The sequence below is a fragment of the Cervus elaphus genome, chromosome 11 (assembly GCF_910594005.1).
Source record: "Cervus elaphus chromosome 11, mCerEla1.1, whole genome shotgun sequence".
Lineage (NCBI taxonomy): Eukaryota > Metazoa > Chordata > Mammalia > Artiodactyla > Cervidae > Cervus > Cervus elaphus.
Window position 1 is genome coordinate 102,760,436 of NC_057825.1, and position 72,089 is coordinate 102,832,524.

At 37.0% G+C, this 72,089-nt stretch overlaps 2 protein-coding genes and 2 pseudogenes across 2 annotated transcripts; all 4 read right to left on the minus strand.

The window, feature by feature from the left end:
- Positions 1-12,112: 12,112 nt before the first annotated feature.
- Positions 12,113-30,804, minus strand: LOC122703160 (annotated as a pseudogene).
- A 388-nt stretch (positions 30,805-31,192) lies between these two features.
- On the minus strand, positions 31,193-31,987 carry LOC122702499 (olfactory receptor 4C46-like). The gene has a single exon (XM_043916112.1). It carries the CDS (start codon positions 31,985-31,987, stop codon positions 31,193-31,195), a length of 795 nt encoding a protein of 264 aa, XP_043772047.1.
- A 20,597-nt stretch (positions 31,988-52,584) lies between these two features.
- LOC122702518 lies at positions 52,585-53,513 on the minus strand (annotated as a pseudogene).
- A 14,084-nt stretch (positions 53,514-67,597) lies between these two features.
- On the minus strand, positions 67,598-68,530 carry LOC122703687 (olfactory receptor 4C11-like). The gene has a single exon (XM_043918111.1). It carries the CDS (start codon positions 68,528-68,530, stop codon positions 67,598-67,600), a length of 933 nt encoding a protein of 310 aa, XP_043774046.1.
- Positions 68,531-72,089: the final 3,559 nt, after the last annotated feature.

Genomic DNA, 72,089 nt, shown 5'->3' on the forward strand with positions numbered 1-72,089 from the left:
ATTCAAATGAATTCTTTTTGACAGCTGAGTAATATTCCATGGTGTATATGTACCACAGCTTCCTTATCCATTCATCTGCTGATGGGCATCTAGGTTGCTTCCATGTCCTGGCTATTATAAACAGTGCTGCAATGAACATTGGGGTGCACGTGTCTCTTTCAGATCTGGTTTCCTCAGTGTGTATGCCCAAAAGTGGGATTGCTGGGTCATATGGCAGTTCTATTTCCAGTTTTTTAAGGAATCTCCACACTGTTTTCCATAGTGGCTGTACTAGTTTGCATTCCCACCAACAGTGTAAGAGGGTTCCCTTTTCTCCACACCCTCTCCAGCATTTATTGCTTGTAGTCTTTTGGATAGCAGCCATCCTGACTGGCGTGTAATGGTACCTCATTGTGGTTTTGATTTGCATTTCTCTAATAATGAGTGATGTTGAGCACCTTTTCATGTGTTTGTTAGCCATCTGTATGTCTTCTTTGGAGAAATGTCTGTTTAGTTCTCTGGCCCATTTTTTGATTGGGTCATTTATTTTTCTGGAATTGAGCTGCAGGAGTTGCTTGTATATTTTTGAGATTAATCCTTTGTCTGTTTCTTCACTTGCTATTATTTTCTCCCAATCTGACGGCTGTCTTTTCACCTTACTTATAGTTTCCTTTGTAGTGCAAAAGCTTTTAAGTTTCATTAGATCCCATTTGTTTAGTTTTGCTTTTATTTCCAATATTCTGGGAGGTGGGTCATAGAGGATCTTGCTGTGATTTATGTCAGAGAGTGTTTTGCCTATGTTCTCCTCTAGGAGTTTTATAGTTTCTGGTCTGACATTTAGATCTTTAATCCATTTTGAGTTTATTTTTGTGTATGGTGTTAGAAAGTGTTCTAGTTTCATTCTTTTGCAAGTGGTTGACCAGTTTTCCCAGCACCACTTGTTAAAGAGGTTGTCTTTTTTCCATTGTATATCCTTGCCTCCTTTGTCAAAGATAAGGTGTCCATAGGTTCGTGGATTTATCTCTGGGCTTTCTATTCTGTTCCATTGATCTATATTTCTGTCTTTGTGCCAGTACCATACTGTCTTGATGACTGTGGCTTTGTAGTAGAGTCTGAAGTCAGGCAGGTTGATTCCTCCAGTTCCATTCTTCTTTCTCAAGATTACTTTGGCTATTCGAGGTTTTTTGTATTTCCATACAAATTGTGAAATTCTTTGGTCTAGTTCTGTGAAAAATACCGTTGGTAGCTTGATAGGGATTGCATTGAATCTATAGATTGCTTTGGGTAGAATAGCCATTTTGACAATATTGATTCTTCCAATCCATGAACACGGTATGTTTCTCCATCTGTTTGTGTCCTCTTTGATTTCTTTCATCAGTGTTTTATAGTTTTCTATGTATAGGTCTTTTGTTTCTTTAGGTAGATATACTCCTAAGTATTTTATTCTTTTTGTTGCAATGGTGAATGGTATTGTTTCCTTAATTTCTCTTTCTGTTTTTTCATTGTTAGTATATAGGAATGCAAGGGATTTCTGTGTGTTAATTTTATATCCTGCAACTTTACTATATTCATTGATTAGCTCTAGTAATTTTCTGGTAGAGTCTTTAGGGTTTTCTATGTAGAGGATCATGTCATCTGCAAACAGTGAGAGTTTCACTTCTTCTTTTCCTATCTGGATTCCTTTTACTTCTTTTTCTGCTCTGATTGCTGTGGCCAAAACTTCCAACACTATGTTGAACAGTAGTGGTGAGAGTGGGCACCCTTGTCTTGTTCCTGATTTCAGGGGGAATGCTTTCAATTTTTCACCATTGAGGGTGATGCTTGCTGTGGGTTTGTCATATATGGCTTTTATAATGTTGAGGTATGTTCCTTCTATTCCTGCTTTTTGGAGAGTTTTAATCATAAATGAGTGTTGAATTTTGTCAAAGGCTTTCTCTGCATCTATTGAGATAATCATATGGTTTTTATCTTTCAATTTGTTAATGTGGTGTATTACGTTGATTGATTTGCGGATATTGAAGAATCCTTGCATTCCTGGGATAAAGCCCACTTGGTCGTGGTGTATGATTTTTTTAATATGTTGTTGGATTCTGTTTGCTAGAATTTTGTTAAGGATTTTTGCATCTATGTTCATCAGTGATATTGGCCTGTAGTTTTCTTTTTTTGTGGCATCTTTGTCTGGTTTTGGAATTAGGGTGATGGTGGCCTCATAGAATGAGTTTGGAAGTTTACCTTCTTCTGCAATTTTCTGGAAGAGTTTGAGTAAGGTAGGTGTTAGCTCTTCTCTAAATTTTTGGTAGAATTCAGCTGTGAAGCCATCTGGTCCTGGGCTTTTGTTTGCTGGAAGATTTTTGATTACACTTTCGATTTCCTTGCCTGTGATGGGTCTGTTAAGATCTTCTATTTCTTCCTGGTTCAGTTTTGGAAAGTTATACTTTTCTAAGAATTTGTCCATTTCATCCAAGTTGTCCATTTTATTGGCATAGAGCTGCTGGTAGTAGTCTCTTATGATCCTTTGTATTTCAGTGTTGTCTGTTGTGATCTCTCCATTTTCATTTCTAATTTTGTTAATTTGGTTCTTCTCTCTTTGCTTCTTAATGAGTCTTGCTAATGGTTTGTCAATTTTGTTTATTTTTTAAAAAAACCAGCTTTTAGCTTTGTTGATTTTTGCTATGGTCTCTTTAGTTTCTTTTGCATTTATTTCTGCCCTGATTTTTAAGATTTCTTTCCTTCTGCTAACCCTGGGGTTCTTCATTTCTTCCTTCTCTAATTGCTTTAGGTGTAGAGTTAGGTTATTTATTTGGCTTTTTTCTTGTTTCTTGATGTAAGCCTGTAATGCTATGAACTTTCCCCTTAGCACTGCTTTTACAGTGTCCCATAGGTTTTGGGTTGTTGTGTTTTCATTTTCATTCATTTCTATACATATTTTGATTTCTTTTTTGATTTCTTCTATGATTTGTTGGTTATTCAGAAGTGTGTTATTTAGCCTCCATGTGTTTGAATTTTTAACAATTTTTTTCCTGTAATTGAGATCTAATCTTACTGCACTGTGGTCAGAAAAGATGACTGGAATGATTTCAATTTTTTTGAATTTTCCAAGACCAGATTTATGGCCCAGGATGTGATCTATTCTGGAGAAGGTTCCGTGTGCACTTGAGAAAAAGGTGAAGTTGATTGTTTTGGGGTGAAATGTCCTATAGATATCAATTAGGTCTAGCTGGTCCATTGTGTCATTTAAAGTTTGTGTTTCCTTGTTAATTTTCTGTTTAGTTGATCTATCCATAGTTGTGAGTGGGGTATTAAAGTCTCCCACTATTATTGTGTTACTATTAATTTCCTCTTTCATACTCGTTAGTGTTTGCCGTACATATTGCGGTGCTCCTATGTTGGGTGCATATATATTTATAATTGTTATATCTTCTTCTTGGATTGATCCTTTGATCATTATGTAGTGTCCTTCTTTGTCTCTTTTCACAGCTTTTATTTGAAAGTCTATTTTATCTGATATGAGTATTGCGACTCCTGCTTTCTTTTGGTCTCCGTTTGCATGAAATATTTTTTTCCAGCCCTTCACTTTCAGTCTGTATGTGTCTCTTGTTTTGAGGTGGGTCTCTTGTAGACAGCATATATAGGGGTCTTGTTTTTGTATCCATTCAGCCAGTCTTTGTCTTTTGGTTGGGGCATTCAACCCATTTACATTTAAGGTAATTATTGATAGGTGTGGTCCCGTTGCCATTTACTTTGTTGTTTTGGGTTCACGTTTATACAACCTTTCTGCATTTCCTGTCTAGAGAAGATCCTTTAGCATTTGTTGAAGAGCTGGTTTGGTAGTGCTGAATTCTCTCAGCTTTTGCTTATCTGTAAAGCTTTTGAGTTCTCCTTCATATCTGAATGAGATCCTTGCTGGATACAGTAATCTAGGTTGTAGGTTATTCTCTTTCATTACTTTCAGGACGTCCTGCCATTCCCTTCTGGCCTGGAGGGTTTCTATTGATAGATCAGCTGTTATCCTTATGGGAATCCCTTTGTGTGTTATTTGTTGTTTTTCCCTTGCTGCTTTTAATATTTGTTCTTTGTGTTTGATCTTTGTTAGTTTGATTAATATGTGTCTTGGGGTGTTTCGCCTTGGGTTTATCCTGTTTGGAACTCTCTGGGTTTCTTGGACTTGGGTGGCTATTTCCTTCCCCATTTTAGGGAAGTTTTCAGCTATTATCTCCTCGAGTATTTTCTCATGGCCTTTCTTTTTGTCTTCTTCTTCTGGGATTCCTATGATTCGAATGTTGGGGCGTTTCACATTGTCCCAGAGGTCCCTGAGGTTTTCCTCATTTCTTTTGATCCTTTTTTCCTCTCTGCTTCATTTATTTCCACCATTTCATCTTCTACCTCACTTATCCTATCTTCTGCCTCCGTTATTCTACTCTTGGTTCCCTCCAAAGTGTTTTTGATCTCATTCATTGCATTATTCATTTTTAATTGACTCTTTTTTATTTCTTCTAGGTCTTTATTAAACAATTCTTGTATCTTTTCAATCTTTGTTTCCAAGCTATTTATCTGTAACTCCATTTTGTTTTCAAGATTTTGGATCATTTTTATTATCATTATTCTAAATTCTTTTTCAGGTAGATTCCCTATCTCCTCCTCTTTTGTTTGACTTGGTGGGCATTTTTCTTGTTCCTTTACCTGTTGGGTATTTCTTTGCCTTTTCATCTTGTTTAGATTGCTGTGTCTGGAGTGGACTTTCTGTATTCTGGAGGTCTGTGGTTCCTTTTTATTGTGGAGGATTTACCCAGTGGGTGGGGTTGGACTTTGGCTTGTCAAGGTTTCCTGGTTAGGGAAGCTTGTGTCAGTGTACTGGTGCGTGGAACTTGATTTCTTCTCTTTGGAGAGCAATGGAGTGCCCAGTAATGAGTTTTGAGTTGGGTCTATGTGTTAGGTGTGACCTTGGGTAGCCTGTATGTTGACATTCAGGGCTATGTTCCTGTGTTGCTGGAGAATTTGCGTGGTATGTCTTGCTCTAAAACTTATTGGCTCTTGGGTGGTGGTTGGTTTCAGTGTAGGTATGGAGGCTTTTGGACGGTCACTTATCACTTAAAGTTCCATGTAGTCAGGAGTTTTCTGGTGTTCTCAGGTTTTGGGCTTAAGTTTCCTGCCTCTGAATTTCAGTTTTATTCTTCCTGTAGTCTCAGGACTTCTCCAACTATACAGCTCTGATAATTAAACTTCTAGGTTAATGGCGAAAAGATTCTCCCCCGTTAGGGACACCCAGAGAGGTTCACAGAGTTACATGAACAGGAGAAAAGGGAGGAGGGAGATAGAGATGAGTAGGAGGAGAAAAAGGGGGACTCAAGAGGAGAGAGACAGATCTACGCAGCTGTCTGTTCCCAGAGTGTTCTCGTATCTCAGACACCTACAAGGATTCACAGAATTGGATGGGGAAGAGAAGGGGAAAAGAGGAAATAGAGGTGTTCTGAGGTAGAAAACAGAGAGTCAAGATTGGGAGGGAATAATCTTCGGTTTTAAGATAGGGCTTCTCTTTTTTTTTTTTTGTAAGGTTATAGTGTAGTGAAGATGAAAATGAAGAGTAGTAGAGGAGTACTAGAGGACTTTAAAAGAAATAAGAGAAAAAGAAAAATAGAAAATAGAAGAGAAAAAGGAAAGAAAAAAAAAAGAAGAAAAAGGAGAAGAAAAAAAAAGAAAAAGAAAAAAAAAAAAAAAAGAAAGAAAAAAGAAAATTTTTTTTCCCCCTAATTAAAAAAATCGTAAAAATCTATGAAAATGAAAGTTAAGGAGTAATGGGGGAGTAATAGGGAATTTTAAAGGAAAATAAAAGAGAAAAAATAAAAAAGAAAAATATAAAAAGAAAAAAAAATTTTTTTTTTTCCTTACTTAGAAAAAACAGAAAAATAAAAAAAAAAGTAAAAATATGTCTAGGAATTTCTCTGGAGCTGTTGCGGTCAGTGTGGGTTCGGCTCAGTTTCAGATAGCTCCTCGTTCCAGCTTGCACTTCTCGATATCTACAGGGCCCTTCCGGTGAAGTCGGTGTTTTCTTCAGGGATTTTAATCTGTTGCACCAGTCCCTTCTGAAGCGGTTCCCTTTGTTTATTTGGCTTCTGTTTGCCGGTCTCTTCAGAGGCTCATTTCCGCCCTGACACAGGCGGCTGGAGGCGGACTCTTATTCAGGTAGCTAGTTCCGTTGCGCTGCTGGGAGGGGCTGACGCTGCGGGGCGGGGCTGGCGCTGCGGGGCGGGGCTGACGCTGCGGGGAGGGGCTGGCCCTGCGGGGGCGGGGCTGACGCTGCGGGGAGGGGCTGGCCCTGCGGGGGCGGGCTGGCGTTGCCGGAAGGGGCTGACGCTGCTTTCTCCGTCTGCGCTGCTCAGGCTCCCGGCTGTTCTATATGGAGCGCGCCCCGCGCTGCGCGAGGTTCCAGCCCTCGGTGTTACACAAAAGCGCGGAAGGAAAAGCTGCGCCTGCTCTCTGTGCCTTCCCCGTCAGAGCGGTCCAGGCAGCCAGGGGCTTGGTGGGCGCGCTATCCCCAGGTGTGGCGCACCCACTCCCTTCCGCGGACCCAGTCTCAGTTTCCGCTGGCGCCAGGCGGGTGCGCGCGCCTTCCGCCCTCCGCGTCCCCAGCCCCAGTCCCCGCCCCGCGCCGGTCGGGTGCCTGCGCCCTGTGTCTCGCCGCGACCTTCCCCTCCCCCCTGCCTCCTGCCTCCGGCGGGGCTGGGCGGGTCCGCAGCCTGCGAACTCTTCTTGGGACTTTCTCCGTCCCTTTGTTCTGCGAACGGCCGGCAGTGTGTTCCGGCCGGTTAATTTTCTCTCTTTTGGTCTCCCACAGTTCAAGTTGGCACCTCACAGAAGCTCCCCCCGATTGTCCTCAGGGCACTCAGGCCCGGACCCTAGCCCAAGCAAGGCCGCCTAAGACTCCCTTCCCGGGACGGGTCTCCGTCCTTAGCTCTTTTGTCTCACTTTTTATCTTTTATGTTTTGTCCTACCTCCTTTCGAAGACAATGGTCTGCTTTTCTGGGCGCCTGATGACCTCAGCTAGCGATCAGAAGTTGTTTTGTGAAGTTTGCTCTGCATTCGGTTATTCTTTTGATGAATTTGTAGGAGAGAAAGTGGTCTCCCGGTCCTACTCCTCCGCCATCTTGGCTCCTCCCCTGATTTTTTTAATATGTTGTTGGATTCTGTTTGCTAGAATTTTGTTAAGGATTTTTGCATCTATGTTCATCAGTGATATTGGCCTGTAGTTTTCTTTTTTTGTGGCATCTTTGTCAGGTTTTGGAATTAGGGTGATGGTGGCCTCATAGAATGAGTTTGGAAGTTTACCTTCGTCTGCAATTTTCTGGAAGAGTTTGAGTAAGATAGGTGTTAGCTCTTCTCTAAATTTTTGGTAGAATTCAGCTGTGAAGCCATCTGGTCCTGGGCTTTTGTTTGCTGGTAGATTTTTGATGACAGTTTTGATTTCCTTGCTTGTGATGGGTCTGTTAAGATCTTCTATTTCTTCCTGGTTCAGTTTTGGAAGGTTATACTTTTCTAAGAATTTGTCCATTTCATCCAAGTTGTCCATTTTATTGGCATAGAGCTGCTGGTAGTAGTCTCTTATGATCCTTTGTATTTCAGTGTTGTCTGTTGTGATCTCTCCATTTTCATTTCTAATTTTGTTAATTTGGTTCTTCTCTCTTTGTTTCTTAATGAGTCTTGCTAATGGTTTGTCAATTTTGTTTATTTTTTCAAAAAACCAGCTTTTAGCTTTGTTGATTTTTGCTATGGTCTCTTTAGTTTCTTTTGCATTTATTTCTGCCCTAATTTTTAGGATTTCTTTCCTTCTGCTAACCCTGGGGTTCTTCATTTCTTCCTTCTCTAATTGCTTTAGGTGTAGAGTTAGGTTATTTATTTGGCTTTTTTCTTGTTTCTTGATGTGAGCCTGTAATGCTATGAACCTTCCCCTTAGCACTGCTTTTACAGTGTCCCGTAGGTTTTGGGTTGTTGTGTTTTCATTTTCATTCATTTCTATGCATATTTTGATTTCTTTTTTGATTTCTTCTATGATTTGTTGGTTATTCAGAAGCGTGTTATTTAGCCTCCATGTGTTTGAATTTTTAACAATTTTTTTCCTGTAATTGAGATCTAATCTTACTGCACTGTGGTCAGAAAAGATGACTGGAATGATTTCAATTTTTTTGAATTTTCCAAGAACAGATTTATGGCCCAGGATATGATCTATTCTGGAGAAGGTTCCGTGTGCACTTGAGAAAAAGGTGAAGTTGATTGTTTTGGGGTGAAATGTCCTATAGATATCAATTAGGTCTAGCTGGTCCATTGTGTCGTTCAAGGTTTGTGTTTCCTTGTTAATTTTCTGTTTAGTTGATCTATCCATAGTTGTGAGTGGGGTATTAAAGTCTCCCACTATTATTGTGTTACTATTAATTTCCTCTTTCATACTCGTTAGTGTTTGCCGCACATATTGCGGTGCTCCTATGTTGGGTGCATATATATTTATAATTGTTATATCTTCTTCTTGGATTGATCCTTTGATCATTATGTAGTGTCCTTCTTTGTCTCTTTTCACATCCTTTATTTGAAAGTCTATTTTATCTGATATGAGTATTGCGACTCCTGCTTTCTTTTGGTCTCCGTTTGCATGAAATATTTTTTTCCAGCCCTTCACTTTTAGTCTGTATGTGTCTCTTGCTTTGAGGTGGGTCTCTTGTAGACAGCATATATAGGGGTCTTGTTTTTGTATCCATTCAGCCAATCTTTGTCTTTTGGTTGGGGCATTCAACCCATTTACATTTAGGGTAATTATTGATAGGTGTGGTCCCGTTGCCATTTACTTTGTTGTTTTGGGTTCACGTTTATACAACCTTTCTGCATTTCCTGTCTAGAGAAGATCCTTTAGCATTTGTTGAAGAGCTGGTTTGGTGGCGCTGAATTCTCTCAGGTTTTGCTTGTCTGTAAAGCTTTTGAATTCTCCTTCATATCTGAATGAGATCCTTGCTGGATACAGTAATCTAGGTTGTAGGTTATTCTCTTTCATTACTTTCAGTACGTCCTGACATTCCCTTCTGGCCTGGAGGGTTTCTATTGATAGATCAGCTGTTATCCTTATGGGAATCCCTTTGTGTGTTATTTGTTGTTTCTCCCTTGCTGCTTTTAATATTTGTTCTTTGTGTTTGATCTTTGTTAATTTGATTAATATGTGTCTTGGGGTGTTTTGCCTTGGGTTTATCCTGTTTGGGACTCTCTGTGTTTCTTGGATCTGTGTAACTATTTCCTTCTCCATTTTAGGGAAGTTTTCAGCTATTATCTCCTCGAGTATTTTCTCATGGCCTTTCTTTTTGTCTTCTTCTTCTGGGACTCCTATGATTCGATGTTGGGGCGTTTCACAGTGTCCCAGAGGTCCCTGAGGTTGTCCTCATTTCTTTTGATCCTTTTTTCTTTTTTCCTCTCTGCTTCATTTATTTCCACCATTTTATCTTCTACCTCACTTATCCTATCTTCTGCCTCCGTTATTCTACTCTTGGTTCCCTCCAAAGTGTTTTTGATCTCATTCATTGCATTATTCATTTTTAATTGACTCTTTTTTATTTCTTCTAGGTCTTTATTAAACAGTTCTTGAATCTTTTCAATCTTTGTTTCCAGGCTATTTATCTGTAACTCCATTTTGTTTTCAAGATTTTGCATCATTTTTATTATCATTATTCTAAATTCTTTTTCAGGTAGATTCCCTATCTCCTCCTCTTTTGTTTGACTTGGTGGGCATTTTTCATGTTCCTTTAACTATTTGGTATTTCTTTGCCTTTTCATCTTGTTTAGATTGCTGTGTCTGGAGTGGGCTTTCTGTATTCTGGAGGTCTGTGGTTCCTTTTTATTGTGGAGGATTTACCCAGTGGGTGGGGTTAGACGATTGGCTTGTCAAGGTTTCCTGGTTAGGGAAGCTTGCGTCAGTGTTCTGGTGCGTGGAACTTGATTTCTTCTCTCTGGAGAGCAGTGGAGTGCCCAGTAATGAGTTTTGAGATGGGTCTATGTGTTAGGTGTGACCTTGGGCAGCCTGTATGTTGACGTTCAGGGCTATGTTCCTGCGTTGCTGGAGAACTTGCATGGTGTGCCTTGCTCTAAAACTTATTGGCTCTTGGGTGGTGGTTGGTTTCAGTGCAGGTATGGAGGCTTTTGGACGGTCACTTATTACTTAAAGTTCCATGTAGTCAGGAGTTTTCTGGTGTTCTCAGGTTTTGGGCGTAAGTCTCCTGCCTCTGGATTTCAGTTTTATTCTTCCTGTAGTCTCAGGACTTCTCCAACTATACAGCACTAATCAGAAAACTTCTAGGTTAATGGCGAAAAGATACTCACCCGTTAGGGACACCCAGAGAGTTTCACAGAGTTACATGAAGAAGAGGAGAGGGAGGAGGGAGATAGAGATGAGCAGGAGGAGAAAAAGGGGGACTCAAGAGGAGAGAGACAGATCTACGCAGTTGTCTGTTCCCAGAATGTTCTCCGTAGCCCAGTCACCTACAAAGATTCACAGACTTGGATTGGGAAGAGAAGGGGAAAGGAGGAAATAGAGGTGTTCTGAGGTAGAAAACAGAGAGTCAAGATTGGGAGATAATAATCTTCGGTTTAAAAATAGGGCTTCTCTTCTTTTTTTTTTTTTGTAACGTTATAGTGTATTGAAAATGAAAATTAAGGAGTAGTAGAGGAGTACTAGAGGACTTTAAAAGAAATAAGGGAAAAAGAAAAATAGAAAATAGAAGAGAAAAAGGAAAGAAAAAAAAAGAAAAAAGAAAAAAAAAGAAAGAAAGAAAAAAAAAATTTTTTTTCTCCTAATTAAAAAAATTGTAAAAATCTATGGAAATGAAAGTTAAGGAGTAATGGGGGAGTAATAGGGAATTTTAAAGGAAAATAAAAGAGAAAGAATAAAAAATAAAAAATAAAAAAAGAAAAAAAAAAGAGAAAAAAGTAAAATTATATCTAGGAGTTTCTCTGGATCTGTTGTGGTCAGTGTGGGTTCGGCTCAGTTTCAGATAGCTCCTCGTGCCAGCTTACACTTCTCGATATCTACAGGCCCCTTCCGGTGTAGTCGGTGTTTTCTACAGGGATTTTAATCTGTTGCACCAGTCTCTTCTGAAGCGGTTCCCTTTGTTTATTTAGCCTCTGTTTGCCGGTCTCTTCAGAGCCTCATTTCCGCCCTGACACAGGCGGGCGGAGGTGGACTCTTATTCAGGTAGCTAGTTCCGTCGCTCTGCGGGGCAGGGAGGGGCTGGTGCTGCAGGGAGGGGCTTGCGCCGCGGGGACGGGCTGGCGCTGCGGGAGGGGCTGACGCTGCTTTCTCCGTCTGCGCTGCTCAGGCTCCCGGCTGTTCTATATGGAGCGCGGCCCGCGCTGCGCAAGGCTCTAGCCCTCGGGTGCTCCACAAAATCGCGGAGAGAAAAGCTGCGCCTGCTCTCTGTGCCTTTCCCGTCAGAGCGGTCCAGGCAGCCAGGGGCTTGGTGGGCGCACTCTCCCCAGGTGTGGCGCGCCCACTCCCTTCCACGGACCCAGTTTCAGTTTCTGCTGGCGCCAGTCGGGCGCGCGCCTTCTGCCCTCAGTGTCCCCAGCCCCAGTCCCCGCCCGCGCCGGTCGGGTGCCTGCGCCCTGTGTCTCGCCGCGACCTTCCCCTCCCCCCTGCCTCCTGCCTCCAGCGGGGCTGGGCCGGCCCGCAGCCTGCGAGCTCTTCTCTGGATTTTCTCGGTCTCTTTGTTCTGCGAACGGCCGGCAGTGTGTTCGGGCCGGTTAATTTACTCTCTCTCTTTTGGTCTCCCACAGTTCAAGTTGGCAGCTCACAGAAGCTCCCTCTGATTGTCCTCGGGGCACTCAGGCCGGGACCCTACCCCAAGCATTGCCGCCTAAGACTCCCTTCCCAGACGGATCTCCGTCCTTAGCTCTTTTGTCTCACTTTTTATCTTTTATATTTTGTCCTACCTCCTTTCGAAGACAATGGGCTTCTTTTCTGGGCGCCTGATGACCTCAGCTAGCGATCAGAAGTTGTTTTGCGAAGTTTGCTCTGCGTTTAGTTATTCTTTTGATGAATTTGTAGGAGAGAAAGTGGTCTCCCCGTCCTACTCCTCCGCCATCTTGGCTCCTCCCCTTCTCACACATCTTATTGATCACCTGAAATCACTTTCCTACTACACAGTTTCCTAATGGCATTTTTCATCTGGTCATTTCTCAAAGTATAGATTAAGGGATTTAAAATGGGCATTAACATAGTGTAGAATACTGCTTTATCAATAGGTAAGCTAGTTTCTGTTCTCAGGTACTCAAATATGCAGGGTAAAAAGAAAAATATGACTGCTGTGATATGGGAGACACAGGTGGAGAGAGCTTTTTGCCAAGTTTCCACACTCTGGGTTTTTGAGGAGTGCAGAATGACTGCATAGGAGCCAGTCAAGAGAAGAAAGTTTAGCAGGCAGATGAAACCACTGTTGGCAGCAACAAAGAGTCCTAGAGTGGCTATCAGTGCAGGCAAGATCAAGCAAAGGGTTCAGATCACACATAAAGTGGTCTATGACATTAGGGCCACAGAAGGGTAATTTGATGATGAGAATCTGTATGGTTGCATGAAGAAAGCCTCCCACCCATGACACTCCTACTAAAAGGCCACAAACCTTCCAGTTCATGATAGTAGTATAATTCAAGGGCTTACAGATGGCCACATAGCGGTCATATGCCATTGCAGTAAGCAGAATGATGTCAGCACCTGCAAATAAATGTTCCCCAAAGATCTGCATCATGCATTCATAGAAAGGACTCATTTTCTTCTCATAGAGTGAATCTATGATCACTTTAGGGGTATTGACACAGGAATAGCAGGCATCGATGAACCAGAGATGAGCCAGGAAACAGTACATGGGGGACTCCAATAATGAACTGGTTTTGTTGGTGACCATAGTGAGCACATTTCCACAATAGAGACAATGTAGACAATAAAAAACACAACAAATAATGATTTTCTGTATCTTTGGATTCTGTGAGAGCCCCAATAGAACAAACTCTGTCACATTGCTTCTATTCTCCATGTATCTCAGATTAAGATTAATTCATGTTACTTGAAAAAGTCACATTTCATTAGCTCAACCTTGAATTCATTGTCTGTCAATGTTATAAATAGTAAATGCCTAAATTCTATGGAGTTCTGAATGCTTATGATTTTCTTTTTTTTTTTAGATAGAAAAACTGGTCTGATCTCTTGAAGATTACTCAAAGTCTCTCCTGGGCAATGGGATTTTTATAGTATAGACATAAAGATCTTGATGCGGGGGCAGGAGTTGATCTGTGGACACTTAATTATGCAAGATGACTCTGAGCATAACGTGAAACAGTAGATCTTATACATAGTGGGAAACTAAAAAGAGAGGTAGAAAATATGTGTAAGGCTATGCATGCAAAGCTAAGGAATTTTCCATTTATTTTTAGGAAAGGGGAAATCAGAAATGGTAATTGATAATATGACTATAAAACCAAAGAGGGACTGAAAAAGTGGAAATCACCAATATAACTAGAGAAGATGTTCATGTGACTGAATGAAGTGGGTTGAGATTCTGTTTGGAGACAGAAACCAGAGAAAGCAATCCCAGTATCATACTCTTTATGTGTTGACATAAAGTGTAATAGGTTATTGCTGTGTGTATGTGTGTGTGCTTAGATGCTTCAGTTGTCCGACTCTTTGTGACCCTATGGACCATAGCCTGCCAGGCTCCTCTGTCCATGGGATTCTCCAGGCAAGAATACTGGAGAGGATTGCCATGTCCTCCTCCAGCGAATTTTCCTGACCCAGGGATTGAACCTATGTTTCCTGCATGGCAGGTGGGTTCTTGACCACTGAACCACTGGGGAAGCCAGGGTATTGCTGATGGGAAAGTAATGAAAGGATACAGGAGCTACTGCAATAGATTTGATGAAGTATTTTGCCTAAACCCAACAAGTTTGTAAGAGCTAATATAATTTTAATGATAGATTGTTATATTCATGGCATGGCAGAAACCCGTATGGGTGATATTGAAAGGGTAACAGGCAGGAAGGCCAGGGGTCTCCAAATGGAGGAAATAGGCTGCAAGTGCCAGACATTTTTATCTCTCTTAAGCGGCAGGAGGAAACAAACCAGCGATATTTTTTTTCTTCTCTATACAAATTTAAAAGGAGGTTTCTCTTAAAATGCTGTGTTGCCATGACACCTGGTTTCACCTGAAGCTAACTATTCTCAAACCTTGAGTTAATCAATACATTTCTTTTTCTTATGGAAATGTTTGTCTTAAACTATGTTAATGTGCTATGCATTTACCCCAGACTCTAAGTTCCTTGCCAAATGGCCTAACCTACTTACTCAGATATTGTTCCCCTAATCTATGTAAATGAAACTATTTGTTGGTAATCTGCCCTTCTACAAGATTCAAGTCAATCATTTTATGGCCAGGGATGAATTATCTGGTGCCATTCTAAATTCTAAGACATTCCTTTCTTTTCATTAACAGACTGTGAGTGACTATATAACATACAGCTAAAGACTAGAAGGGGGGTATTCTTTCTGCCCTCTTCTGATGCCTATATCAGAAACTTTCTCTATCTCCTTTATACTTTAATAAAACTTTATTACACAAAAGCTCTGAATGATCCAGCCTCATCTCTGGCCCCGGATTGAATTTGTCTCCTCCGGAGGCCAAGACTCCTGGCGTCTTATCATTCAGCAACAACCTTTCAATATTATTTCACAGTTTTGCAAATGAGAAGCAATCTGAGACAATCATGATGATAATAATAATAATTGAAACTTACTGAGCAGTTACTGTGCTTTCAGTTTTTGAAGATGTTAAGTGTTTAATTCTTATAACAAACTTCTTAGACAGTTACTACTCTCATTTTATGCTCATTTTACACATTAAGAAATAGAAGCATAGAGAACTTAAGGATCTTGCCCAAGATCAAGCAAATAATAAAAATTTAACCATGATTAGACCTTTTTCCCCCACATTCTTAACCCATGCTCTGTATTATTATGTCATAATAAACAAGATTTAACTAGTGAACTAAATTTTATATGACCATATTGACTAATTGCTTTAATAAAATTTCAGGGGCAAGTATCTAGGAAGCAAATTCATCAACAGATACACAAATACCCATACACATGCACACACACAGCATAATGTTTAACCTCAACTGTTAATAACCATGCGGTGTTGCTTTTGTGGTAGGTCCATTTTATCTCTGTATTCCTTTACCTCATTTCTTCTCTCTCCAGTTCCCCTCCAAAGCATGATCCTACAAACTTTTCTGCAAAATATGAAAAATGACAATCTCAGTGCTGAAGTGTGTTGTTTTGTGAATCAGAAAGGCCAGATAAGAATCTTGCTTTTACCCACTTTCAACTTCTTGTATCTAAGATGTGTTTCTTGGCACTTTACATCCTTGTTTTGTCTAAAATAAAGTGAGCACGGTATCCACCTCACTGGCTATAATGAGAACTGACTGAGGAAACATATCCCCCACACTGGTGAGGGCAGACAAAGGAACTTCACTTATTTTTGTGACTGTTTATTCACTCAGGAATAATTGACATTCTGATAAATAATACAGAGAAACATCTAACTATGCAACAAAGTAAGGAAAAATCATCTTCAATTTTACTTTTCACTCAGCTGTGTCCAACAGTTTGTGACCCTGTGGACAGTAGCCCACAAGGCTCTGTAGGATTCTCCAGGCAGAATACTGGAGTGAGTGGATTGCCATGCCCTCTTCCAGGGGATCTTCCCAACCCAGGGATCGAATCCAGGTCTGCCACATTGCAGGCAGATCCTTTACCTTCTGAGCCACCAGGGAAGCCCCAAAGAAGCCACAGAGATCCATACTATTCATAGTAGTTGATCTCAAGAAAAGTTCTTCATGTTTGGGTTTCGAATAAACAGGTTATGATTTCTATCATTTAATATTCACATTATATATTTTTGTGTGTGAAAATATTTTTTGTATTTACATGCTTTTGATTCTGCTAATTGGTTTCAGTTACTAAAGGAAGTATCTTATGATGAAAGAAAGGTATATGGTGTTAGGGAGCTGGATTTTATAAATTTCTTAATCTCTATGAGCCCCAACATTTTCATTTGTCAAATTAGTTTATGTACATTTACCAACTATTTCTTGAAGGTAAAATGCTCTATTAGTATATTTGAGAAGTGTGGAAACATAATGCTAACTCTGTATGAAAACTGACAATCTTTTATAGTCATCAACACTATTGAAAATCTTACCTTTTAGTGGTAGAACTTACGGATAATTGTGAGTGCTCAAATATAATCCCATCTTCAAGCTGACATCCTCTTGAGATAAGTAACTTGCAGTATTTAGACAGTTCAGTTCAGTTGCTTAGTTGTGTCTGACTCTTTGCAACCCCATGGACTGCAGCACACCAGGCTTCCCAGTCCATCACCAATGCCTGGAGTCATCTAAAGATATTTAGATAATCTCATATCAAATCAACATTTGAAAAATGTCATTTTGTAAGTCTAAATATTTTCTTCTAGCCCAAAGCCTCAAAAAATTTTTACAGAAAACCCTGGACTTGCATTTAGAATGGGCTTATCTGGAACACTGAGGAGAAATGATCTTCCATAGATGACTCTGGACCCATGGGCAGGAGGTAATATGTGTGGTGAAAACACATTCAAATGGATCACTCCATCTGTGATGAATCTCTCTCTATAGATGTAAACAGTCAAAAACAAAACAAAACAAAACAAAACATTTTAACCTGCAATGCATAGATATTTAAAGAAGTTCCATTAAGGTTCAAGAACCTTGTCTTGTAGCTTCTATTTTCCCTCCCAGGAATAAATTATATCCTTTGATGCAATGGCTTTGTCTTAGAAGCTAGTATTCTGGAGAGACATACTTGAAAAACATTCATTCTTGAGTGGGGAATTGTATTCCCTGCACTTGCAACCAAAATGTGTGAGTCCCCTTTCTCTATCTGAACCAGGCTTTCCAAGAAGGCTGAATGTTATGTGAAAAGTAATTATGGCATAATTACAGCATGGGGACCTGTGATATAGTTAAACTGTGCACTCATGTCAGAGAGATAACTTCCGTCTTATCCATATTAGAGACTAGTATCTACTACCTGCGAGCCAAAGCAGTGAGGGCATAAAATTAATGGCATTGGTTTTGTTTCTTTAATTTACTTTTAATTGGAGTAGTTGCTTTACAACATCATGTTGCTTTCTGCTATACAGTAAAGTGAATTGGGTATGCATATACATATATACCCTCTTTATTTATTTATTTGTTTTTAGATTTCCTTTCCACTTAATATAGATATGTCAGTCTGAATTTCCCAATTCATCCCACCATCCCCTCCCCCCTTGGTATCTGTATGTTTGTTTTCCATGTCTGTATGTCAATTTCAGCTTTGCAAATAAGTTCATCTGTATTATTTTCCTAGATTACACTCATAAGCAATATTATATGATATTAGTGTTTCTCTTTCTGACATACTTCATCCTATGTGACAGTTTCTAGTCCTGTCCATGTCTCTGAAAATGGCACAAGTTTGTTCCTTTTTATGGCTGAATAATATTCCATTGTAGATATGTACCACATCTTGTTTTTCATTCTTCTTTTGATGGGCTTCCATGTCCTGAGTATTGTAAATAGTGCTGCAAGAACATTGGAGTGCGTGTCTTTCAGAATTACGGTTTTCTCTGGGTATAGGCCCAAGAGTACGATTACTATGGTAGTTCTATTTTCAGATTTTTATGAAACCAGTACACTATTCTTCATGGTGGCTGCATCAGTTTACATTCCCACCACATCCTCTCCAACACTTATTTTTTGTAGATTTTTAGGTGATGGCCATTCTGACTAGTATGAGGTGAGAACTCATTGTAGTTTTGATTTGCATTTCTCTAATAATTAGTGCCGTTGAGCAACCTCTCACGTGTGTGTTGGCCATTTGTATGTCTTCTTGGGAAAAATATATATTTAATTTTTCTGTCCATTTTTTTTGATAGAGTTGTCTGTTTCTTTGATATTGAGTTGCATGAGATCTTTGTGTATTTTGGAGATTAATCCTTTGACAGGTGCTTCATTTGCAAACATTTTCTCCCATTTTGAGAGATTTTATCCTTTCATCTTATTTATGATTTCCATTGTTGTGCAAAAACTGAAGTTTAATTAGATTGCATTTTTGTTTGTTTGTTTGTTTGCTTTGTTTTCATTTCCATTAATCTTGGCGGGGGGGGGTGTCAAAAAAGATCTTGCTGTGATTTTTGTCAAACAATGTTTTGCCTATATTTTCCTCAAAGAGTTTTATAGTGTTTAGCTTTACATTTAGGTATTTGATCTACTTTGAGTTTATCTTTGTGTATGGTGTTAAGAAGTGTTCCGATTTCATTCTTTTACATGAAGTTCCTCAGTTTTAGCACCACTTAATGAAGAGATTCTCTTTTCTCTGTTCTGCATATTCTTGCCTGCTTTTATCGTAGAGTGACTATGGTTGTGTGGGTTTAACTCTCTATCGATCTATATTTCTTCCTTGTGCCGGTACATGCTGTCTTGATTACTGTAGCTTTGTAGTGTAGTCTGAAGTCAGGCAGCATGATTCTTCTAGCTCCGCTTTTCTTTCTCAGGTTTGCTTTGGTTGCTCAAGGCATTTTGTGTTTCCAGACACATTGAAAATTTATTTTTTTTCTAATTCTGTGAAAAATGACATTGGTAATTTGATAGAGATTGCATTGAATCTGAAAATTCCTTTGGGTGGTATAGCTATTTTCACAATACTAATTCTTCCAATCCAAGAATATGGTGTATCTCCCCATCTGTTTGTGAATCTTGATTGCTTTTATCAATATATTATACTTTACTGAGTATAGTTTTTTGCCTCCTTAGGTATTTTTATTCCTAGCTATTTCATTCATTTTGTTGCAGTAGTAAGTGGGATTATTTCCTTAATTTCCCTTTCTGATCTTTTGTTGTTACTGTATAAGGATGCAAGAGATTTCTGTGAATTAATTTTGTACCCTTCAACTTTACCAAATGTATTGATTAGTTCTAATAGTTTTCTCTTGGCATCTTGTAGATTTTCTATGTACAGTGTCAAATCATCTGCAAACAGTCATGGTTTTTCTTTTTTTTTCCATTTGGATATCTTTTATTTCTTTTCTCTCTGATTGTCATGGCTAGGACTACCAAAACTATGTTGAATAATAGTGGTGAGAGTGGACGTCCTTGTCTTGTTAATGATCTGAGAAGAAATGTTTTCAGTTTTTCATCACTGAGAATGCTGTTTACTGTGTTTTGTTTGTTTGTTTTTTGTATAAGGCCTTCATTATGTTGAGGTATATTCCCTCTATGACCATTTTCAGGAGATTTTTTAAATTGTAAACGATTGTTGAATTTTGTCCAAAGGTTTTTTCCTGCATTTTTGGAGATGACCATATGTTTTTTTATTCTTCAATTACTTTATATGCTATATCACATTGATTGATTTCCATACATTGAAGAATTCTTGCATTCCTCAGATAAATCCCACTTGATCATGATGTATAATCCTTTTAATGTGTTGTTGGATTTAATTAATGAGTATTTTGTTGAGGCTTTATTTAAAATTTAACAACTGGAATATAGAGTACAATGCAAAAGAGAATTTAGAGGGGGAGACTTGTCTTATTTCCAGTCTTAGAATTAACTTTTAACTGTAATGATGGCTTTAGGTTTTAAACAGATGCTCTTTATCAGACTGAGTAATTTTCCCTTTCCCCACTTGGTATGTTTTTTTTTTTATTCATAAATCTAAATAGAACTACAGTAACTAGTAAACATCTATTGAAATTATCTTGCTATTCTTCTTCTTTATTTTACTAGTTTAGTGAATATAAAGTGGTAAAGAATCCACCTACTAATGTGGGAGATACAAGAGAGGTGGGTTCAATCCCTGGGTCAGGAAGATCCCCTGAAGAAGGAGATGGCAACTCACTCCAGTATTCTTGCCTGGAAAGCTCAGTGGACAAAGGAGCCTGGAGGGCTAGAGTCCAAGGGATCTCAAAGAGTTGGACACCACTGAGCACACATGCACACACACACAGAGTGAATATATTTGATTATTTTTTTTCTTTTTATTTTCAGCAATGGTTTATTTTTGGTATAACCCATTTGGCTTCCCTGGTGGTTCATATGGTAAAGAATCTGCCTGCAGTGCAGGACACTCAAGTTTAATCCCTGCGTCAGGAAGATTCCCTGGAGAAAGGCATGGCAATCCACTCCAGTAGTCTTGCCTGGAGAGTTCCATGGACAGAGGAGCCTACAGTTCATGGGGTTGCAAAGATTTGGACATGATTGAGTGACTAACACTTTCAATTACTTTTCACACATGGTCATGGTGAATTATTATTAAATAAATTGACAAATTTCATTTAACATGTTTAATATAGTTGTGCCTATGTTCATAAGAGATAATTGTCATTTTCTTTCTTTTAATGTGATCTGACATTTAGGCAATGTTGCTGCATGAAATGATGTGCTTACTATTTCCTATTTTCAAAACAATTTATGTAGAATTTATATTTTTTATTTAAAAAAATTTTGTGGATGCAGAATTTGTACTTTTGGGCCTAGAATTATTTTTTAGAAGAATTTTAAGTACAAATTTAATTTCTTCAGCTAGTATAAGACTATTTATTTTTATTTTATTATATATAATATATATATTATATATATTTATAAATATATATATATATATTTATTTATGACAGAATGGCACTGATGTATGGCAGAGGCCACCACAACATTGTAAAGCAATTATTCTCCAGTAAAAAAAGAGCTTGCCTTAACAAAACATAATTTGGAGTAATTAAAAAAAAATGGCTATATTCCTCATGTTGTACAATTCTTCATTAAATCTATTTTACACCCAATAGTTTGTACAATCCACACCCTCACTTCTATACCCGCCCCTCCCCCTGATAACCACTAGCTTGTTTCCTGCAAGTCTGCTGCTTTTTTGCTGTTATATTCATTAGTTTGTTTTATTTCTTAGATTCCACATCTGTGTTATCATGCATCATTTATCATTCTCTGTCTGAAATTCACTGAGCGTAGTCTTCCAAATACATCCATTCTCTTACAAATGGCAATTTTTTTCCCTTATTTAGAGCTGACCCATACTCTGTTGTGTGTGTGTATTTATATAAATATAAACATATATTTATGTATGTGTGTATGTATTTGTGTGTGTGTGTGTGTGTGTGTGTGTGTGTATGGACACTTAAGCTGTTTTACATCTTGACAATTATATATAATGCTGTTTTGAACATTTGGATTTGGAGTGCTTGTATCATTTCATTTTAGTGTTTTGTTCTTTTCAAGTTCATGTACCTAGGGACAGAATTGCTAGGCCACGTGGTAGTTCCATTTTGAGTTTTTTGAGAAATCTCTCTAACATTTCTAGGTGGCTGAATGAAATTACATTCTCACCAACAGTGTACAAGTGTTGGGCAATTCAGTTTTTTTTTTTTAATTTCTTTTTAATTGGATTCTGCAGTATTTTTGCAATGAGTTGATTTGTAAATTGTTAAATCTCCTGGCTCAGATATGTTCATGATATTTCTTATTATCTGATTAATGTCTATAGAATCTGAATCTCTACTGCCATATGTGTTTTCTTTCTTGATATGGAAAATGTGTCTCTTCTCTTTTGGTTTCTCTCTTCTTTTATTCCTCCTACTCTCACTTCCCTTTATTTTTCTTGCTAAGGCTGTATCAGATTTATCGATGTTTTGAGACAACTTTTTTTTTTCATTTTCATTTTCTCTTATTATTTTCTCATGGTTTTCTGTCTTTGACTTAATTTCAGTTTAATTTTCCTATTTAATTTTTCTCTATAAGTCGAAACCTTTGATAATTGATTTTGGACTTTATTTTCTACCATACATGTGTACTAGATGAATATATCACATGCAATATGTATTATGTACTGAATATTATATATATCAGATAACATTTTTCATATGTATGAGATATGTGTGTGTATATATCTGTATGTGTGCTCACTCAGTCACTCAGTCATGTTCAATTCTTTGCGACCCCATGGACTGTTTTTTGCCAGGCTCCTCTGCCCGTGGGATGATCCCAGCAGGAAAACCAGAGTGGGTTGCCATGTCCTACTCCAAGGGATCCTCCTGAGCCAGGGATAGAATCTGTGTCTTGAGTCTCCTGTATTGGCAGGAGGATTTTTTACTGCCGAGCCACCTGGGAAGCCCCATATATATATATGTATATATATAATTTTTTCCTGCATGGATTATACTGATTTCCAGAACTTCAGATATGTTATTCATTTATGCTAAAATTTTTATTTGTTATTTTTTTAAATAAGGTATAACTCATATAACATAAAATTCTTCATTGAAATCATTTAAAAATGTACAATGCATTGACTTTTGATACATTAACAATGTTGTGTAAACATTATAACTTTCTAATTGCTGAATATTTTTGTCAACTTGTCAATTAATTGTAGAATATTTTTGTCACCTCTTGTCAATCAATTACTGCATTACCATTTCTTTCTCACCCCAGGAACCAGAAACAACTAATCAGTTTTCCATTTCTTTGAATTTGCTTATTCTGGACATTTCATATACACAAAACCAAACAATGTACATTGTTCTTTCAGTTAGCATGTTGTCAAACTTTATGTTAGAACATGTATTAGTACTTCATTTTTAAAAAATAATTGAATGATAGTCTATTATATTGGTATACAACATTTTCATTATTTATTCATCAATTATTAGAAATGTGGATTGTTATGGCCATTATAAATAGTGCTACTATGAACATTTCCACACATTTATTTGGAATGATCTTTGTAATTCTCTTGAGTATTTATCTAGATGAGGAATTGCTGGATCATGTGGCAATTCTATATTTTACTTTTGAGAAATATCAACTGTGTCCTCGCTACTTATCAGTATTTTATATTCCCACCATCAATATTTTCCACTTTCCTGATTGTGTCCTTTGATGCACAAGAATTTTTAATTTTGATGGGATTTGATTCTTCTATTTAAGTTTTGCTGCTTGTGGTCTTGTTGCCATTTTTAAGAAACCACTGATTAATCCAACACCATGAAGATTTCTCCCTAAGTTTTCCACTAAGAGTTTTTAGTTGTACATTTGGTCCCTGATATATTTTTAGTGAATTAACACATATGGTGTAAGGTACAGTGCTGAATTCTTTTTTTTTTTTTTTTTGTATTTTGATACCAGTTTCTCAGCACTACTTGTTGAAAAGACTGTTCAATTCCCATTGAGTGGTACTGGCAACCTTGTGAAATCAGTTGACAGTCGATGTATGTGTTTACTTCTGGGCCTTGAATTCTTTTTATTTCTGTCTTCTCATTCTAGTACTGTTTTAACTGTAACAGTTAATAATTTCAGATAGAGAAGTCTGAGTCCTCTCATTTTTTTCCTTTATTTTTCAAGACTGCTTAGCTCTATGGGGTTCCTTGGAGTGTCTTACAAATTTTAAGACTGGCTTGTTCTTTCTGCCAAAAAATACTATTAGTGTCTTGATAGGAATTGCACTGAACCTGCAATTAATTTACTGGAGTATTGTCATCTTAGTTATACTAATTGTTTAATCCATGCATCTGAGATATGTTTCTATTTATAGGTCTTTTTTAATTTCCTTAAAATAATCTTTTATAACTCTCAGTATAAAGGGCAAATTTTGAGAGATAAAGGGAGAGGTAGTTGTTGGTGATTTTTCTCTCTGAAAGTATTTATAGCTTTGCCTGGAACTCTTCGCTTGGGAGCAAGCATATTCCCTAACTTCACATTTTTCTTAGAAGGAAGGAAGAAATGTTTTTTGTTTGCCTTGCCTCCTGTGCTGGCTCTTTTTTCACTGAATGTTCTCGAGTTCTGCCTGTTATGCCTTCCTTCATATGACCAAGTTCTTTCTGATTGAATTCCCAAGTAACATTACCATTTTATGCTCCCTAATTTCTTTATTCCTGATTTTTTTTTTAATTCTCAACAATTTTGTGTAGTTCTGAACTTCCCCCTCCAGAAGATAATTTATATGATAAGTTTGTGAGATAGCATGTATAATGGTTCAGCTTTTCCACTGCTGCTGCTGCTAAGTCACTTCAGTCGTGTCCGACTCTGTGCAACCCTATAGACGGCAGTACACCAGGCTCCCCCGTCCCTGGGATTCTCCAGGCAAGAACACTGGAGTGGGTTGCCATTTCCTTCTCCAATGCATGAAAGTGAAAAGTGAGAGTTAAGTTGCTCAGTCGTGTCTGACTCTTAGCGACCCCATGGACTGCAGCCCACCAGGCTCCTCCATCCATGGGATTTTCCAGGCAAGAGCACTGGAGTGGGTTGCCATTGCCTTCTCCGCAGCTTTTCCACAGTCACTCCTAAATCCTAAGTATGGGCAGAACACAATATATTTTACTTAAAGTTGTTTTCTTCCAACTGCAAATAATTTGTTACTGTATTCAGACTTTCCTGAAAGTGCCTTCTTTTTTTACAAGTAGCTCTTTTTAAAGCTACTTCTTATTCCCCATGCATAAATGCTTTCTTCAGGTTCTCCCTCCAATTCTTCCATGTAAACGTATAATTTAATTAAATTTAGAATCCATCTTGAAAGGTTTCACTACAAAATCCTTGGGCCCATTGCAAATAGGCTTCTGGCATATTCTTTGTTTATTTTTTGCTTTGGTTGTTGTTCTGTCACTAAATTGTGTCTGAATCTTTGTGACCCCATGGACTACAACACCCCAGGCTTCCCTGTCCTTCATTACCTCCTGGAGTTTGCTCAATCTCATGTCCAGTATCTAACCATCTCATTCTCTGTCAACCCCTTCTTTTCCTGCTCTCAATCTTTCCCATCATCAGGGTCTTTTCCAATAGGTTAGCTCTTCAGATCAGGTGGCCAAAGTATTGGCCAACTTCAGCATCAGAACTTTCAGTGAGTATTCAGGGTTGATTTCCTTTAGGATTGACTGGTTTGATCACCTTGCAGTCCATAGGACTCTTGAGATTCTTCTCCAGCACCACAGTTTGAAAGCATCAGTACTTTGACACTCAGCCTTCTTTATGGTGCAATTCTCACATTCTTATGTGACTAGTAGAAAAACCATAGCTTTGACTATACAGAACTTTGTTGGCAAAGTATTGTCTCTGGTACATTGTACTCCATTAATTCCTGATCTGTTCATTTTCCTGAGATTATTTCTCATCAAAGTGTTACACATGTCCCATCTAAGGAGTTATAAATGACTGGATTTTGACAAAGAGTTTCTGGGTTTTGACAAAATTTGTTTTCGCTAACCTCTCAACTATGTTCCTTCCAGGTCCCTAAGCATCCAGACAAATATTTGGTCAAAACCCATGATTCAGTATGCATTACACATCTGAATGTATCTACTTTCAAGCAAAGTGAGCAACTAGGTGAACTGCCTGAACTTGTACCCATTGGGAGGATTACCATCCTTCCTGACCTTCAGGGACTTTTCATAATGAGGCTGTAGTCCGACAGCTCCCCGCTTTTAGGTTATGCCTGCTTACCACTGCAGGATTCTCCATATACAAGTCCCGAGGCTTCTTTATCAATTAATCATAGTTAATGAATCCATAAGTCCAGGCAGGGAGAGAGAAGCCAGAGCAATGAGAGTGGGGACTATGAACATTTTGTACTTTTCCATGGAAATTTCCTTCAGGTGCTACTTGGACCAGATCCATGTGTAGAACTCCCATGTGAGGATGGAGTACTGCTGTGTACACCCAGTATCATGGCTTTCATGGGTCAGATACCAGCAGGTTAAAGATGGACAGCTCACCTTGCCTAGTACTTAGTGGGTTTTGGTGAAATGTTCAATTCCTAGTAAGGTCCACTAGCAGGTCAAGAGTTATCTCTCAAAAGGAGAGTAGCTATCTAAAAAGAATGACAACATTTTGCTGCAAAATCCTAAGTGCCTGCACTGCAGTTCACATGTGGAGGCCTGCCAAATCTCCAGAATCCTCGTCTGCCACTGACACATCAAGCACCATGGATCTACTGGATCATTTGTCCAGAATGGCAGAGAAGCTTACAGATGGCATGACCCTGTTGTAAAGCTTTTTCTTTTTCTGGGCCCCACTCAAAGCTGGGAGTTTTGTGAGTCAGCTGATGAATGCACCAAAGAAAATTACTGAAATGAAAAATATACTGTCTCCAAATCCCAATGAGGCCCATTGGACATTGTGTGACTTCTTTGGTTATAATAGGGAACAGACATAAGATGTATTTTTAACCCTAAAAGGGATAGTTTCATCTGCCCTGTACAACTGTGTTGTAATTTTCTACTCTGAGTGTCTCTCAGTTCAGTTCAGTCACTCAGTCACGTCCAACCATTTGCGATCCCATGGACTGTGGCACGCCAGGTCTCCCTGTCCGTCACCAATTTCCAGAGTTTACTCAAACACATGTCCATTGAGTCAGTGATGCCATCCAACCATCTCATCCTCTGTCATCCCCCTCTCCTCCCGCCTTCAACCTTTCCCAGCATAAGGATCTTTTTCAATGAGTCAGTTCTTCAGATCAGGTGGCCAAAGTATTGGAGTTTCAACTTTGGCATCAGTCCTTCCAATGAACACCCAGGACTGATCTCCTTTAGGATGAACTGGGTGGATCTCCTTGCAGTCCAAGGGACACTCAAGAGTTTTCTCCAACACCCAGTTCAAAAGCATTAATTCTTCTGTGCTCAGCTTTCTTTAGAGTTCATCTCTCACATCCATACATGACTACTGGAAAAACCTGACTACACGGAAATTTTTTGGCAAGGTAATGTCTTGTCTTTTTAATACACTGTCTAGTTTGGTCATAACTTTTCTTCCAAAGAAAGTCTTTTAATTTCATGGCTTCTGTCACCATCTGCAGTGATTTTGGAGCCTAAGAAAATAAAGTCTGTTACTGTTTCTCCACGTATTTGCCAGGAAGTGATGGGACCACATGCCATGATCTTAGTTTTCTGAATGTTGAGCTTTAAGCCAACTTTTTCACTCTCCTTTTTCACTTTCATCAAGAGACTCTTTAGTTTTTCTTCTCTTTCTGCCATAAGGGTGGTGTTATCTGCATATCTGAGGTGACTGATATTTCTCCTGGCAATCTTGATTACAGCTTGTGTTTCATCCAGCCCAGCATTTTTCATGATATATCCTGTGTATAAGTTAAACAAGCAGGTTGACAATATATAGCCTTGATGTACTCCTTTTCCTATTTGGAACCAGTCTATTGTTCCACGCCCAGTTCTAACTGTTGTTTCCTGACCTGCATAGAGATTTCTCAAGAGGCAGTTCATGTAGTCACATATCCCCATCTCTTTATGGATTCTCCACATTTTGTGGTGATCCACACAGTCAAAGGCTTTGGCATAGTCAATAAAGGAGAAATAGATATTTTTTCTGCAACTCTTTTGCTTTTTCAATGATCCAGCAGATGTTCCTCTGCCTTTTCCAAATCCAGTTTGAACATCTAGAAGTTTATGGCTCACAGACTATTGAAGCCTGGCTTGGAGAACTTTGAGCATTAGTTTACTAGCGTGTGAGATGAGTGCAATTGCACAGTAGTTTGAGCATTCTGTGGCATTGCCTTTCTTTGGGATTGGAATAAAAACTGACCTTTTCCAGTCCTGTGGCCACTGCTGAGTTTTCCAAATTTACTGGCATATTGAGTGCAACACTTTCATAGCATCAACTTTTAGGATTTGAAATAGCTCAACTGGAATTCCATCACCTCAACTTGCTTTGTTCATAGTGTTCATTCTTAAGGCCCACTTGACTTTGCATTCCAGGAATTTCTGGCTCTAGGTGAGTGATCACATCATTGTGATTATCTGGGTCATGAAGATCTTTTTTGTACAGTTCTTCTGTATATTCTTTCCATATCTTCTGCTTCTGTTAGGTCCATAACATTTCTGCCCTTTATTGAGGTCATGTTTGCATGAAATGTTCCCTTGGTATATCTAATTTTCTGGAAGAGATCTCTAGTCTTTCCCATTCTATTGCTTTCCTCTATTTCTTTGCAGTGGTCACTGAGGAAGGCTTTCTTATCTCTCCTTGCTATTTTTTGTAACTCTGCATTCAAATGGATATATCTTTCTTTTTCTCCTTTGCCTTTCTCTTCTCCTCTTTTCACAGCTATTTGTAAGGCCTCCTCTGACAACCATTTTGCCTTTTTGCATTTCTTTTTCTTGGAGATGGTCTTGATCCTTGCCTCCTGTACAATGTCATGAACCTCTGTCCATAGTTCTTCAAGCACTCTGTCTATCAGATCTCAGTGGATCAGAACACATCTTTCAGATTTCTCTTTATTCATCCCTAAAGCCTCAGCAACTATCAATGTATCTGTTACATTTCTTTGGTTCAGAAATGCTTGTTATTTAATGAATGAAGAACAAACAAGATGAATGGATTATATTTAGAATAAAATCGCCTTTTGTAAGACAAGGCTACATACTTTTCACACTGCTTTTCATAAGAGCTATGTGTTACATGAAAGTGAGAGGGTAACAGGCAGGAAGGCTAGGGGTCTCCAAACTGAGGAAACAAGCTGCAAGTGTCAGACGCTTTTCTCTCTCTCTTAAGTGGCAGGAGGAGACAAACTACAAGTGTCAGATTTTCTTCCCTTCTCTATACAAAATTAAAAGGAGGTTTCTCTTAAAATTCTGTTGCCATAATGACAACTGGCTCCACCTAAACTTAACTTTTCTCAAACCTTGAGCTAATCAATGCCTTTTTCTTATGGAAATGTTTTTCATTAGTTATGTTAATGAACTATGTGTTTACCCTAGACTCTGTCTTTCTTCAAGCTGGTTCAGCTTAAGACTCAGAACAGATAAGGGTTCAACAAACCTGTATGTTTCACTGCTGCATTGTTCTCCTAATCTATGTTAATGAAACTATATATTTACTTGGAAACCTGCCTTTCTTCAAGATTTATGTCCATCATTTTATGGCCTGGGATGACTCACCTGGTGCCAATGTTATCTCAAAATGCGTACTGTGGGTGAGGGGCCTGGTGCCACTCTGAGCTTTGAGACATCTCCTTTCTCTAATTAACAGCTTTCTGATAGGTATATAACATACTGCTAAAGGCTGGCAGGGGGACACTCTTTGCCCCCCTTCTGATGTCTATGTCAGAAGCTTTATCTCTTTTATACTTTAATAAAACTTTATTACACAAAAGCTCTGAGCAACCAAGCCTTGTCACTGGCCCTGGATTGAATTTCTCTCCTCCGGAGGCCAGGAATCCCGGTGTCTTTCATGGCTCAGCAGCAGCCTTTCAAAAGTAAACTTCCTAAAGGAAAAAAAAAATAGTTCATAGGATGATGAAGTCTTCCTAAGAACAGGGAAACTATCAGGGTAAAATATTTGCTCATATGATGACATACTAGGTTTCAATTTTTTTTTTTTCCTAGAATAAGCAGGAGTAAAACAAATTGTGGTTTCCAAAAGAAAAAAACATTTGTCTCTGATTCTTTAAAAGATAAGGTAGAAAAAATTTCCAAGTCTCCACTCATAGTTTTTTCTGTATTTTAGTGAACGTTTTCATTTTCATTTATGCTTATATTTATCATGAACTCGACCTCGTGCTATTTGCAGAATTTATCATGAAGTCAAGTGCTCAATGGAATATGACCATGGAATTAATACAATGAATATCCTACCTGACATTAAAACATTCTTTTATTTGAAACATCACTCTTTCTGTTGTTTATGAGCCTAAGTTGGTGACGTGACCTTTACAGAATGATTTTTAATGCTGAAGGGAGTTTGTAAATGGTGTTACATTTGTTATTTACCCCTTAGTGGTTAAATACTTCATTATTTTTATATTCCTATGGTAATTACATACACAGTATTGCAGTCAACATATTCCCAGTGACTGTGATGCATAAAGGGCTTTCCAGGTGGCACTAGTGTGAAGAACCTGCATGCCAATGCAGGAAACATGAGACTTGGGTTCAGGCCCTGTGTCTGGAAGATCCTCTGGAGGAGGGCACAGCAACCCACTCCAGTATATTCTTGCCTGGAGAATCCCATGGACAGAAGAGGCAAGTAGGCTACAGTCCATAGGGTGCAGAGTCAGACACAACTGAAGTGATTGAGCATGCACGCAAACATGATGTATAAAAATTAGCAGGTTTTTAATTCAAATCACTAAAATTTAGTTATACATAATTAAGCATATATGCATATAAGTAGCATATGTATTAATACTAATTGATTTCATACTGGAGTGGGTAGTGTTTCCCTTCTGCAGGAGATCTTCTCAACCCAGGAATTGAACTGGTGTCTCCTGCATTGCAGGTGGATTCTTTACCAACTGAGCTATCAGGGAAGCCTTAATGAAAATCACTAGAATTTACTTATATATAATAAAACATATATGCACATAAGTAGCATATATATTAATACTAATATATAATTAATTTAGTATATAATATTGATAATATATATTGCATATGTATAAATATATATACATATATGTATGTACATTTGTATGTATATGGACAGAAAGATACACAAATAGTTAAGAACAGTCCCTGTATTAATAAATAGTAACTGGTATAATTTTGCTACACTTCTATCACCATCTCCTAGCTATATATATCACAGCCATTAATAACATGGTTAGAGAGGTCAGATACTTTCTAGTTACTGGTTCTTCAATGTTACTGCTTGGGAACAAACTCTTTACTGCTTGTTTTCCGACATGCAAAATGGGGATGATAGTAGTGCTTACCTTTCCATATTGTTAAAAAGCTTACTGCTAAGTATCACTGTATCTTAACATTTATTTTATTTTGTTTTATTATGATGAAAGCTTATGAATCCTTATACAATAATGGAGACAGTAAAACTAGACTCTAATTTGGCAGAGCTTTTCAAATATGCAAACAGCAGTCCAAGGCTATGTTTTTCCTCTCTTTTGTTGACTCCATTTCTTCTCCTCTTTTTGCAGAATCAATCATTTGCAGTTTTATTCTTCTTTATCTCATAGGTATTCTTGGCTGAGGTCATCAATAATGTCCTTCGGATTTTACATAAGTTGAATGAATGCTGGGTTCCATGCACATTTTATGCATCACCAGAAATCACTTTCCTACTACACAATTTCCTAATGGCATTTTTCATGTGGTCATTTCTCAAAGTATAGATGAAAGGATTTAACATGGGAGTTATCAGTGTAGAATACAGAAACTGCTTTATCAACAGGTAAAGCAACTGTTGGTCTCAGGTACACAAATAAGCAGGGCACAAGAAATAGGATAACTGCTGTGATGTGGGAGACACAGGTGGAGAGGGCCTTACGTCTAGCCTCTAAGCTATGGGCCCTTAGGGAGCACAGAATGATCACATAGGAGCCGATCAAGAGGAGAAAGTTTGAAAGACAGATTAAACCGGTGTTGGCAGGAACAAAGAATCCTAGAATGTGAGTGTCTGTGCAGGCAAGATTGAGCAAAGGGTTGAGATCACACATAAAGTGATCTATGATGTTAGGGCCACAGAAGGGTAAACTGAGGATGAAGAGGATCTGTATGGTTGAATGAATAACGCCCCCCACCCATGCCATTTCCACTAGCACCTGACACAACCACCAATTCATGATGGTCGTATAGTGCCAGGGCTTACAGATGGCCACGTATCGGTCATAGGCCATCACAGTGAGCAGGATGACATCAACACCTGCAAACAGATGTTCCCTGAAGACTTGGGTCATGCATTCATTGAAAGGGCTGGTTTTCTTTTCATAGAAGGAATCTATGATCACTTTAGGGGTACTGACACAGGCATAGCAGGCATCAATGAATGAGAGATGAGCCAGGAAATGATACATGGGGTACCCCCGTAATGGGCTGGTGATGATAGTGACCATTGTGAGCACATTTCCTACCACAGAGACAATGAAGGCAACAGATAGGATTTTCTGCATCTTTGGATTCTGTGAGTCCCAGTAGAATAAACTCCATCACGTTGTTTCCATTATCCATGTATCTTCGGTTATTATTTATTATGTTACCTGAAAAAAGTCACAATTTATTAGCTCAATCTTGAATTAAGAGTGTCAGTGTAAAAAATAATAAATGCCCAGATTCTATTGAGTTCTGATATGGGAAGCCAGCACAAGTAATTGAGAATATGAGTGTAAGAGAGAGAGGGATTCAAAAAGAGGGATTCTTGGGTATAACTCTAGTAAAGGTGTTTGTATGTCTTGAATGAAGGGCCTTGAGGTTCAGTTTGGAGATAGAAGCCAGAGAAAAGAACTCCTGGCAACTGATTAGTTGTAATTGTTGACATAAAGTATAACAGTGTATTGCTAATGGGAAAGTAATGAAAAGATACAAGAGCTACTGAAATACATTTAAGAAAGCATATCGCCCAAATCTGGGCTTCTCCGGTGGTTCAGTGATAAAGATTCTGCCTGCAATGCAGGAGATGCATCTAGATTCGGGTTCGATCCCTGAGTCAGGAAGATCCCCTGGAGCAGGGCATGACAACCCACTCCGGTATTCTTGCCTGGTGAATCCCTTGGACAGAGGAGCTTGGTGGACTACTGTCTGTAGGGTCACAAAGAGTTTGAACTCCTTCACAACTGAGCAAGCATGCATCACTTAAATCCAACAGCTTTTTAAGAGCTAATTACATACTTTTAATGATTGACTTCCATATGCATGGCATGGCAGCAACCTGTGTGGATGTTATTATTTCATTAGTTTTGCAGATGAGAAAAATCTCAGAAAACCATGTTAATAATAATAATAATGACAGTAATAATAAAAATCTTATTACTGTAAACTTCCTGAACACTTACTTTACTCTCAGGTATTTTGTAGGCATTTGTTTTTTTAATTCTTATTAAAAACTTATGAGATGATTGCTACCCTCATTTTATGCTTATTTCACACATTAAGAAATATGAAGCAAAGATAATTTAAGAATCCTAAAATCAACCAGATAATAAATAACAGAAGCATGATTGGATTTTTTCCTCCACATCCTTAACCCATAATAAACAATGCCTACTAAACTCCTTTTGATATGGTCATAATAACTATAATTATTTCAATTCAACATAAGAGACAAGTATATATGAAGGAAATTGATCATCAAACACAGATACACATACACACACAAACACTAGATACACACACAGTATAACTTATTGATGGTAGTGGTTTATTCACTAGGTCATGTCCAACTCTTGCGACCCCATGGACTGTAACCTGCCAGGCTCCTCTGCCCAGGAGATTCTCCAGATAAGCTTACTGGAATGGTTTGCCATTTCCTTCTCCAGGGGATCTTCCAGACCCAGGAATCTAGCCTGGGTCTCTTGCATTGAAGGCAGCTTCTTTACTGACTGAGCTATGAGGTAAGCCTCTACTATTGATAGCCATGTGGCATTTATTTCATTGAAGGTCTACTTTATCCTCTTCTCTTCAATTCCAATTCTCTTCTCTCTCCAATTAAATAAAAAACATAATCCCACAGACTCTCTTGTAATGTATGGACAATGACAATCCCAGTGGTAAAAACAAATTATTTTAATAATCAGAAAGACAAGGTAAGAATCTTGTTTTTCCCCACTTGCAACTTCATGATCTGGGGTATATTTCTTGGCACCTTACAGTTTGTTTCCTCTAAAATCAAGTGAGAACATTAATTACCACCTCACAGGCTGTTATGAGAAGTGATTGAGGAAACATTTATGAACACATCTATCACACAGTTCAAGACACACAAAGGAACTTGACTTTTTTTTTTTTTTTGCCTGTGCACCCAGGAATAGGAAAAAAATCAACATTTTGAGCAATAATACAGAGAAATATTTAACCATGCTTTAAACTTAGGAAGAATCATCTTCAACATTACTTTTAAAGAAGCCATAGAGACCCATATTAGGCACAGTGATTTATCCCAGGAAGAGTTCTTCATGTTTGTGTTTGAAATAAACAGATTATTATTTAATATTCACATTATATCTTTGTGTGTGTAAAGTGTTTTTAAATTTTGTTTGCATTGTCATAATCAGTCTTAGTTATTAAATAAGTATCTCATGGCAAATGAAGAGTATCTGGTATTAGTGAGCTGGATCTTGTAAATTTCTTTATCTCTGTAAGCCTCAAATGTTTTCATCTGCAATTTAGATTAATGATACTTACCAATTAATTACCTTTTGAATAAAGGGGTGAAGATAATATGCTCTATTACTCTATTTAAATAGAGTTGAAATATGATGATTACTGTATATGGTAAGTAACAATCTTTAATAAGCATCAGCTCTATTGAAAAGCTTACCTTCTGGTCTTAAATTATTTAATGATATTTGAGGGTGTTCAGAAATAATTCTGTCTTCAAATTGACCTCCTCTTGGGCTAAGTAACTTTCAACATGAAAAATATGATGCATTCAAAACGGAATATTCAGTCTCACAGTCGATAAGTCTTTTAATGAGTCTAAAACTTTCCTTCTAGCCTACAGCCTCAAAAAAATTTCACAGAAAACCTGGAAGTTGAATTTAGAATGGATTCGCTCAGAACACTATGGAGAATGATCATCTGTAGATGGCTCTGGTCCCATAGGCAGAAGGCAGAATGCGTGGTGGAAACACATTCAAAAGGGTCACTCCAACCTCGATGAATCTTGCTCTGGAGAATGTAAATAACAAAAAAAAAGACATTTTCGCCTGTGATGCAAGGATATTTAAAGCAGTTTCCACAAAAGTCCAAGGACTTTTCTTGTAGATTCTGTCTTCTCTCCCAGGAATTAATTATCTCTTTTGATAGAAAGGCTTTGCCTTGGAAGCAGCTATTCTGGAGAGACAGACCTGAGAAACACTCATTCTTGAGTGGGGAATTGTATTCACCGCAGTTCATTTCAGTTCTGTCACTCAGTCATGTCCGACTCTTTGAGACCCCATGGACTGCAGCACACCAGATCTCCCTGTCCATCACCAACTCCCAGAGTTTACACAAACTCATGTCCATTGAGTCGGTGAAGCCATCCAATCATCTCATCCTCTGTCATCCCTTTCTCCTCCCACCTTCAGTCTTTCCCAGCGTCAGAGTCTTTTCAAATAAGTCAGTTGAAAAGAGTCAGTATTCCCTGCACTTGCAACCAAAATGCGCAGGTCCCCTTTCTCTGTCTGAACCTGGATTTCTAAGAAAACTTAATGACATGTGGCTAGAAAAGATGGCTTACTTCCAGCATGGGGACCTGTGACATAACATATGCCCTCATGTTGGAAAGAGAACTTCTATTTTCTTATAAATATTAAATCTTTTCTGAAAACCTAGTACTGATTTCTCGAGAGTTAGATAAGTGAGGGCATAATATTATTGGAAGCCATTTCAAAGTGCCTGAAATAAAAACCTTTTTAATTTCCCTTACATTCTTCTGAGGGCAATGGAAGTAAACAGAAAGTCTAATAGAATACAGATAATTGATCTCTGGGATCCATATGGTGGTCAGTATTGAACACTAGGCAATACTAAACAAACGTTTGGAGAGATATCCAAAGCATAAGAAGGGAGCCATAAATCAAACTACAAGTAGTTTTCCACATAATGGCCACTTTGTATTACGTTTTTTAGTTATTCTAGGAGGTATGCAATGGTAAATTATTGAAGTTTTACTTTGTATTCCCTGATGGCCAATGATGTTGAGCATTTTTAAAAAGGTTGCCATGAGTGTATCTTCTTTATGGAGGAGGGGTATCTTGTCAAGTTTCTTCATACAATTTAAAAATTGAATTCTGGGTTCTTATTTTTTGCTATAAGTGATTTTTATATAGTCTGGGTATATGTATTTTGTCATTTGTATTATACATATAAGATTTGTATATAAAATGTTATGCAAATATATGTAATTAAATATATATACAAATTTGTTTTTTTTTTATTCTCCTGGTCTTTGGCTTTCCTTTTATTTTTTAAAAGGGGTGACATCTGATGAGCAGGAAAGCAACAGGATTTTTCTTTTAATTTTTTATAGTTCATATTTATTGTATTGTACCTCATAAATACTATTTTACCTCAAGGTCAAAAACATTTCTTCTAGAATTTTTAAGTTTAGATTTCACATCCAGTTCTTGGACTCATTTTATATGAATTTTTATGTATAGTGTGAAGCAGTGATTGAGGTTCTTTATTTTTCTTTGTATATGAATATCCAATTAATCCAATATTGTTTGAAAAATATATATATATATTTTTGCATTGAGTTACTTCAATAGCTTTGTTAGAAAATTTATATATTTAGATATGTTTATGAACATTCTGTTTCAATAGCACACAGCTTGGTTTGTGGGAATTTTATAGTATGTCTTGAATTTAGGTAGAATAATTTCTTTTATGGAGAATTATTTTGTATTTCAGATTTTTAAAAATAATATATTTCTATATAAATTTCAAAATAGAATTGTCAGTTTCTTCAAATAGTCTGTGGACATATATCTCCCTTTACTTATACTTTTATTGAAGTATAGTTGGCTTATAATTTTCTGTTAGGTTTAAGTGTAAAACAAAATGATACAATTATATTGGGTTGGTCAAACTGTTTAGTCAGATTTCTCCAACAACTTTTGGAAAGAGTAGAATCAACTTTTTGGCTACCCTATATATATTTTTAAAATGTATACCTCAACTTTACTGTTTTTACTAGCATTTTACATAGCATTTCGTTTTCAATTTCAGTTTCTAATTGCTATTTTTGCAGAAATAATTTTGATATTTTGTGTTGACATTGTATGTTATGACATTGCTAAATTAACTGAGTAGGCATATTTGATTGTTTTTAGAGTCCTGAATATATATACCTTTATAACAATTCTATCTACCTTGATATATTTTTTAATTGTTGCCTCTTCTCACCTTTATGTCCTCTATTTCATTTTCTTACCTTTGCAATATCTGGAATCTAGGTTACATTGCAGAAGAGAAATTCAGACTGGCCTAACTTGTTCGTTTACAGTCTTAGAGACAATTCACCATTTAGTATGATGGTAGCTGTAGTTTGTATACAGACACTCTTTATCAGGCTGGACAAATTATTTTCTATTCTTCATTTTCTAAAATATTTTTATTTATAAATCTGAACTGAAATCTATTAACTCGCATTAATTCCAAGTAGGGAAAGGAGTGCATCAATGTTGTATATTGTCACACTGCTTATTTAACTTATATACAAAGGATATCATGCGGAATGCCAGGATGGATGAAGCACAAGCTGGAATCAATATTGCCGGGAGAAATATCAATAACTTCAGATATGCAGATGACACCACCCTTATGGCAGAAAGTGAAGAAGAACTAAAGAGCCTCTTGATGAAAGTGAAAGAGGAGAGTGAAAAAGTTGGCTTAAAACTCAACATTCAAAAAATTAAGATCATGGCATCTGGTCCCATCACTTCATGGCAAATAGGTGGGGAATCAATGGAAACAGTGGCAGACTTTATTTTATTTTTTGAGTTTCAAAATCACTGCAGATGATGACTGTAGTCGTGAAATTAAAAGACACTTGCTCCTTGGAAGTAAAGCTATGATCAACCTATAACAGCATATTAAAAAGTAGAGACATTGCTTTGCCAACAAAGTTCTATCTAATCAAAATTGTGGTTTTTCCAGTATCATGTATGGATGTGAGAGTTGGACTATAGCCAGAAAATTGATGCTTTTGAACTGTGGTGTTGGAGAAGACTCTTGAGAGTCCCTTGGACTGCAAGGAGAGTCAACCAGTCAATCCTCAAGGAAATCAGCCCTGAATATTCATTGGAAGGACTGAAGCTGAAGCTTAAATACTTTGGCCACCTGATGTGAAGAACTGACTCATTGGAAAAGATCCTCATGCTGGGAAAGATTGAAGGCAGGAGAAAAAGGGGATGACAGAGGATGAGATGGTTGTGATGGCATCATGGACTCAATGTCCATGAGTTTGAGCAAGCTCCAAGAGTTGGTGATGGACAGGGAAGCCTGGCATCCTGCAGTCCATGGGGCTGCAAAGAGTCGGGCATGACTGAGCGACTGAAATGAGCTGAATGAATTCGTATGTATCTATTGAAGTGGCATTATAAGTCTTCACCTTTAGTCTTTTATTTTAATGAATACTTTTGAATGTTAAAGGCTTTTAATTCTGATAAAAACTAAAATGCATGCATATTTCATATATGGGTATGTTTCTTAATATCTTTTTGCATATTTTGATAGGAGATATTTGTCATTTTCTTTCTTGTAATGCAATTTGTTACTTAAGAAATCCTGCCTGCATGAAATGATATGCTTACTATTCTCTATTTTTTGAAAAACTTTGTGTAGAAATTGCTTTATTTATTTTTAACATATTTTATGGAATTTAGAAATTGAATTTTTTGTACCTGGAGTTATTTTTGACTATGCTCTGAAGTACAAATTCAATCTCTTTCACGAATAAAGGACTGTTCAGGTTTATAATTACACCTTTAATTATATTTTTACAGTAAAGTGGTTTTTAAGTTGTCAAATATTCTGGCTCAAATTTGTTCATGATATTTCTTACCTTTCTACTAATATCTGTAGAATCTGAATCTGTAATTCTGTGTTTTCATTCTTGAAGTGAGAAATATGTCTTTTCTTTCTCTCTTGTTCTCTTTCACCTTTTCTCCTTCTACTCCCACTTCTACTTTTAATAAGGGCTTATCAGTTTTATTGATGTTTTCAAATAATCTGATTTATCTTTTATTGATTTTGGTATTATTCTTCATTTTATATTTCACTGATTTTTTCTTATCCTTATCATTTCCTATAGTCAACCTACTTTCTGCTTAATTTTCTCCAATTCTCTCATTTTTATGACTCTATAAGTAGTAATATTTAGTCATTGATATTGAACATTATTTTCTAACATATTTGCATTAATATCATGGCAATAATACATAATGTATCATCTGCCTATCTATCCACCTCTCTACCTGGTCATCTATATGATATAATATATGCATTTATTGATCTAGGATGGGTATCCTATTTCCCTCATGGTCCACCATGTGGGGAATGACTGCAGCAGCTGATGGCTGACATATCCCCAAGATCCTTTGTCTATCAACATGACAGACAACATTCTTTGTCCACAGTACCTCTTTTTGGTCATAAATTCAAATCAGCATTTGGTTAGCATTTTATAATCAATTTTCTATCTGGTACTAGGAAGCCACATCCTTGTGGCTGAGGATTGTGCTGAGAAGCCACTCAAACTACTAATTTTTGGAGTAGGCAATGTTGATAACTTAAAACTCTCTGAATTGCCTATTTTACTAGTCTATTATTATCTAAGAAGTACTTTCCTTTCTGATTATTCTCATATCTAGAGTTGCACTATTACCATCTTCTATATATATAAGATATATATATATCTTATTATATATCATATATATATATATATATAATGAACCACCTCAAGATATTTAGCCATTATTAATTTTGCCAGAGGCTTGGTTACACACTGAATAATGCAAGAGATAATTATCTTACAAAACAGACAGGATATAAGAAATAAAGCTAGTAACACTAATAAAGAAATAAGTAGAGATTTACACCATGTACTTTCAGAACCAAAACAAGTCTCTAAAAGACCAGCAAGACCAAAAAGTGGGTCACTTGAGCCAGAAATCTGATTTTGTGTGTGGGTCAATAAATGCTTAATATTGTAGGATTCATCTGGCATTAAAAGCAAAAACAGCATTCAATTTGAATTACAGCACAGGTGCCCCCTTGAAATGCTATATGGTTATTGAGGGCCACACGATTTTGTAATATAGTTTTCCTCATAATTTCAACTCCAGAATTTAGTACTTTTGTAGCCTAGTTACTGTCATTTAAGGCCTTCTGGGTGAATTCTGTCAAGATTTCTGTGTGTACAATTGCATTTTCCAATCCCACTGAAGGCACAAAACTAGCTGTTAAGTCATTATACCAGTGAAATACAGGCGTCTTGGTTCATTGGTCTCATACTGATGACAAATTTCCTGAAGTAGTAACTAAATTAGCACACAAGATGCTATGACCACAAGGGAATCACGAAGTATATCTTCCTATCTTTCCTGGCAGAAGCCAGGGGCATAGATCAGTGCATCAAAACCATTGAGTTCCATTAGATGCAACCAAGTATCATATTTCTAGAAGCGTGACTCATGGGTTTCCTTTGTGGCTCAGCTGGTAAAGAATCCCCCTGAAATGGGGAAGACCTGGGTTCGATCCCTGGATTGGGAAGATCCCCTGGAGAAAGGAAAGGCTACCCACTCCAGTATTCTGGCCTGGAGAATTCCATGGACTAGTCCATGGGGTCAAAAAGAGTCAGACACGACTGAGCAACTTTCACTTTCAGTATGACTCAGTCTGTCCCATACCAATCACTGTCTTTCAGAGACATTATATATTAAAATTTTTCACAAGGCATGTAGCCTAATTACCTAGTTCACTAAGTGGTGTCCTACTTTTTGTCATCCACTGTCCTCCACTATCTCCCAGAATTAGCTCAAACTCATGTCTGTTGAATCGGTGATGCCATCCAACCATCTCATCCTCTGTTGTCCCCTTCTCCTCTCACCTTAAATCTTTCCCAGCATCAGGGTCTTTTCAAATGAGTCAGCTCTTCGCATCAGGTGGCCAAAGTGTTGGAGTTTCATCTTCAGCATCAGTCCTTCCAATAAATATTCAGGGTTGATTTCCTTTAGGATTGACTAGTTTAATCTCCTTGTGGTCCAAGTGATGCTCAACAGTCATTGATTATATTTAGTATACTGATTATATTTATTACACTGATTATATATTATATATACATATATATGTATATGCATATATATATATATATATATGTATATATATATATTCCCAGCATGAGTGGAGGGGTTAAATGTAAATGACCATAGCCAGCTCTTAGCTATATATATATTGGATTTATTTAATCCAATAACTGAGAGAGGGACACTTGTAATCATTGAGAAGTTATAATTTTGCCTGAAATTTAGCTTATGAGTCTTATTGAGCTTGAATAACACTAAAGGAAAACTCCTATTTATGGCCAGAGTCAGAATAAGTACCCTGGTTGACTATCTACTAATAGCAGTAGTGGCCTAGACAAAAATATAACTTTTTCCTACAAAATAAATTTTTGAAAGAACCATCTATTCAGAGCCTTGGAAAAACAAACAAACAAACAAAAAACCACCAAAGCAAACCAGAAGTACTGGAAGTAGGCAATTGACCACAAAGCCAACAATTTGGTTTTTAAAATTTACACAGGGTTGTGACTAAGATACAGAAACCTTAGATTCATGAACAAAAGTCCAAGAAGTCAAGAAAACATTTATCATAATCACATAGATCAGATTTAGAATTTTGGGATAGCTATCTACTTCTGATATCCTCTATTTTTAATCCTGATGTGTGTGTTTCTTTTCTGTTAGAGCATTATTGTAAGGTGAGTTTGAGGTCATCAGTTTGCTGTCTAGACTGGTCCGGTACAAGGGAACTTGGTTCAAGAGAACTTGGTTCAAGTGGTTCAAGAAAACCCATTTGATCATGGCATATGTTCCTTTTAATGTATTGTTGGATTCTATTTGCTAGTGATAGTATTTTGTTGAGAATTTTTGCATCTACGTCTATCAGTGATATTGGCCTGTAATCTTTTTCCCTGATATCTTTGTTGGCATAAGGATGATGGTGACCTCATAGAAAGAGTTTGTGAGTGTCCTCCCTAATTGTTTGGATATGCATTAGCTCTTCTCTAAATAATTGATAGAATTTGCCTGTGAAGCCATCTAGCCCTGGGCTTTTTTTGTTGGAAGATTTTTAATCATAGTTTTAATTTCAGTGCTTATAATAGGTCTGTTTGTGTTTTCTATTTCTTCCTTGTTCAGTCTTAAAAGGTTGTACTTTCCTAAGAATGTGTACCTTTCTTCTAGGTTGTCCCCGTTATTGGCATAGAATTATTGGTAGTAGTCTCTTATGATCCTTTGTATCTCTGCAATATCTGTTGTAACTTTTCCATTTTCATTTCTAATTTTATTGTTTTCAGTCTTCTTCCTTTTTTCTTCCCCCCTTGATGAGTCTGGTGATTCTCACCCAACAACAGCAACAAATTATAGTCTAAATAAAAATATCACCAGTAATTATAAGTTAATAATTTTAATGTTTTCTAAGTATGAAAAGGAGCAAGAGTCTGGGTTTATTGAAGTCACACTCTGATATGCATCTTTGTTATCCACAACCAGTATCCTATTTTTCTCTATCCAGAATTCCCTTAGGGCACAACTTTGGGTCACTGCAGTGATGAGTGACTTGGCAACATCCTTTGTTTATTTAAATGGCGTGCGGCATTCTTTGTTCACAAATAATAATTAAGCTATAATTTGTTTGGAGGGTATTTTCTTTTTCTGACTTATGAGACATTATCAGTGTGCTATTTGGTATGAAAGTATTATAACTTCCATAGTGAAACTATATCACATGAAATGTTGAGAAATAATATCTCAGTCTCTGCAAAAATTGCCTTCCCTGAAACAAAATGTCCATTGCAGATGAAATTCTGGCTCTTTAGATTTCCCATTTTGCCTTAAAGTGTTTGGTTGCTCACTCTAAAATGGGTATATAATCTCATTAAGGCCAAATGCAATTCATGTCTCCATAATTGAGCTTAATTTCTTCATCTCTTCTTTGACATTTATTGTAAACAATATCAGGTGCTCTAATTCTGAGAGACATATGCTCATTTTATTATTCTTTCTTCTAAAACTATTTAAATTCTGTATCTACTCCTTTAATTGAAGATATATTGGGGAAAGTCATTCAAATTTATGGTATCATAAATCACTACCTAGAAGTAAATTGTCAGATCATAAGCCATGGCCACTTTAGTGGGTTTTGTCAAAAAAAGTTTCAAAATGTATTTATAAATCTACACTACTTACAGTTATATAAAATATTTTGTTCCTCATATTGGTAGCTTTATTATTTTATCTCTCTTCTCTTGATCGATTTCTTTAAATTAATTAATTTATTTTAAATGAAGTTTAGTTATTTTACAATATTGTAGTGGTTTTTGCCATACATTGACATAAATCAGCCATGGGTGTAAATGGGTTTCTGATTTTTATTAATCCTTTCAACAAAAAGACTTTTGACTTTTGTCTTGTTTTCTACTTAGGGGTTTTTAACTATGTGTTTGATTTCATTCTCTAGATTTATAGTATCATATATCAATATTTTTAGATTTATTTTGTTTTCAAATTTTCAGGTTTTGGTAACTAGGTGACTTAGGTCATTTATTATCAAAATATTTTATTTCTTAATGGTAGAGGTTCACTTGCAATACTTTATATCATTTTATAAGGACAATAAGGGCATGTTATGAACACACTAAGACCAATAAATACAACTTATATAAAATGAGAAGTTCCAAGAATTATATAAAATAATGAAACATATTAAAACAAATAATAGACAAAATCAGTATCTCTATGTGTTTTAAAGAAATTGAATTTCCAATTTCCAGTCTTCATAAACAAATTTACTGTACATATACTTTCATTAAAATTCTAAAAGAAATTTAAAAAGAAATAGCATCTATTCTAAACAAAACTAGACAAAAATGGAACATAAAAGATTACATCTGAATTCACTCTTTGAGTTCAGTATTTCTCTTATACTTATCCACTTTTGTAGTTTTTCTACAAAATCTGCATATTCTTTAAATTTTTCAACAGAGACAGTCATATCATCTGTGAATAAAGATCATTTTGTTTTATTTTCTAGTCTGGGTGATTTTTTTTTTTAAGTCTATTTCTTGTTGCTATTCAGTCACTAAGTTGTGTCTGACTCTTTGTGACTGAAAGACCCCACGGACTGTACAGGGCAGGCTTCCCTGTGTTCACTATATCCCAGAGTTCGCTCAAACTCATGTTCATTGAGTCTAACTATAGAAAGGCAAAAATTGAATTTGGTAAGATTTCAACTTATGAAATCAATATAAAAAATACTTTTATACCAGTAATAAATAATCAACAATACATTATTTTAAATGTCACATGTAGTGGAATCAACTATATGAATTACTTAGGAATAAATTTCCCCCAAAACATGTAGTAAATGTACATTAATTCAGAGAATTTTTTTTTATAAAAAGTATAGAAGATGTAAATACTAGAGAGCTCCATGTTATATATCAAAAGACTAGATCTCACTTAAAAAATCTATCTTCCTTCAATTACTCTGAAAGAAACCCCCTTCAAGAAATCAGAACAGAACCTATATACACGTGTATGAGAGAAATTCAAAAGAATATTCTAATTATTATATTGAAATAGAGGGGATATAGTCTAGCCCACATTACCTTATTAAAAAATATTTGAAGAACTTACACTACCTAATTTAAATGGTTATTATAAATCTACAGTGGTCTAGTTGTGATTTTTTTATAAGTATAGACAAGTAGATCAATGTAAGAGGTTGTCTGAAGTATATCCAGAGGAAACTTTTAGAATATAGACTTGTGTATCATGGAGAGGAACTGGTAAACATTTTCACTGAGCCTATGTAACCTACAAAACTGAAGTGTCATAAAAGAAAAATAAAGGATTTTTATTTTAAAAATGAAAATTAAAACTGAATAAAAGTTCCAGTGTACATTTAGTGCTGATTTCTTCTGAAATTTTCATTAGATTCTTAGCTTATGATATATTGTTTCTGCCTTAAATTGTGTATGGATATCTATTCCTTTATCATTCCTTTCTATACTCTACTTCCCAACAATCAGTTCCATCAATTTTAATCCCTGAAAATGAATAAACTTGTTCTTACCCTGATATTGCAGCTTATTGATCTACTTTCTCTATTTACGACAGTTACTCTCTATATAATCTGTATTTGAATGGTAGCTGTCTTCTGTTTGTTCTCTTTGTCCTCCCTAATCCTAGCTTTTCCAAAAACCAACGTATTTGCTTTCATAAGAATTTAAAAATGCTGTAATACTGCAGTTTGATCATCCATTTTTCATCTCTGGTGATTAATGGATATTTAAGTTTCACACCACTTGTAAAACCTAAGCTTATATAACTATTCTAAGATTTATTGAGATTTTTGCTTTGATTTTCTTTCCTATAGGAGACAGATGAAAAAGAAAAGTTGCTACAATTGATGTCAAAGAACATTCTGCCTATGTTTTCATCTAGAATTTTTATAGTATCTAATCTTACATTTAGGTCTTTAATTCATTTTGGTATTACTTTTGTATATGATGTTAGAGAATGTCCTAATTTTTTTCTTTTCCATGTAGCTATCCAGTTTTCCCTGAACTATTTAATTAAGTGACTGTCCTTAAAAAAAAGTATCTTATATTGGGGCATACTTGATTAGCAATGTTATGTTAGTTTCAGGTATGACGTCTTTTCTCCATTGTGTGTTCTTTCCTCCTTTACCAAAGATTAATTGACCATGTGTGTGTGAGTTTATTTCTGGGTTCTCTGTTGGGTTTGGTTCTGCTTTTTTATGGTTTCTTTTGCTTATGAAAGTTTGTAAGTTTGGTTAGATCCCACTTGCTTATTTTTGCTTTTATTTTATTTATTTATTTATTTTTACACTGGGAGTCTGACCTAAGAAAACATTGGCACACTTTATGTCAGAGAATGTTATGCTTATATTCTCTTCTAGAAGTTTTATGGTGACATGTCTTATATTTCAGTCTTTAGCCATTTTGAGTTTATTTTTGTATATAGTGTGAAGTTATGTTCTAATTTCATTCATTTTTTGGCTGCACTGAGTCTTAGTTGTGTCATCTGAGATCTAGATCCCTGACCAGGGATTGAACCCAGGGCCCCAGCATTTCATTGATTTACACATGGCTTTCCAAATTTCTCAATACTGATTGCTAAAGAGACTGTCTATTCTCTAATGTATATTATTGCCTCTTATGTTAATGTATAATTTAAGATTAATAGACTATAAGTGTGTAGGTTTATTTGTGAGATCTCTCTTCTATTCAGTGTATAAATTTGTGTATATATTATATATATGTAGGTTTCCCTTGTGGCTCAGCTGTAAAGAATCTACCTGCAATGTGGGAGACCTGGGTTAGATCCCTGGGTTGAGAAGATCCCCTGGAGAAGGGAACAGCTACCCACTCCAGTATTATGGCCTGGAGAATTCCATGGACTGTATAGTTCATGGGGTCACAGAGTCGGACACGACTGAGTCACTTTCACTTATGTATATGTATGTGTGCATACATTCTTTTTCTCATAGCCTGTGGATTTCCTTTTCATTTAAAAGGGACAAAATATGACTAGCAGAAGATTTAAGTTATTAACAAATTTTAATTTTTCAGTTTTTCTTATGGCTTGGGCTATGGTGTCATGTCTAAATTTTTGATCTAATTCAAGCTCAAATGTATTTCTTTTAGACTTTTTCCAGCCTTGACTTTAATATCTAGACCTCTGACTCATTTTGTATTGGTTTCAATGTACAGTGTGAGGCAGTGGTTGAGGTTCATTTTTGTTGTTGTTGTTGTTATATATGTATATGAAACAGAACCAGAATTTGTTGAAAAATCTGTTTTTCCTGCATTGAATGGCCTTGATATCTTTTAAAAAGATCTTACATTTACTTTTATTTATGAACATTCTATTATGTTTCAGTACTACACAGCATGGTTTATGGGAGTCTTATAGTAAGTCTTGAGTAAGGGTAGAATCAGTCCTCTGTGTTTTGCTTTGCTTTTTTTCCTCAGAGTGATTTTCTACAGCAGGTTCGTATAAAATTGTACATTTCCATATATTAATACATTGTACATTTCCATATATTAATACATTTTAAAATATGGTTGTCAGTTTCTTAAGTATCCTGTGATATATTTACTGGAATTACATTGAAATAGAAAAATTGATAAGGTGAATATATTCAGTCTCTTAATCTATCAACAGAGTATATTTCTACCTTTACTTATTAGTTTTTCAACATTATTTTCTGTTTTTCATATACAAATATTAAAAATATTTTAAAAATATATCCATCAAATTTTGTGTTTAATAGTGTTTTACATAGTGCATTGTTTCTAATTTCAGTGTTAATTGTTTTTATAGAAACTCATTTGATATTTGTGTTGACATTGTATCCTGTAAACATGTTAATTTAACAGCTTAACTGTATTTCTCTTTTTGTACAGTCCTTAATATTTTATACCTATACATTGATATTATCTGGCATAAATATATGTGTAAAATTTTGCCTGTTTATTTTCTCATCTGTAACTCTTTTATTTTATTTTTGTTGTTGTTGTTGTTGCAATGGCTGGTACAATTGCAACAGTGCAATCCAGAGCAGAATTTGCATGGGAAAGTCTTGTCTTCTTTCCAATCTCAGAGGAAAAGCACCATTAAGTATGGGCTATAGGTTTATGTAGATGCTCTTTTATCAAGTTGAGTATGTTAATTTTCATTCCTTATTTGGTAACATTTTTTATTCATAAATCTAAATAGTAATGCATGCATTTGTATGCATTTATTGAAATGGTAATTTTCACTTTTATTCTGTTTAGTTAGTGAATATAATTGATTGTGTTTCTAATTTTAAACAATATTGTATTCCGGGTGTAACCTACATACATCATCAGTTCAGTTCTGTTCTGTCGCCCAGTTGTATCTGACCCATTGCGACCCCATAGACCACATAGACCCTATGGAACCTGTGCAAGTCAGGCTTCCCAGTCCATTGCCAACCACAGTTTGCTCAAACTCACATCCATCAAGTCGGTGATGCCATGCAAACATCACATCCGCTGTTGTCCCCTTCTCCTACTGCTTTCAATCTTTCCAAGTATCAGGGTCTTTTCAAATGAGTCAGTTCTTGGCATCAGGTGGCCAAAGTATTGGAGTTTCACCTTCAACATCAGTCCTTCCAATGAATATTCAGGACTGATCTCCTTTAGGATGGACTAGTTGGATCTCTTGCAGTCCAAGGGGCTCTCAAGAGTCTTCTCCAACACCACAGTTCAAAGGCATTGATTCTTCAGCACTCAGCATTCTTTATAGTGCAACACTCCCATCCATGCATGGTTACTGGAAAAAGGATAGCTTTGACTAGATGGACTTTTGTTGGGAAATAATGTCTCTGCTTTTTAATATGTTGTCTAGGTTGGTCATAGCTTTTCTTTCAAGGAGCAAGGGTCTTTTAATTTCATGGCTGCAGTCACCATCTGCAGTGATTTTGGAGCCCCCCCAAAATAAAGTCAGCCACTGTTGCCACAGTTTCCCCATCTATTTGCCATGAAGTGATGGGACAAGATACCATGATCTCAGTTTTCTGAAAGTTGAGCTTTAAGCCAACATTTCACTCTCCTCTTTCACTTTCATTAATAGGCTCTTTAGTTCTTCACTTTCTGCCATAAGGGTGGTGTCATCTGCATATCTGAGGTTATTGGTATTTCTCCTGGCAATCTTGATTCCAGTTTGTGCTTCCTCCAGCCCAGCATTTCACATGATGTAATCGGCATATAAGTTAAATAGGCAGGGTGACAATATACAGCCTTGACATACTCCTTTTCCTATTTGGAACCAGTCTGTTGTTCCATGTCCAGTTCTAACTGTTGTTTCCTGACCTGCATACAGGTTTCTCAAGAGGCAGGTCAGGTGGTCTGGTATTCCCATCTCTTTCAGAATTTTCCACCGTTTATTGTGATACACACAGTCAAAGGCTTTGGCATAGTCAATAAAGCAGAAATAGATGTTTTTCTGGAATTCTCTTGCTTTTTTGAAGATCCAGTGGATGTTGGCAATTTGATTTCTGGTTCCTCTGTCTTTTCTGAAACCAGCTTGAACATCTGGTTGTTCATGGTTCATGAATTGCTGAAGCCTAGCTTGGAGAATTTTGAGCATTGCTTTGCTAGCGTGTGAGATGAGTGCAATTGTGCGGTAGTTTGAGCATTCTTTGGCATTGCCTTTTTTTGGCACTGGAATGAAAACTGACCTTTTCCAGTCCTGTGGCCACTGCTGAGTTTTCCAAATTTGCTGGCATATTGAATGCAGCACTTTCACAGCATCATCTTTCAAGATTTGAAATAGCTCAACTGGAATTTCATCACCTGCACTAGCTTTGTTCATAATGATGCTTCCTAAGGCCCACTTGACTTCACATTCCAGGATGTCTGGCTCTAGGTGAGTGATCACACCATCATGATTATCTGGGTCATAATAACTTTGTACAGTTCTTCTGTGTATTCTTGCCACCTCTTCTTAATATATTCTGCTTCTGTTATGCCCATACCATTTCTCTCGTTTATTGAACCCATCTTTGCCTGAAATGTTCCCTTGGTATCTCTAATTTTCCTGAAGAGATCTCTAGTCTTTCCCATTCCATTATTTTCCTCTATTCTTTTGCACTGATCACTGAAGAAGGCTTTCTTTTCTCTCCTTGCTAGTCTTTGGAACTCTGCATTCAAATGGGTATCTTTCCTTTTCTCCTTTGCTTTTTGCTTCTTTCTTTTCACAGCTACTTGTAAGCCCTCCTCAGTCAGCCATTTTGCTTTTTTGCATTTCTTTTTCTTAGGGATCGTCTTGCTCCGTGTCTCCTGTACATTGTCACAAACCTCTGTTCATTGTTCATCACGCATTTTGTCTATCAGATCTAGTCCCTTAAATCTATTTCTCTCTTCCACTGTATGATCATAGGGATTTGCTTTAGGTCATACCTGAGTGGTCTAGTGGTTTTCCCTATTTTCTTCAATTTAAGTCTAAATTTGGCAATAGGGAATTCTTGATCTGAGCCACAGTCAGCTCCTGGTCTTGTTTTTCTGATTGTGTAAGTCTTCTCCATCTTTGGCTGCAAAGAATGCAATCAACCTGATTTTGGTGTTGAACATCTGGTGATGTTCATGTGTAGAGTCTTCTCTTGTGCTGTTGGAAGAGTGTGTTTGCTATGACCAGTGCATACTCTTGGCAAAACTCTATTAGCCTTTGTCCTGCTTCATTCTGTACTCCGAGACCAAATTTGCCTGTTTCTCCAGGTGTTTCTTGACTTCCTACTTTTGCATTCCAGTCCCCTATAATGAAAAGGACATCTTTTTTGGGTGTTAGTTCTAGAAAGTCTTGTAGGTCTTCATAGAACCTTTCAACTTCAGCTTCTTCAGCATTACTGGTCAAGGCATAGACTTGGATTACCATGATATTGAATGGTTTGCCTTGGAAAAGAACAGAGATCATTCTGTCATTTTTGAGATTGCATTCCAAGTACTGCATTTTGGACCCTTTTGTTGACTATGATAGCTACTCCATTTCTTCTAAGGGATTCCTGCCCAGGAGCAGACAAGTGAAGACAATATTTTCAGCTTCAAAGCAGTAGCTTGACATGCCCCATGCATCTGCATTATAATTTTCTTCCCCCTTTTGGGATTTCTCAATGGATTTAAGTACTGTGAAAGCTTCATTTCTCTTTCTCATTATTCACAATTGAATCCCAGCAACTATTAATGTGCTGGATACATTTCCTGAATACAAAAATATTTGCTTTTTAATGAATGAAGAATAAATAAGATGATTTGAATATATTTACACTGAATTTTCCTTCTTTCTTTTTAGACAGAGCTACTTTTAAAAACACTCTTCCTAAGAAAATGTTACCAGAAAGCAAACTTATTAACAGAATAATATAACAAAAACCAACAGTATCTTTATGAAGATGTAATCTTTCCAAGAGCAGATGGAATATCAAGGTAGAGGTTTTGTTCTTATAATGGTACTTTAATTTTCTTTTTTTAAAAAAAATTCCTAGCTTACATGCTACATCACTTCAGTTATGTCCTAGTTTAAGCAGGAATAAAGCAAATTGTCATTTCCAAGAACAGAAACAGAATTCTCTGATTCTGAAAAAGGTTAAGTAGGAAAAATTTCCAAGTCTACATTGCTACTTTTTTTGTGTGTTTTAATGGATTTTTGTTTTCATTTATACATACATTTATGCATTCAGTATTTATCATGAACCATCATTGTGCTACTACAGAATGATTGTTATCAAGTAGGTAATTAGTTTATGGAGTATGACCATTTATTGAGTAAATTGAACTTTCTGACATTATAATATTATTTTATTTGAATCATCACTCTTTCTGATGATTTATGAACCTAAGGTGGTGACATGAACAATACACAATGATTCTGATGCTAAAAGTAAATTTTGAATTGGTGTAATATCCTACGCCTTGTAGGTTAAATAGCATATTGCCTTTATTGCCTAAAAACTAAATATCCCAGGGTTACAGTCAACATATCACAAACACCATCAGCTCTAGTGTATTAAAAAAAGCAGAGTCGTTAATAAAATCATTATAATTATTTGCTTATGATGATATATAACTGATATATGTATATAAAATAGTATATATACTAATACATATAACATTATATAAATAGTATTAATATATATGTGAATGTATATATATATGCGTGTATATATATATGTGTGTGTGTGTGTATCCTGGAGGAGGGCATGGCAACCCACTCCAGTATTCTTGCCTGGAGAACCCATGGACAGAGGAATCTGGTGGGCTATACAGTCCATGGGGCCACAGAGATTTGGACATGACTGAGCACACCACTGCGCACATGTATGTATGTATATATGTATGTATATGAACAGAAAGGTAGATTTTCCAGCAGAGTCTCTGTATCGATAAGTGGTAGCTGACATAATTATGCAATTTTCTGTCATCATTGCCCAGTCATATTATCACAACAGTCAAGAACATGGTCTGAGATTTCAGTTAGATTCTGGTTACTTGTTCTTCAATATTTCTATTTTAAAACATACTTCTGTCTGTTTGTTTCCTCACCTAGAAAATGGGGATAAAAGCAGTGCCTACCTCTTTGTACTGCTATAGGGATTACTGCTGTCACTATTTTTTTTTTTTAGGTTTATTAATTAACTAATTTGGCTGCACTGGGTCTTCATTGCTTCGTGTCAGCTTTCTCTGATTAGAGAGAGTAGGGGCTACTCTCCACTGTGGTGCTCAGGCTTCTCACTGAGGTGGCCTCTCTTGCTTCAGAGCGCGAGCTCCAGGTGTTTGGGCTTCAGTAGTTGCAGCCTGTGGGCTTCAGAGCACAGGCTCAGCAGAGGTGACATATGGACTTATTTGTCCATTGGCCCTGGGGATCTTTCTGAACCCATGTCCCCTGTATTGGCAATTGGATTCTTAGCCACAGGACCACCAGGGATGCTCCTCATTATATTTTTAAATTTCTTTAATTAATTTTATTGGGATTAAAGCTTGTGAATACATATACAATGGATGAAGCCAGTAAAACTCAGCTCCAATTTGGTAGAACTTTTCAAATATTCAAAGAATAGTCCTAGGCTAGGTTTTTGTCTCTTTTGTTGCATCCATCTCTTCTTTTCCCCTTTCAGAATCTATGATCATAAGGGTTATTATTTTTTTTTCTATATCTCATAGGTATTTTTGCTGGAGGTCACCAACAATGATATTTTTGCATCAGTTGACTGAACTTGGGGCTTCACAGACATCTTATTGATCACCTGAAATCACTTTTTGGCTACACAATTTCCTAATGGCATTTTTCATCTGGTCATTTCTCAAGGTAAAGATTAAGGGATTTAACATGGGAGTTATCATACTGTAGAATACAGCAACTGATTTATCAGCAGGCAAAGTAACCGCTGGTCTCAGGTACACAAATAAGCAGGGCCCAAAGAACAGGATGACTGCTGTGATGTGGGAGACACGGGTAGAGAGGGCCTTGCATCTGGCCTCCCAGCTATGGGTCCTCTGGGTACACAGAATGACCACATAGGAGCCAATCAAGAGAAGCAAATTTAACAGACAGAGGAAACCACTGTTGGCAGGAACAGAAAGTCCTAGAAGGTGAGTGTCAGTACAGGCCAGATTGAGCAAAAATATTAAGTCACACGTAAAGTGATCTATGATGCTAGGGCCACAGAAACGTAATCTGATGATGAAAAGGAGCTGTATGGTTGAATGAATAATGCCTCCATCCATGCCACTCCCACTAGCAGCCCACAGAGTCACCAATTCATGATGGTTGCATAGTGCAAGGGTTTGCAGATGGCCACATAGTGGTCATAGGCCATCACAGTGAGCAGGATGACATCAACACCTGCAAACAGATGTTCCCCAAAGATCCGCATCATGCATTTGCTGAAAGGGCTGGTTTTCTCTTCATAGAGGGAATCTATGATCAGTTTAGGGGTAGTGGCACAGGAATAGCAGGCATCAACAAAAGAGAGATGGGCCAGGAAATAGCACATGGGGGACCTTAACAGTGGACTGGCTTTGATGATGACCATAGTGAGCACATTTCCTACCATAGACATGATGTAGATGACCAAAAACACAACAAACATGATTTTCTGCATCTTTGGATTCTGTGATAGTCCCAGTAGAACAAACTCTGTCACATTGTTTCAGTTACCCATGTATCTCAGGTTATGATTAATTATGTTACCTGAAAAAGAGTCACAGTTTATTAGTTCAACCTTGAATTAATTAATCTTGCCAATGTAATAATGAATGCCTAAATTCTGTGGGTTTTGATTCTTATGAATTGTATGAGATAGAAAAAAAGACAGTAATCATTCAAGAAAAGACAGTGATTATTCAAATTCTCTGCTCAGGAAGGTAATTTTTTAAAGTACAGACATGAAAAATATGCAGATAGAAGTGAGAGATGATCTGTGCATGTGAGATGACTCACAGCCTAAGGTGAAGCGGTAAATCTCACACACAGTGGCAGCTAAACCTGAAGAGAGGTAGAAAATGCATGCAGAGGATATGCAATCAAAGCTAGGCAATCTCTCTTTTATTTTTAGGAAATGGCCAACCAGTAAATATAATTTAGAATATGAGTGTAAAGATAAAGAGAGGTTTGAAAAAGTGAGAATATTGGCTTTAACTCTAAACTCTAGTAAAGATCTTTGTGTGATCTTGATGAAGCTGGTTGAGGTTCTGTATGGAGATAGAAGCCAGAGAAAAGAAACCATGATACCAGATTTTTATAATTGTTGACCTAAACTTTAATATATATTGAATAGAAAGTAATGGCAGAATACCAGAGCTACCACAATATATTTGATAACGCATATCACCTAAATGCAATGACTTTAAAATAACTAATGCATATACTTTTAATGATTGATTGTTATATGCATGGTATGGTAGCAACATGTGTGTGTATTATTATTTCATTCCTCTTGCAGATGAAAAACAATCTCAGGAAATTATGTTAGATGTAAATAATAGTAATACTAATATCGGCTAAAACTTCCTGAACACTTCCTCAGTGTTCTCAGTGCTCTAATTTTTCTTTGCAGAAATTGGTTGCCATTCTCATTGCAAATTTGTGATCTGATCACTACTGTCATTTTATACTTACTTTACATATTAAGGAATAGAAACATAGAAAAGTTAAGGATCTCGTGCAAGGTTAGACAGATATTTAATACCTGAATATTATTAGATTTTTTTCTCTGTATTCTTAACCCATTGTCTAGATTGTTATACTACAATAAGCAATGTTTAACTAGTAAACTCCTTTGGATAAGATCATAATTACCATAGTTACTTCAATATAACTTGGAAACATATCTATGAGGCAAATTCATCAACACGCAAATACACATATAATCACACACACCACACTTACACAGGATAATATATTGAACTCTTTAACATCAATAACTATGTGGCACTCCTTCCACTGCTGTTTCATTTCCTCTTATTTTCCTCACCTTAATTTCTCCTTCTTCAATTCCCCTGCAATGAATAGTCCTGCAGACTCTCCTGCACAACAAAAATGTTGGTGCAGCAGTGAAGCATGTTGTTTTGAGAATCAGAAAGGCCATATCATCAGGTGCTTCACCACTTGCAACTTCTTGATCTTGAGTATATTTCTGGCACCTTACATCTTGTTTCCTCTACAATCAAGTGAGAAGATTGATGTCTTTCGTAACTGCTTAGAAGCAGTTATGAAAATTGAAGAAGAAACATATATGAACATATTCACCATACCCTGGAGGACACACAAAGGAACGTCATTTATTTTTGACTGTCTGTGCACCTCGTTGTAGGAATAATAGACATTTTGAGCAACAATACAAAGAGACATTTAGCCATGCAATAAACTGAAGAACAGTCATCTCCAATTTTACTTTTAAAGAAGCCACAGAGACCCATGTTATACACCGTGACTGATCCCAAGAAGAGTTCTTCATATTCCTGTTGGTCTAAACAGATGATGATTTATATCACTTAATATTCATGTTACTTTTTTTCTGTGTAAAGGGTATTCAAATTTTCTTTTTATTCACATGATCAATCTTAAGTATCTCATGGCAAAAGGACTGTATTTTGTATTAGAGAGTTGTATCTTCTAAATTTTTTTATCTCTATGAGCCTCAAAATTTTCCATCTGTCAAGTTAGGTTAATGATATTTACCAACCATGTTGTGAACAAAACCTGAAGATGAGATGCTCTATTACTCTATTTTAAAATGTTGGAACATCAAGTTTGCTTTATATGGAAAGTAACAATTAAGAACAGCTGTATAACCATCTTTAATAAGCATTGGCACTATTGAAAGGCTTACCTTCTGGTCTTAGATCATCTTAGTGATATTTCAGGGTGTTCGGAAATAATCCTGTCTTCCGATTGACCCCTTCTTGGGATAAGTGACTTTTGATATGAAAAATACGGCACACTTAAAAGAGAATGTTCAGATAATTTGTATCAAATCAACAGGAGAGAAGTAAGTCTTTTCATGAGTCTATTTTCTCCTAGCATAAACCTCTAAAACTTTCTACAGAAAACCCTGGACTTGAATTTAGAATCCATTCACTCATAACACGATGTAGAAATGATCTTCTATACATGGTTCTGGTTCCATAGGCAGAAGGCTGAATGCGTGGTGAATACACTTTCAAATGGTTTATCTACCCTTGACGAACTTTGCACTAGAGAGGAAAACAACAACAACAGCAAAAATTCATGAAAATGTCCATAAAATGCATGGATATTAAAAAGGTTTTCCCAAACATTCAAGGACCTTGTATTGCATGTCTTGTAAGGACACTTTCTCTCCCGGGAATTAATTACTTCTTTTGATGGAATGATTTTGTCTTAGAAACAGGCGTTCTGGAGAGACATACTTGAGAAACATCCATTCTAGAGTGGAAAATCATTTTCCCTGCACCTGCAACCAAATCATGTGAGTCCACAATCTGTATATGAATCTGGGTTTCAAAGAAAATTTAATGGCATGTGATAGAAAGGGTGGCATATTTCTAGCATGGGTACCTGTGATGTATAGTTAAACTGTGGGCTCATCTCAAAGAGAAAACTTCTATTTTCTTATCAATATTAAACTTTTATGGAAATCTAGGACTGATTGCTTGTAAGTTAGAGCAGTGAGGGCATAAAATTAGTGGAAACCATTTAAAAGTGCCTGAAATCAAAACCTTTTATTCCCTGTTCATCAGAGAGTAATGGAAGTAAACAGAAACTCTAATAGGATCCAGATGATTAATATCTGGGACATGTATGATGGTCAGCATGAAACACATTAAACATCTGAAGAGATATCTAAAGCACAAGAAGGGATCACTATGTATTATTTTTCTATTTAGTTATGCTAAGAGTTATGAAGCGATAAATTACTAAAATTTTTGTTTGCGTTTCTTGATGACTAACGATTTTGAGCATTTTTAGAAACTATTTTTATGGGTATGTGCTTTCATTGGGAAATTTCTTTTCAGGTTATTTGTATAATTTAAAAATATGAGTTTTGTGTATCTTTTTGTCCAGTCCCCAAATCATGTTTGACTCTTTGCAACTACTGGGCGGTAACACACCAGTTTCCCTGTCCTTCACTGTCTCCCACAGTTCAGATTCATGTCCACTGAGTCAGTATTTTTAACTTAGTTGTTAATGGTTTTTATGTATTCCAGATATATGTGTTTTGTCATACTTATTATACATATACAAAGTATGAGGTATTTGTATACAAATGTTATGCAAGATTGATCTGTTATACACAAACACATTTTTCTCCTAGTCTGTGAATTTTCTTTAATTTTTTAAAGTCTTTCTTTTTTTTTTGGTAGTTTTATGGTTCATGCTTCTCATGTCATATCTAATAAATATTGATCAACCTCTAGATCTCTTTGCCTTTTCCTACTGTTCATGGGGTTCTCACAGCAAAAATACTGGAGTAATTAGACTTTCCCTCCTCCAGACTACCTTATCTGTCTTCTGATAAATCTGTATGCAGGTCAAGGAGCAACAGTTAGAATTGGACATGGAAGAACAGACTGGTTTAAAATTAGCAAAGGAGTATGTCAAGTCTGTATACCAGCCAGCCTGCTGGTATAACTTATATGCAAGCACATCATGAGAAATCTGAGCTGACAAATCGCAGACTGGAATCAAGATTGCTCGGAGAAAAAAAATCAACAAGCTCAGATATGCAGATGATACAACTCTAATGGCAGAAAGTGAAGAGGAGCTACAGTGACTGTTGAAGGTGAAAGAGGAGAGTGAAAAAGCTGGCTTAAAACTCACCATTCAAAAAACTATGATTATGGCATCTGGTCCCATCATTTCATGGCAAATAGATGGGTAAAAACAGAAACAGTGACAGATTTTATTTTCTTGGGTTCCAAAGTCATTGTGGTTGGTGACTATAGCCATGAAAATAAAAGACACTTGCTCCTTGGAAAGAAAGCTATGATAAATCTAGTCAATGTAAAAAGCAGAGGCGTCACTTTGCCAACAAAAGCCCATATAGTCAAAGCTTTGGTTTTAAAGTACTCATGTTCAGATGTGATAGTTGGATCATAAAGTAGGCTGAAGGCCAAAGAGTCATTGCCTTCAAATTGTGGTGCTGGAGAAGACTCTTTAAAGTTCCTTGAACAGCAAGGAGATCAAACCAGTCAATCCTAAAAGAAATCAACCCTGAATATTTATTGGAAGGACTGATGGGGAAGCTCTAATACTTTGGCCACCTGATGCGAGAATACAACTCATTGGAAAAAACCGTGATCCTGGGAAAGATTGAAGGCAAAAAGAGAAGGGGACAGCAGAGAATGAGATAGCTAGGCAGCATCACTGATTCAACAGAGGTGAAACTGAGCAAACCTCTGGAGTTTGTCCCACTAAGGACACGGGAGCCTAGCACGCTGCAGGCCATGGAGTCGCAAAGAGTCCAAGACTTACCAACTGAACAACGACCTCACAATAAAAATATTTCTTCTAGAATTTTTATGGTTTTAGATTTTACATCTAGTTCACTGACTTGTTTTGCATTAATATTAGTGTATAGAGTGAAGTATTGTTGAGGTTCACTTTTTTGCAAGTGGGTATCATATTGATCCAGCATTTGTTGAAAGATCCATTATTTCCACACTGAATTTCTTTGATATCTTTGTTGGGAAATTCATACATTTAGATTTTATGAACATTCTAATATGTTTAAATAGCACATTACTTGTTTTGTGGTAATTTTATACTATGTCTTGAATTTAGGTAGAGTAAATCTTTTTTTGAAAATGATTTTCTACCATGAGCTTTCAGACCAAACCAAATCTCTAAAAAATCAACAAGACTAGGAAATCGATCACTTAACCCAGAAATCTGATTTTCTGTGTAGGTTAGTAAATGCTTTGTATTGTAGGATTCATCTGGTATAAAATACAGCATTGCGTTTGAATTATTTCACAAGTTCCCCCTGGATATGGCCATATGATTTCTGTAATTTAGTTTTCTTATCGTGTTCCTATTGGTTTGCTCACTCAGTCAATTCAGAGTCTTTGTGACCGTGTGGACTGTAGCCCACCAGACCCCTCTGTCCATAGGATTTCCCAGGCAAGAGTACTGCAGTTTGTTGCCATTTCTTTCTCACAGAGATTCTAGAATTCAGTAAGTTTGTGGCTTGATTACTGTCATTCTAGGCCTTATATGTGAATTCTGAAAATGTTTCCATATAGGCAATTACATCTTTCCATTCTCATGAAGGCATAAAAATAGATGTTAAATACCAGTGAAATACTGATCTCTTTGTCCATCAGGCTCATATAATGGCAAGATTCCTGAGGTCATAACTAAGTTAGTGCACAAATGGCCTTGAGCATAAGAGAATCCTAAAGTACTTCTTCCTATCCATCCAAGTAGAAGCCAGGGCCATACATTGCTATAACTAATCATGACCTGAGATATAGGTATAATAGAAACAACATGACATGATCTGTTCTACTGGGACTCTCACAAAATCGAAAGATACAGAAAATCATATTTGTTGTGTTTTTGGTCATCTACATTGTCTCTATGTTAGGAAGTGTGCTCACTATGGTCACCATCACCACCAGCTCTTTATTGGTTAACCTATGTACTAGTTCCTGGCCCATCTCTCTTTTGTTGATGTCTGCTACTCTTATGTCACTATTCCCAAACTGATCATATATTCACTCTAAGAAAACAGAATCAGCCCTTTCAATGGATGCATGATGCAGATCTTTGGGGAACATGTACTTGCAGGTGTTGATGTCGTCCTGCTCACCGTGATGGCCTGTGACCTCTGTGTGGCCATCTGCAAGCCCTTGCTCACCGTGATGGCCTGTGACCTCTGTGTGGCCATCTGCAAGCCTTTGCACTATACGACCATCATAAACTGGCGACTGGACTGCTAGTGGAAGCAACATGGATGGAAGGCTTTATTCATTCAACCGTAGAGCTCCTCTTTATCACGAGATTACCCTTCTGTGACCCTAATGTCATAAATCAAAAACAGTCTAGGACAACTCTTAAATATTTGATGCTTTATTAAAACCAAATTGGGACCTAGTTTTACAAGCTTGATTACTGTATATGTAGTCATAAGATTTCATCCCAGGAAAATGCATTAAAGAAATTTATTTTTTTTTTCATTTATTTTTATTAGTTGGAGGCTAATTACTTTACAATATTGTAGTGGTTTTTGCCATACATTGACATGAATCAGCCATGGATTTACATGTATTCCCCATCCCGATCCCCTCTCCCACCTCCCACTCTACCCGATCCCTCTGGTTCTTCCCAGTGCACCAGGCCCGAGCACTTGTCTCATGCACCCAACCTGGGCTGGTGATCTGTTTCACCATAGATAATATACATGTTTTGATGCTGTTTTCTCGAAACATCCCACCCTCGCCTTCTCCCACAGAGTCCAAAAGTCTGTTCTTTAAAAATATAGTGATGAAGCTTCCCTGGTAGTCCAGTGGTTAAGAATGTGACTGCTAATGCAGGGGACAATATTTGACCCCAGTCCAGCAGGATTCCACATGCTGCAGAGCAACTAAGGCTGCTTGCCACACTATGGAGCCTACACACCACAACTACTGAAGCCTAAGTGCCTAGAGCCCGTGCTCCTCAACAAGAGAAACCATCACAGTGAGAAGCCCACACACTACTACAAAGAGTCGTCCCAGGCTACCACAACCAGAGAAAGTCCACACACAGCAATAAAGTTGCAAAGTAGCAAAGATTAATTAATCAAAAATAAATGCACAAAAGATAAGCAAAAAAAAAACCAAACAAACAACAAACAAAAAACAACAACAAAAACAGTGATATTCAGCAGTAATCTTTACAGCAATATGAAAAGGCAAGCACTAATACTATCATTATTTTACAGATGGGTAAACAAATGAATTTAAGGGACTAGATCTGGTAGACAGAGAACCTGATGAACTATGGACGGAGGTTCGTGACATTGTCAGGAGACAGGGATCAAGACCATCCCCATGAAAAAGAAATGCCAAAAGGCAAAATGGTTGTCTGAGAAGACTTTACAAATAGCTGTGAAAAGAAGAGAAGCAAAAAGCAAAGGAGAAAAGGAAAGATATTGCCATTTGAATGCAGAGTTCCAAAGAATAGCCAGGAGAGATAAGAAAGCCTTCCTCAGTGATCAATGTAAAGAAATAGAGGAAAACAACAGAATGGGAAAGACTAGAGATCTCTTCAAGAAAATTAGAGATACCAAGGGAATATTTCACACAAAGATGGGTTCGATAAAGGACAGAAATGGTATGGACCTAACAGAAGCAGAAGATATTAAGAAGAGGAGACAAGAATACACAGAAGAACTGTACAAAAAAGATCTTCATGATCCAGATAATCATAATTGTGTGATCACTCACCTAGAGCCAGACATCCTGGTATGTGAAGTCAGGTGGGCTTTAGAAAGCATCACTATGAACAAAGCTAGTGGATGTGATGGAATTCCAGTTGATCTATTTCAAATCCTGAACCATGATGCTGTGAAAGTGCTGCACTCAATATGCCAGCAAATTTGAAAAACTCAGCAGTGGCCACAGGACTGGAAAAGGTCAGTTTTCATTCCAATCCCTAAGAAAGGCAATGCCAAAGAATGCTCAAGCTACTGCACAATTGCACTAATCTCACACGCTAGTAAAGTAATGCTCAAAATTCTTCAAGGCAGGCTTCAGCAATTCATGAACCATGAACATCCAGATGTTCAAGCTGGCTTTAGAAAAGGCAGAGGAACCAGAGATCGAATTGCCAACATCAGCTGGATCATTGAAAAAGCAAGAGAGTTCCAGAAAAAAACATCTATTTCTGCCTTATTGACTAAGCCAAAGCCTTTGACTGTGTGGATAACAATAAACTGTGGAAAATTCTAAAAGAGATGGGAATTCCAGACCACCTGACCTGCCTCTTGAGAAACCTGTATGCAGGTCAGGAAGCAATAGTTAGAACTGGACATGGAACAACAGACTGGTTCCAAATAGGAAAAGGAGTACGTCAAGGCTGTATACTGTCACCCTGCTTATTTAACTTATATGCAGAGCACATCATGAGAAACGCTGGGTGGAAGAAGCACAAGCTGGAATCAATATTGCCAGGAGAAATATCAATAACCTCAGATATGCAGATTATACCACCCTTATGGCAGAAAGTGAAGAGGACCTAAAAAGCCTCTTGATGAAAGTGAAAGAGGAGAGTGAAAAAGTTGGCTTAAAGCTCAGCATTCAGAAAACTAAGATCATGGCATCTGGTCCATTCACTTCATGGTAAATAGATGGGGAGACAGTTAAAACAGTGTCAAACTTAATTTTGGGGGACTCTAAAATCACTTCAGATGGTGATTGCAGCCATGAAATTAACAGATGCTTACTCCTTGGAAGAAAAGTTATGACCAACCTAGATAGCATATTGAAAAGCAGAGACAGTACTTTGCAACAAAGGTCCATCTGGTCAAGGCTATGGTTTTTCCACTGGTCATGTATGGATGTGAGAGTTGGACTGTGAGGAAAGTTGAGCGCTGAAAAATTGATGCTTTTGAACTGTGGTACTGGAGAAGACTCTTGAGAGTCCCTTGGACTGCAAGGAGATCCAACCAGTCCATCCTAAAGGAGATCAGTCCTGGGTGTTCATTGGAAGGACTGATGCTGAAACTCCAATACTTTGGCCACCTGATGTGAAGAGCTGACTCATTGGAAAAGACCCTGATGCTTAGGGGCAGGAAGAGAAGGGGACGACAGAGGATGAGATGGCTGGATGGCATCACCGACTCAATGGGCATGAGTTTGAGTAAACTCCGGGAGCTGGTGATGGACAGGGAGGCCTGGCGTGCTGTGATTCATGGGGTCGCAAAGAGTTGGATGCGACTGAGCGACTGAACTGAACTGAACTGAAACAAATGAAAGGAGTGCATTCCAAAACAGAAATATTGAAGAACATGTAACCGGAATCTAACTGACATCTCAGATCATGCACTTAAGTGCTGTGAGAGATGGCCAAGGCAATGATGATTGAAAGGCAGCATAATTATACTAATCAATATTTATTGATATAGGGACTTGATGGACTATCTATCCATTTCCCTGTCCATATACATATATACACACATATATATGTTGTATATGTATATATATTTTTATATGTGCACTCATATAAAAAATATTCATACATTTAATTAGTTATATAATGTATATATATGTTCATTAACTATAATTCTAACAATATGAAAAATATATATATACCCCAAATATATGTATATATATACATATATATATATAAACTTGCAATTATTTTCTCTCATTCTAAGGGTTGTCTTTTCATTTTGTTTATGGGTTCCATTGTAGTGCAAAACCTTTAAAATTTAATGAGGTTTCATTCATTTATTTTTGTTTGTATTTTCATTACTCTAGGAGGTGGATCCAAAAAGAACTTTCTGTGATTTATGTCAGAGTTTTCTGGTTATGTTTTCCTCTAAGAGTTTTATAGTGTCTGGCCTTACATTCAAGTTTTTAGTCCATTTTGAGTTTATTTATGTGTATGGTGTTAGGAAGTGTTCTAATTTCATTGTTTTATATACAACTGTCCAGTTTTCCCAGCACCACTAATTGAAGAGACTGTTTTTTTCTCCATTATATATTCTAGCTTACTTTGTCATAAGTTAGGGGACCACAGTGCATGGGTTTGTCTCTGTGCTTTCTATTCTTCTTTCATTGATCTCTGTTTAAATGCTGGAGAGGATGTGAAGAAAATGGATCCCTCCAACACTGTTGACAGGAAGGTATATTTATGCAGCAGCTATGGAGAAGAGTATGAAGTTTCCTTCAGTTCAGTTCAGTCGCTCAGTCATGTCTGTTTGTGACCCCATGAACCGCAGCACACCAGGCCTCCCTGTCCATCACAAACTCCCAGAGTCCACCCAAACCCATGTCCATCGAATCAGTGATGCCATCCAACCATCTCATCCTCTGTCGTCTCCTTCTCCTCCTGCTCTCAGTCTTACCCAGAAACAGGGTCTTTTCAAATGAGTCAGCTCTTCACATCAGGTGGCCAAAGTATGGGAATTTCAGCTTCAACATCAGTCCATCCAAGGAATATCCAGGACTGATTTCCTTTAGGATGGACTGGTTGGATCTCCTTGCAGTCCAAGGGACTCTCAAGAGTCTTCTCCAAAACCACAGTTTGAAAGCATCAATTCTTCAGCGCTCAGCTTTCTTTATAGCCCAACTCTCACATGCATACATGACCACTGGAAAAACCATTGTCTTGACTAGATGGACCATTGTTGACAAAGTAATGTCTCTGCTTTTTAACATGCTATCTAGGTTGGTCATAACTTTCCTTTCAAGGAGTAAGTGTCTTTTAATGTCATGGCTGCAATCACCATCTGCAGTGATTTTGAAGCCCCCAAAATAAAGTCATCCACTGTTTCCACTGTGTCCCCATCTATTTGCCATGAAGTGATGGGACAAGATGCCATGATCTTAGTTTTCTGAATGTTGAGGTTTAAGCCAACTTTTTCACTCTCCTCTTTCACTTTCATCAAGAGGCTCTTTAGTTCTTCTTCACTTTCTGCCATGAGGGTGGTGTCATCTGCATATCTGAGGTTATTGATATTTCTCCTGGCAATCTTGATTCCAGCTTGTGCTTTGTCCAGCTCAGCGTTTCTCGTGATGTAAGCTAAAAATAGAACTACCATATTACCCATCAATCCCACACTTGTGCATACCTCTAGGAAAAAACAATTTGAAAAGATACATGCACCACAATGTTCATTACAGCACTATTTATAATAGTCAGGACATGGAAGCAATCTAAATGCCCATCGATAGAGAAATGGATAAAAAAGTTGTGGTACAAATATACAACGGAATGTCACTCAACCATGCTGTGCTGTGCTTAGTTGCTCAGTCCTGTCCGACTCTTTTTAATCCCACTGACTGTAGCCCACCAGGCTTCACTGTCCAGGGGATTCTCCAGGCAAGAATACTGGGGTGGGTTGTCATGCCTTCCTCCAGGGGATCTTCCCAACCCAAGGATCGAATCCAGGTCTCCTGCATTGCAGACAGATTCTTTACTGCCTGAGCCACCAGGAAAGCCCTACTCAGTCATAAAAAGAACAAAATAATGCTATTTGAATAAACATGGATGGACCTAGAGATTGTCATACTGAGTAAAGTAAGTCAAACAAAGACAAATATCGTATGATATCACTTATATGTGGGATTTTTAAAAAGAGGGTATAAATGAACTTATGTATAAACCAGAAGTAGAGTCGTGGATGTAGAAAATAAATTTATGTTTACCAGGGAATAAGGAGGGGTAGGGATAATTTGGGAGCTTGGGATTGACATGTTCACACTACCATATATAAACTAGATAGCTAAAGAGGACCTGTTGTATACACAGGGAACTATTCAATACTCTGTTATGGCCTATAGGGGAAAAGAATCTAAACAAGAAGAGTGGACATATGTATATACATAACAGATTCACTTTTCTATATACCTGAAACCAACAGAACATTGTAAATTGACAACGTACCAATATATTTTAAAATGTCAAAACAAAACACACACACACACAAAACTAATGCTGATGTATATCTTCAGTTTGATTTCCTTCCATTATAACTGTAACTTGTGTTCTCTGAATAAAATAAAATATTGCTGGCAAACATATGTGGTGGCCATTAATTAAAAATAGAAATTTTAGTAAGTATATTTAATATTCATTTATGATAGCAATAGCACATACTAGGACATATGTATATACATAACAGATTCACTTTCCTATATACCTGAAACCAACAGAACATTGTAAATTGACAACGTACCAATATATTTTAAAATGTCAAAACAAAACACACACACACACAAAACTAATGCTGATGTATATCTTCAGTTTGATTTCCTTCCATTATAACTGTAACTTGTGTTCTCTGAATAAAATGAAATATTGCTGGCAAACATATGTGGTGGCCATTAATTAAAAATAGAAATTTTAGTAAGTATGTTTAATATTCATTTATGATAGCAATAGCACATAGTAGATTTCATTATGAATGCAATCTTGAACCCTTATTACAAGCCAGTAACATAGAGATTATTTTAATTTCCATTTTATAGACAAACATTGAGGCCTAGAAGTCCATCTATCTTTCCTGAAGTTTCAGGTCTATGAGGTGATAGAACAAGGATTTGGAATCATAATGACTGAACCCAAAGCTAATGCTCTTAATCATTACATTCTACTCCCCATTTCAAAGCTAGAATAAAACCAGTTCATGACCACTTCATTAATTCCTAATGTTTCCTGTGTTTTAGTTCACATTGCAGATGTTTAAATAAAGTGCATTAGAGGCATTTATTATGTATTAGAGATAAGGAAGACATATGAAACTGTTTTGAAACCTTCCTTCTTATATTTCTTATATTTCTCAGCAGAACAATCTCAAGGATGGGTTTACTCCAGGAACTTCAGAGAATTGCTATTTGTTCTGAATTTTCTATTTGTGCTTTTGAAAGACATATTCCACTTTATAATACATTTGAGACATAGCTGAGATAGCAAAAAAGGGACTGGAAATGTATCAGGAATTCTACTTCTTTCTGAGAGAAATGAAAGTATACTTAGAATTGAGAGTTTCTTCTTTAGGGGAATCACTTTTGAGGGCAGATGACTATTCACAATTATACACTCTGTTTACATTAATAGCATCTTCCAAAATCATTTAAAATCACACCATTTCCCTTATTTAATTTGGCTGCAAGTACTTCTGAACCACATAAAAACTTCTAAGTTTTTGTTCCCTGTATAACATCTTGTTCTATTATCTAAAATTTATGTTTTCATCTGCATGTGAGCATATTTTCTTCTCTTTTATATCTCTTACATTTGTTCATCCATTCAATGATCTGAAGTACAAATAACCACAAACCCCTGAATAGTAAGTGTATGTGTCTGTGACTGTTTGTGTACTGGCATGAGGGATATTTAGACTAGATGAGCTTGTAACAAAATTATGACACTTCTATTCTGTTTTATACCTATGGGCCTCCTAATGCATCATATTAAACTTTTGAGTTGCCAGTTTAGACACTGAACTTACAATGTCCCAAAAATTACAAATGAAACAAATATACTATCAAGGGTGAAACAGATCACCAGCCTGGGTTGTATGCATGAGACAAATGCTCAGGGCTGGTGCACTGGGAAGACCCAGAGGGATGGGATGGGGACGGAGGCAGGAGTGGGGATCGGGATGGGAAACACACGTAAATCCATGGCTGATTCATGTCAATGTATGGCAAAAAAACACTACAATATTGTAAAGTAATTAGCCTCCAACTAATAAAAATAAATGAAAAAAAAAGTTGTTTTTGCTCTGTTGGTGATGTACAGGGAAGCCTTGTGTCCTGCAGTCCATGGGGTTGCAAAGTTGGACACAACTGAGTGACTTAACTGAACTGAACTGATTGAAAAACAAACTGTGACAGGGGATCATGATTAGAATTGGCAAGTTTGGTCCATGTAAGAATGAGAAGCCTTGATATTCATCTTGCCTGTGAATTAAGAAGAAAAAAAATAAAGCAAAGCATACTTTGATTTTATTTATGCTATTCCCACAAAAGTCAAGCATTGTCATATATGATAATTTGTGCAGATTCACTAAAACCATGACTCAATAAACAATCAATCCAGGCCCACAATTCATCTTTTGCTTTCTGAGGTAATTCTGACATGCCATAAGTTTCTCATGACATTTTTCACTTCTGCATTCCTCAGTGTGTAGATGAGTGGATTGAGGAAGGGTGTTCCAATCATGTAAAATACTTCCACCATTTTGTCCATGGGGAATATGGTTGGGGGCCAAGTATGTATAAATATACACGGACCAAATGATAAGTCAACTACAATGACATGGGAAGTGCAAGTGGAGAGGGGCTTTTTCCTCCCTTCTGCACTGTGGTTCAACAGTGAATGCAAGATAACAATGTAAGAGATCATCAGAATTATAAAACTACTTGCACAAAGTGCTCCACTATTAATCGCCATCAGTAAGTTCATCACATAAATATCCATGCATGCAAGTTTCAACAGTGGCTGCATATCACAGCAATAGTGATCAATCAAATTGGATCTGCAGAAGGGCAATCTCAAGGCCAGAATAATCTGAGCCGTAGAAGGTGTAAAAGACCCTATCCATACAAGAACAATCAGGATGATGCAGACTTGCCAGCTCATGATGGTTGTATAATTCAAGGGCTTACAGATAGCCACATACCTATCCATGGCCATGAGGACCAGGACAAAGATCTCCATGCATCCATATAAATGCAGTGCAAAGACCTGAGTCAGGCACTCATTGTAAAATATGCTTTTGTTTGCAAACAGGGCATCCACGATTAATCTCGGGGCTATTGAAGTTGAAAAGCAGGTATCAACCAAAGACAAATAAAATAGGAAGAAGTACATGGGGCTCCCTAGTGTCCGGCTGAATATTATGGTCATAATAATAAGCAAATTACCCATCAACATTCCTACATAGAAAATGAAGATGATTACAAATACCATTTTCTGTCTCTTAGGATCTTGAGTCAATCCTAACTGTATGAACTCTGTTACACTGTTATTTTGCTGCATTTTTTCATGTGGTGAGGGCAAAGCTCTGATGAGAAAGTATCTGCAAAGGAGAAAAGAAGAAAGAAAATGGCATGAATGCTACATGCGTGATAAATCACTTTAGTCATGTCCCACTCTTTGTGATCCCATGGTCTGTAGCCAGGGCCCTCTGTCCATGGAATTCTCCAGGCAAGAATACTAGAATGGATTGCTATTTCCTTCTCCAGGGGATATTCCTGACCCAAGGACTGAACCAGTGTCTGTCTCCTGCTTTGGCAGGTGGGTTTTTTTTTTTTACCACTAGCGTGATAGAGCCCTAATAGGTACACATGATCATGGACTGCCACCTTCCAATGCATAATCATTTACTGCAATGCAATGCTTTATCTGAATTAAATGGAATTCATAATACTCATTCAACCTGTTTCTTAAATGCATCTGAAAATAATAATATAAGATATTGAAAAGAATAAGTAAATAATTCTTCAGATGCCATGAATATTAATTTGAGTTATTTCACAAGAGTGAATAACTTTTTCAGCTGAAGGTTATCTTCAATTTCTATCAAGGATATATTGATATTAATGTTCCCTATTACAGAAGTAGAGAAACAGTTTACCTGATTTACTCAATATGCTATCACATCTTCAACAAAATGTCCAGTGATAAAATACTCTTCTAGTCAATATTGCTTTGAGTAATGATTGTCTAAACATTCCAGAATGTCTTTCATAATAAAACCTGAAGATTCTTGAGAATCTCTTGGACAGGAAAGAGATCAAACCAGTCATTCCTAAAGGAAATCAGTCCTGAATATTCATTGGAAGGACTGATGCTGAAGTTGAAGCACCAATACTTTGGCCACCTGATGAGAAGAACTGACTCAGTGAAAAGACCCTGATGATGGGAAAGGTTGAAAGCAGGAAGAGAAGAAGATAACAGAGGATGAGATGCTTAGATGGCATCACAGACTCAAAGAACATGAGTTTTAGTAAACTCTGGGAGATAGAGAAGGACAGGGAAGCCTGGTGTGCCGCAGTACCTGCAGTTGTAAAGAGGCGGATATAACTCAGTGCTTGAACTACAACAGAGCACACACAAATACATGCACACGCACACACTGCATTCACACAGACACACGTGACAGACTGAGTGGAAAGAAAAAAAGAGCATAAAATTTTAGCAATGAGTACACAGCCAGTTGATCCAGCCTATCAGTACATTTATTTGAATCTGTTGCCTTGACTAAGTTTAATTTTTACTTTACTTCTTAAACCTGTCTAGTTGTTTACAATTTTAATATTTTTCAATTTTAATGTGGTTTCTTTAGTATTTTAAAATCTTCATTGAACTTATCACAATATTGCTTCTGTTTTTTGTTTTGTTTTTCCTGGCTGCAAGGCTTTTACAATCTTAGCTCCTGACCAGGAATTGAACCCACATCCCCTATTTTGGAAGGCAAAATCTCAACCACTGGACCACTAGGAAAGTCCCCAGATGTTGACAATCTTAAATTCAGCTCTTATTTATTTATGTATTTTAATTTTAGTTTTTAAATTATACTATGCTGTTCAAAGTTAAATTTGAACTCAGAGATTCACTGTCTCTTAAATGAAGGAAAAATTTAAAAAATGAACTTATGCCATATTCAGAACTTTTTAAAAATATTTCAGGCTTATGGTTAAGTACTAGGAATTTATAAAGTGAACCCAGAAAGCTACAAGCAATACCTGTAACTTTTCAGTAGAATTCTTGTAATATATATTTTTAATGGCCTATATTGTTACCTCAAGTAAAGGAAGACAAAAATAAAGAGAGCATTTTTTCATATCTGGCTATATGTGAATCACTGAAAAATTTGTCTTATGTGTTTTTATAGTCTCCAAACAAGCAGTCAGTAACAAATTATATATGTCCAACTGGTAAAGTATCTTTACAACTTACATGCCAGACTAAGCATAATTTTAAGTATAAATAGATTTCATTTATTAATCTTAGAAAAGCACAGTAAAATAATTAATGAGCAAAAGAATCCATTTTAACAAAGGCTCTTCTTGTGAAATACAACTAAATATAGATGAATATGCTTAATTTCATTCATAGTTAAATACATTCAAATTAAATAACATTTTAACCCATTTTTGAATAAAGCAATCTTTGTGCTGCAGTCTGTTGATGTATAGTGCTGACAAGTTGTGGGTTGTAGTCAATCTACACATTTTTGGTAGAAGGCTAAGAGGGCTCAGTCTCTTAGGAGATAATTTTCTTTTTTTAGTTAATCTATTTATTATTTTACTTTACAATATTGTATTGGTTTTTGCCATACATTGACTTGAATCCTCCATGGGTGTCCATGTGTTCCCCATCCTGAAGAACCCTCCCACCTCTCTCCCCATTCCATCCCTCTGGGTCATCCCAGTGCACCAGCCCTGAGCATCCTGTCTCATGCATCAAACCTGGACTGGTGATTCATTTCACATGTGATAATTTACATGTTTCAATGCCATTCTCCCATATCATCCCGCCCTCGCTCTCTCCCACAGAGTCCAAAAGACTGTTCAATACAACTGTGTCTCCTTTATTGGCTCGCATACAGGGTTATCATTACCATCTTTCTAAATTCCATATATATGCATTAGTATACTGTATTGGTGTTTTTCATTCTGGCTTACTTCACTCTGTATAATAGGCTCCAGTTTCATCCACCTCATTAGAACTGATTCAAATGTATTCTTTTTAATGGCTGAGTAATATTCCATGGTGTATATGTACCACAGCTTTCTTATTCCTTCATCTGCTGATGGGCATCTAGGTTGCTTCCATGTCCTGGCTATTATAAACAGTGCTGTGATGAACATTGGGGTGCATGTGTCTCTTTCAATTCTGGTTTCCTCAGTGTGTATGCCCAGAGGTGGGACTGCTGGGTCATATGGCAGTTCTATTTCCAGTTTTTTAAGGAATCTCCACACTGTTCTCCATAGTGGCTGTACTAGTTAGGGGATAATTTTCAACATTTATAATATCACAACTGCACTCAGCATATGGGTCTAGTGATTCCATTGCCTACAGATACTTTTACTCACAGGATCAAAGACCATCATTACAACCTTTTCTCTGAGAGCAAAAGATGAGAATGGTCTTAAAATATATGTGAAGGGAACTGAATAAATAAGAGGTGGCAGTTTTACTTATACCAATTGTTGGTTAACCCATTATTAGGAGCATAACAGGGACTTCCCTGGTGGTCCAGTGGTTAAGACTTTGACTTCTAATGCAAGGAGTGGGGGTTTTATCCCTGGTCAGGTAGCTAAGAACCTGTATGTCTCATGACCAAAACATTAAAAAAAAGAAGAAATACTGTAACAAATTCAATAAACATTTAAAAAATGGTCCACATCAAAAAATACATTTTAAAGTAAACAAAATAAGACAACAGCACTGTATGCTAGGAAGTTAAGTGTGAAGTAAGGACAGGAATTTTTGTTCATAAACAACTGAATTTGAGTGCCTAGAAAAGAGTAGGGTCTTAACCAGTATCTGTTAAGTGAATGGAAGCTTTAAGAAAATAACCTATACATAC

Excerpts from the sequence above, each read along its gene's own strand:
- LOC122702499 (XM_043916112.1), bottom strand. The coding sequence starts at position 31,987 with ATGCAGAAAATCCTATCTGTTGCCTTCATTGTCTCTGTGGTAGGAAAT.
- LOC122703687 (XM_043918111.1), bottom strand. The coding sequence starts at position 68,530 with ATGCAGCAAAATAACAGTGTAACAGAGTTCATACAGTTAGGATTGACT.